Source organism: Telopea speciosissima, chromosome 2 (assembly GCF_018873765.1).
Source record: "Telopea speciosissima isolate NSW1024214 ecotype Mountain lineage chromosome 2, Tspe_v1, whole genome shotgun sequence".
NCBI classification, from domain to species: domain Eukaryota; kingdom Viridiplantae; phylum Streptophyta; class Magnoliopsida; order Proteales; family Proteaceae; genus Telopea; species Telopea speciosissima.
This window is the reverse complement of record NC_057917.1, coordinates 17,082,493-17,134,174: the sequence shown is the minus strand read 5'-3', so window position 1 is coordinate 17,134,174 and position 51,682 is coordinate 17,082,493. Positions and strand designations below refer to the sequence as shown.

At 39.5% G+C, this 51,682-nt stretch overlaps 3 protein-coding genes and 1 pseudogene across 3 annotated transcripts; 3 read left to right on the top strand and 1 right to left on the bottom strand.

The window, feature by feature from the left end:
• Window positions 1-25,601: 25,601 nt before the first annotated feature.
• On the top strand, window positions 25,602-29,164 carry LOC122650511. Its single transcript, XM_043843918.1, has 3 exons — window positions 25,602-26,125; window positions 27,394-28,405; window positions 28,643-29,164. Exons 1-3 carry the CDS (start codon window positions 25,602-25,604, stop codon window positions 29,162-29,164), a joined length of 2,058 nt encoding a protein of 685 aa, XP_043699853.1.
• Window positions 29,165-29,557: 393 nt separating this feature from the next.
• Window positions 29,558-30,142, top strand: LOC122650510 (uncharacterized mitochondrial protein AtMg00310-like). Its single transcript, XM_043843917.1, has 2 exons — window positions 29,558-29,921; window positions 30,069-30,142. Exons 1-2 carry the CDS (start codon window positions 29,558-29,560, stop codon window positions 30,140-30,142), a joined length of 438 nt encoding a protein of 145 aa, XP_043699852.1.
• Window positions 30,143-37,994: 7,852 nt separating this feature from the next.
• LOC122650509 lies at window positions 37,995-38,888 on the top strand (annotated as a pseudogene).
• Window positions 38,889-48,351: 9,463 nt separating this feature from the next.
• On the bottom strand, window positions 48,352-50,876 carry LOC122649844 (protein NRT1/ PTR FAMILY 8.1-like). Its single transcript, XM_043843093.1, has 4 exons — window positions 50,703-50,876; window positions 50,408-50,625; window positions 49,588-50,141; window positions 48,352-49,265 (listed from the first exon to the last, which is right to left on the bottom strand). Exons 1-4 carry the CDS (start codon window positions 50,806-50,808, stop codon window positions 48,434-48,436), a joined length of 1,710 nt encoding a protein of 569 aa, XP_043699028.1. The 5' UTR covers window positions 50,809-50,876; the 3' UTR covers window positions 48,352-48,433.
• Window positions 50,877-51,682: the final 806 nt, after the last annotated feature.

Below are 51,682 nucleotides of genomic sequence, written 5' to 3'. Positions count from 1 at the left end.
GAAGATCTGGGATGTGTGATGGGCCGGCGGTCGTTTTGTCTGCGCGGTCTTGAGTGTCGAATAAAATTGCTTTGGCTTTTTTCTTACCTTGAGCCCGGCTCCTGGGATTGCGGCCAGGATTAGTAGAAGATGATTCACTTTATTGATCAGAATTGTGGTCAGAACTGACGGGGGGAGTTTGTTCTTTAAGCTGTGACTTCTCGACCGCCTTTGTATTTTGCTGGACCGCTGTGGTGAGAGCTAAGACCTATCTTTGTAGGGTGTTGAACTGTGCCATGGTGACGACGCCTTCAGTGGACTATGGAACATATTGAGGTGAGTTGTGGGAGAGATTCAGATCCTTATTTGGGGACTGTTGTTCCTGGCTTCCGGTTCCACGGATCGTGTGCTGTAAAGCTCCTGGGTTTGGTGTACGTAGTAGAGGGGAAAGTTGGGTTTTGCTACGGACAGTGGTATGTTGTTCGTCGACTAGTGTCTTGCCTTTGGAGGTTGGAGGCTGTTTAGATGTTGAGTGGTGGGAAGCTCTGGAGTCTGCCTTCCTTGGTCTTCGTGGGTTTTTGAGATCGAGGATATATTCAACGAGTTCCCACAGATGGCGCCAATCTGTTGTAGATCTTTTTTTGTTATTTGCCTCTGATTGGGTTGAAAAGGATGATCTCTAGAGAAGATATCAAATGGTCGGATAGTCACGAGATTAACTGGTGATCGCTCGGGTGATGTCATTAGGAGTGAGGGGCGGACCATATTCAATGGGGTAGGTTTGAGTCATAAAGTCTCTTACCTGCTTCTGCCAGGTACTGTTCTTTATATAGTCCGGGTCGGTTCGTGCCTACGATCTGTTTTGGGTGGATTGTGAGCTGTAACAGACCGACGTTGTTGCTAAATCGGTCTTCTTTATCGTAGATATTATGAGGATGCATTCATGATAAGGGACCCACAGTACGTATGATGTCAGTGATATTTTGTAAATGGTATTGACACCTGTATGAGTAGATATTTATGTATATCACATACTTAATTGCATTTACATTCGTGTGGCTTTTGCCTTCTCTATTTTGACTATTAGTAACATGGCTATGTAGGATTCAGAAAGATGTTCATATAATGTAGAATCAAAAGTTCAATTCATTGTCAGTATAAGAAATTGGACTACCTTCTTCTGCTTTGGTTTTGGCAGGAAATTTAACAATGGGAGGAAGAGATGAACCCCCCATACAATCCCCTACGGTTTGGGACCTAAGAAATATCTTGGGTTTCCAACTGATTTTGGCATTTCTAAGACCGCATTGTTCAATGATATCTCTGCTACGATTGACAATGAGCTTGAAGGGTGAAAATCAAAGCTTCTATCTCACGTAGGTAATGAGGTATTACTCAAATCAGTGGTTTTTTCAATGTGTAATTATGCTTTTAATTATGCTTTTCAACTTGCCAGCGTTACATTATAAATGTTTTCGTACAATGACAACAAATTTCTTTTCGGGTGCTATTTCTGGTAAAGCCAAATTGCATTGAATTTCTTGGAAGCATTTGTGTATGTCAAAGGAAAAAGGAGCTTTAGGCTTTCGGGATCCCTCTCCACACAACAAAGTCTTACTCTCTAAGACTGCTTGGCAGCTTTGGAATGAGCTTGATTCAATGTTAGCTAAATTTCTTAAATAATTATATTATTCAAACTCTTCTTTTTATTGGCTGGCTGTGGACATCATCCTAATTGGGCGTGGAGGAGCATCATTGAAGGACAAAAGGTTTGAAATCTAGGCTGTGTTTGGTATGTATTCTCAAAATACATTATAGGCTGATTTCGTATTCTTAGACGATAAAAACAACTATTTTTATCATCTGAGAATGTGAAATCAACCTAGAATGCATACCAAACACAACCCTGGTCTTATCTGGCTGATTGGTCATGAGGATCAAATTGATATTTGGACAGCCAATTGGATTCCTACATTATCTAACTTCAGAATCCAAATCCCTCAGCCAGATGATATACCTTACAACTTTGTTTCTCAACTCATTGATCATGATCAAAGAACCTGACGCACTGATATATTACTTGATCTATTTCTTTCATCGGATGTTGAACAGATTCTCAAGATTAATATATCTTTATTTCTGCATGAGGATAGGCTTGAATGGGGTGGGGCAAAAATGAACTTTTTGTTAGTTATTTTTCAACGACGATGTGTGGGCTTGATTAATTATTGGATCAATCAGTGATGGGAATCAAAATACATGGGTGCGCTACTTATTTTATTGAGATGGATCGGATCGGCCCGATTCATTGTGGAAGTGGATTAGAGTTTGGGGAATATTATAAATACAACTGATGAGGGTCCTTGCAGTCATTATTCTCTTTTCTCTTTTCTCCACAAGAAAGAGAGCTCTGTGGGAATCTAGGAGACTGTAGAAGATCTCCATTGCGATTATCCAAGATTATTTGAGGATTCGCAATCATTCTTCATCGAATTATTATCATTCTTCGAGTTATTTTATTGTTCTTCATCGACATACGCTTATGCAAGGTACACATCTCCCTTATGTTTCTTTATTTGTCTCACTGTGTTCTAGTTATTCATACAGAGATCTTAGAATAGGGTTTTATCGAAACCCATGGAATTTCTAACACTTTTCCCTGTTAAGAGTTCATATCATTTACTTTCCAATCAGATTATTGCTAGGGAATAGTGTGAAGCGTCCTCTTCATCAAAGACTCCTTGGAGCCTTATTCCGGATAAGGTATGGAAGTTGGTTTGGTCTTGTAAGACATACCAAAGATACAACGTTTTCTTTGAAGGGCTTGTGCCTCAGGTTGGCTATAGCTAATGACCCATGTCAATGCAACCTCATTCAAGCCCAGATAGCGCAACAGCCATCTTGGGAGGTTCCTCCATCGGGTTATGTCATGATCAATTGTGATGCTAGCTTGGTGCCCAATACAAATAAGGGTGTGCTTTGTTTTATTTTTTGAAACCACCATGGCCTTCCTTTTATGTGCTCTATCTTCTCCATCAACATTTTTCTACCCCTATTATTGGTGAGGCCTTGGTGGTGCGTTTAATTTTGATGGAATCAATCTCAAAAGGCTACGAGCTAACTGAAGTCATTAACCATCTAATTGCAATGGCTCTAAGTCACCTCTGTTGATTAGATCAATCCTGAATGATATCTTGTACTTTGACCTTACTTTGAATAATGTATTTTTAAATTTATTCCAAGAGAGCTAAACAATATTGCTGACTCCCTGGTAAAGAGGACATTATCGATGAGGTATACGATAATTTGACCCATATCTGTGTTATTGGTGAAGCCTGATCTCAATCCAGAAAGTGTTGTGGTGATTCTTCGACTAGCCGTTTTGCCTTCGAAATGTGCCTATAGAGCTCGTTGAGTTCTTCAATTTGATATGTATTTCACCGTATGTTGGTTCAGGTTTGAACCTAGACCGGGTGGTTCTCTAGGGGTAGTTTTATACTTTCTAGGTTAGGGTTTTCCTATATATTGTTGTTATATCTTTGAGAGATGAGTGGGTGAGGGTTTGCAATTTCTTCACAGAAATAGTGAATTCGTTCTATCGCTCTGCCGTGGATGCAGCTATTAGGTACTTGATTGATATGTCAAAAGCTCTGAAGCTGATGGAACGCGTTAAATCAAGTCTTGTAACCTATCCTATACTAGGCTGGCCCAATCTAGCTCTTATACACTAGAGTGGGCCCCATTAGGTACATAACAGTAGCCTTCCTTCTTAGAGGTGAACCGCATAAATCTTGTCTTCTGTGTGTGTAATTTCTTTTTCTTTTGCATTTCTTTTGCAAAATCGCCATTCTGCTACGTTGATTTTCTAACAATCTAATCCATAGCTACAAAAAATGTGTAACTGTGCTATCATGTGCTCTTCACATTGATCTTTGATACAAATCTTTTCCATAAAACAAAATAAAAAAATAAAAAAAAATTGTCCAATATCTTATAATTTCTGGTGTTAGTGGAGTTAGAGGCCTTTGGACCCATAAACTCACATGCGTTTTTATCCATATGATCAGTCATGAGAGAGAGAGAGAGAGAGAGAGAGAGAGAGAGAGAGAGAGAGAGAGAGAGAGAGAGATGGATGTGAGGAACCGAGGTAGGGCTTGCTGGCCCTTTATTGGTGAGGTGGGGAATTCTTTTTTTCCTTTTTTGGTAGAGGTAATGAGATGGGGAATGGGACAAGGGGGAATTTGTATTTGTTCATATATGTATATATTATAGAGACATAAAGTGAACTTGTGTCTTCGACTTTACCAACCCTTTGTGTTGTATTGAGTTGTGTGTATCTATATATGCTGGTTTGTTCTTTTTTTGTTTTTTAAATTTTCCATTTAGTATTCTTCTGTCTCAGTGGCCATGCTGTGTAGTGTCTGGAGTTTGTCTTTCTCTTTGTGGGGAGAAAAAGAAAAGTGATACTTTGGTATATGAAATAAATAATCCTTTAATTAACTCCAACCCAACCAGCATGAAACACTTAATTTATAAGGTTATATCTGGTGGAAACTGGAAAAAGGGAGCAGACACATATTCTCCATATGGACCCCCTTCTGATCCTCTCAAACACCATCTTATTCACTCCCCCCTACTTTAAACATCTACCCCATTGAATACCTCCTCCTTTTTCTGTTTTTTTTCCTTTGAAACATAAAAGAAATAGATTAAGACACTGTGTTCCATGGCAGCTAGAAAAGAATGAACAAAGAAAAATATTGATATGTAACTTTCTTTACATTTGATTGCCAAGAAATTGTATAAATAATTGAAAGCAAAATACAGATTAAATGTATCTCATCATTACTACCTATCAAAGAATTTATATTTCCTAATAAGAAAAAAAGAAGAAGAAAAGTTGATGCAATGAGAGAGAGAGAGAGAGAGTGCTAGCATACAGTATACCGCTAGCATTTTCCACCGCTCGCATTTTCCATTGGGTTCACCCTAGCCCAGCCTGACCCTGATTGGGCAGTGCTAGGCAGGGGCCCTGATTGCCAAATATATATATATATATATATATATATATATATATATATTTATTTATTTATTTATACATCGTATTCAGCCCGAGGCATCAACCCAGGCTCAGCCCAGCCCTACCAGGGCCAGGAAAGGATTAAGCCCAAGCCTGCTTTGCGGGCTGAAAAACTTGGAAGATCATCCGCTTTCCCTTCCCACGATGCTTGGGCTACATGTGTGTGGTTTCAAAATTGCATACCAAGATAGTCAATCATAGCATGCGATGTATGGTCGATGGCCTTCCAACTAAGGATCAGCTTCAGAAGGGAAATGTTCAAATGACTGCCTATTGCTGTTTTTATTGGGTCAGAATTGAGAGCAGAGACCATTTATTTTTTGAGGTTGTCTTCACTTCTCAAATTAAGGGCGACATCCTTAAGCTCTGCTTTCCATCAATAAGTCCAAGTAATAGTTCTTTGCTTGATGCTTATTGGATGGTGAAGACTTTCAAAAGGGATGCTATTGGAGGGCATAGACAAGCTTGCTTTTTGTAGCACCATCTCTCATATTTGGATGGAGAGAAATTTCTGTATCTTTCGCAACAAACTATAACGCGTCCAACCATCATCAGGGCCATTCGTGCAGATGTAGAGGACCAGTTCAAGGTAGACCCCCCCTAAAGGACCTAGAAGTTCTACAAATCAATTCCTTGTCCAGAAGTGGGGAATCACCCCTGATTGGTCCGCCAGTTGAGTTCTTTGTAGTTGAGGCTTTGTGGCTTCTAAGTCCTTGCTTGCTCTTTTGGGGTTTATCCATATTTGCTGGTAGGGATGCCTTTTGTATAGTTTTTCTCATCCTTTACAATAAATTTGATTTACTGATAACAAAAAATAAATAAATAAATAAATAAACTAACTGTTCAAGCATGCATTTCAAGGCTAAGTTCAAGAACTTTTGATTGTTGAAAACTTTAGTTAATTTTATATTGCTTGATGAAGATTCTTGGTCAGACTATAAGTTTCTTTACTAAGCTTTACACCATGGTAAGCAAAAGAAGAAAAAAATAATTTATATGGAAAAAAGAAATCACACAAGGTCACAAAATTTTGACTGAAATTCTTCGCCATCAATCCACTTTATTTATGGAGGCTCTGTCTGGTTGCAAAGCAATAAAGGGAAGTGAAAGTGAATTAAAACTAAATTAAAAACTTTTGTAATAATTAACTATTGTGATTGTGTCATTAAATTCAAAATATTCAACATTTGGTTATTAAATATTACGATATTGTGCAATTAAATTTTTTGATTTAAGAAGAAAAATAAAAGTTTTATTTGAAAGTTTGATTACCACATTCATTAAGAATTTAAGATAGTACATAATTATGGTTACAAAAGTTTATTTATTTATTTGTTTTGTTCTTCTTTGAACTGATTCATTTGCCTTCTCAGGAATTTTTTTCCCAATAGACCACATCAAGCCTAAAGCTGCTTATATTGAAATGTAAAGTTTTCTAATCACAAACATATGAAAGGTGAGCCGCGTGATAAGAAAAATTCACCTTTTCCTATTTTCTTCATTGGAAAGCTTCATGGAGTTTCTAAATAAGCAAGCATAGCCATTGGGATTGATAGTCCTATCACATTACCTATATTTCTGGATCTTAAGATGTCAAATAATTTGTAATCTTATTTTTTGCTCTCTTAATACAACACATTTTTTTTTTGTGAGGCAAAAATCCTTTAATTTTATGTGTGCACTCAAAAAATATACGAGACAATGATACTCTTGAAAATGACATAATGGTAAGTCACTTTCAAATAAGGGATTTCCTTATTGACACCCCTCAAAGTATCAAATAATTTGTAACCTTATTATTTGCTCTAGTAATAGTGTCATTTCATATGCGTACTCGAAAAATATGCATAACAATGTCACCTTTTGATAATGATATAATAATAGGGAAAGAGAACGCCACTGGTTGCACAGCGCACGCCACCCTTGTGCCCTAATACAGAGGTGCGTGAAATTACCAAGAGTGCAACGGTCATTTCATACGCCTCTATGTCAAGGCGCAGGGACAGCATGTCTGGCGCTACTGGGTGGCGTTCTTTCTCCCATAATAATATGTCACTTTCAACTTAGTTGAAAACCCTTTTTTATTCCATCTTAGAAACCCATTCAGAATAAGGCAAGGGACAATTAAAATAAGTTATCAAGTTCTAAATATGTCTATAGAGATGTCATCCAAATACTTCCAATAATGATTTTTGTAAACTCTTTCCCTTGACTTAAAGGACATTGGAGAATAAAACAAGGGGTAACAAAAGAATATTACATGTTCTAAATACACCTATAGATATTCATTTAGATTTTCTCATTTTCAAATAACCAATTTAGGCCAACACTACTTGCTTCCATCCTTTGAACATAAACATAGCTGGATGAAGCTTTGTCCATGGAAACCAGATTATTTGTATGTGGTAAGGACTTATCAAAGATTCACAAGCAGGGGAAGGGAAGATCAAGGTTTGATGGGGTCCCATGGAGAGAGGTAGAAATGATGTTGTCACCATGATCATAGGATGACATACTTCTACTTCATTTACTTAATCTACTTTCAGGATATCCCATCATTAAATCATAGAAATAATCATATCATCTTAACTAATAATGCATCTAAATCTAGGATTCCAAAGCTTTACAAGCATAGTAATCAAGTTTTAAATGTAGTACACATAGAAGAGCAATACTTTACTAAATGCATGAGAAAGAGAGAGAGAGAGAGAAAGAATTCTCTCAATAATGTAGTATAATTACATGTCTTGTATTGAAGAATGAAAATTTGATAGAAAGAATATAGAAAGGATTTAAAAGAAAAGGAACAAGAAACCTCATGATTACAAAGGTAAATGGATGAAAAAGGCACCCTCTTTAGCATGTGATGTTTGTGCCTTTGTTTCTTGATGAATCTTCTTTTCCCAACAACTCCAATTAAGGACTTTCACCCTTCATCCATAACACTTAAGATTTTCACTTCCCCCTTCAAAAAAGATCTTATAGATTATATGATAGCTCACTGCCTCACTATTAAACAAACCCTTAAACCCTAATTTACTATTCATAATTTCATTCTTGGGCAAGCACCAAACCTTGTGCTCTATGAAAGGACAATTATAAGATTGCAAAATGGCAAATCTTTTCCTCAAGGAATCCCAAGAAGGAATATAGAGTTTGGCTTTGTTACCAGAGAAAGACAAAGTCCATAGAAACATACAAGTTGGGGGTAATCCCTAGACACACCTTCTTTGTGATTTTACAAATATTCCAATGAGATCTTTAGATACTTATAATAGTGTTAGGGGAGCAAATCATTCAAGGGCATGCCTTGGAATTAACAAAAAGGGGTCTTATAATATGAAGAGGTGGTAATGTTATTATAAATAAAGATTTAGATTAGATTTGCATGAAAATCATCACTAGATGGGGTTCACAGGTCTGGTGGGTTCTAGGAGTGGAGAAAAGCAGCAAAGAGTAATCTGCTTTTTCTACCTTACCTTTTCTTTTTTATTATGCTAAAGTGGCTAAGTCTAATGAGTTGTGCTTAAAAAAAAAGGGAAGTATGAAAAAAGGATAGTGTTCACACAGGAAAAAGATTGGGAAATCCATTTCTTTTATGAATTTGTTAGTTTTTAAACCAAAACCAACCCTATCGAATTTTGAACCTTAGGATGCCCAAAAAGAACTTTGATCAGTTGAACCTTAAGAGTTTGGACCATATATGGCTTTACCACTTTAAGCCTGCAAATTAATGCTTTCATGTCTCTTAACTTCACTCCGCAAGTGGTAAATATTTAAATTATGGGTAAGAGATCTTTACTTGGTTGCATGGTTCTTACACAAACATCTGGACCAATACATGAGCACGCTTGGGTATCTACCCAGGGGGCAGAGGCATCATCTCACGGTGTCCTGTAAGAGGGCGTAGAAAACACCACCAAGTAGAGATCTTTTTTCTCTTAAATTATTGTAAAACTTAATAGGGAAAATGTTTTTTTGGTCAAGAGTGTAGCTTACGCTAGTGCTCTCATGTGTCTATCTCTCTCCTCCCCTTCCTTCAAATGACTTTTATGCCCCCTGAAATGATTCCTTTTCTAGGACATTCGTTGGGTGTTTTCTACCGGTGTACGTAGTCTACATTCTTGGACAAGAAACACTCTCCCTAATAGATAATTAGAAGATGAGAGTAACATGAAGCTTCTTCAACAACTTGAATTCCTCTAAAAAGTCATTATGATCTTTTTCCATGCAGGTCTCTCTCTCTTCTCTAAGGAAACATGAAATAAATTAAAGGGAGAGGGTTCCCTGAACGGCAGCATCAATAGGAGCATGCACAAAAACATCAACAAGATAAGAAATTTCTGTCTTTCATGGAGGGTTGAGAGGTCATTTAGTGCCCCTCTGTATCTAGGCATAGGGGCCACGTTGCCTTTCAGGGGTTTCTTCCCTAAATTAAATGATCAACTTCTAGGTGGTTATTTCTCTCGTGTGGAAGGCTGATGTAGCCAATGTAACCATTGGATAGATAGTAAAATCATTCAATTGCATATATACCTGTCAAATTTTGTAGCCCATCTTAACTATATGACTTTCATTTAGTGAATTTTCTCCACTTACACAACACCATCAAATCCGCCGTTGGAAAGCTGATGAGACTATTTTTGGCATTAGAAAGTACTGGACCATATGATTTCACTATCCATTAAATCTAAAACCTAATTTGAATCATATTCTCTAAGATGTATTGAACCATTCCCTTAATAATATATTTGTTGATGTTTATTTTTGGTTGAATGCAGGCAAGTTGTCCTCAAGATTTAAGCAATAATCACATCGCCACATGGCATATATAAACACCCCAATTTGGTGTTCACCTAGAAAACCTACCCCATTAAGATAATTAAATTTTCTTTTAAGTGAACTCAATCATTATCCATTAACATGGAAAAGATAATTTGTCTGAGACACTAGTTTCCCTAGTCAAATCTCTCTCTTTTTTGTTTTTTGGTTTTTGGTAAACCTAGTCAAATCTCTTTCCCATGCAAGAAAGAAGAGGAATAGAAAATCTGCTCCTTCAGTCCTTCCCCTCCAGGAAAAAAAGTTCAGATTTTACTCACGGTAACTTTGTTGTACAATAGGGGTGGAGTAAGTTAAAAGCTATAACTCTCTCTCTCTCTCTCTCTCTCTCTCTCTCTCGCGGATCCAGCTCCTCTCCAGAGAGCTCAGTGCCTAGGAGTGTCCAGGGGGCATCTAAGGGTTGGGCTGTACCGCACACATCTCGATGCACGCCTAAAGATGTGTGCGACATAGTCCAACAGCTGGATGCCCCCCTGACGTGCTGGGTTCCCTGGAGAGGAGCTTAATCCCTCCCTCTCTCTCTCTCTCTCTCTTTCCACAGGGTACCCACCCCTACTAAGTGCCTAGTATGTCTCCTACCAATAGGGTTAAAAGACTTAAACCTAGGGATAAACTCGGCACAATCGTTGGAAATAATTATCCAAAACACACACACACACACATATATTTATATATATATATATATATATATATATATATATATATATATATATATATATATATATATATATATATATATATATATATATAACTAGGGAATAAGATACTTATTTGAATATATATGTAACTAGGATACTTCAGACCTATAAATTTAGGTAATGTTACTTACAAGATCATTGCTAAGATTGTTGCCAACAAGTTGAAAGGGTTTCTCTCCCAGTTTATTTCACATTATCAGGATGCGTTCGATCTGGTAGACAAATCTCTGATATTATTGTGATTGTTCAATAACTATTTCATTTTTTGAACCACAAGAGAGATAAAGAAGGTTTTGTTGACATTAAAATTGACATGTCAAAAACATATGATAGAATTGAATGGTCTTTTCTCACTTCAATTTTTAAGTTCTTTGGTTTTGGAGACCAATAGTGCCTTTTGATGTCTTCTCATATGACATCTCCTTCTACATTAAAATGGATGGCAGCCCCTTCAGTTTTTTTTAAGGGGACTTGGGGCATTAGACAAGGATGCCTGTTAAGCCCTGATTTGTTTATTTCTAGAATGGAGGTCCTTTCTAGACTGCTTTTGGCCTATCGCGATCTAAATTTATTTCATGGAATCAAGGTGGCTCGCTCTGCCCCTGAGATCTCTCATTTGGTCTTTGTGGCATCTATTTCAACAAAATTGTCCCTGTTTCTGAGAAAATTCGCCTCAATCAATTTTGGGTATCTCCGAAACGACTAAGGATGCTACCTATTAGCCTCTTGGAAATCTAACTTTCTATCTTATGTAGGTCGTCGTATTTTAATCCAATCCATTTTAGCTTCAATTCCCTCCTTTCTTATGAATTGCTTTTCTTTCCCTCTTAAAGTTTGCCGCAAAATTGGCTCTATTTGCCTAAACTTTTGGAATAGTGGTAATGTGAACAAAAGAAAAGCATCTCTTATAGCTTGAGGTACTCTTTGTCTCCCCATTTCCTGTGGGAGTCTGGGTTTCAGAAAGCTAGAACCCACAATGACGCCCTTCTTAAGTTGGAATGGAGACTTCTTTCTGATGATTCCTCCTTGTGGGCTAAAATTCTAAAGGTCCGCTATTATCCGAATACATCCTTGTGTGATCCTAAAACCTCTCATAAGAAAGGGTCTTGGACTTGGAACAACATTACCCATACTGTCCCTTCTTTGAAATCTTTTAGTCTGAGGAGAGTGGGCAATGGTCAGAGTACCCATTTTTGGACGGATCCTTGGATTCCTTCAATCGTTGGATTTTCTCCATACACTCTAATTCTTCCCCTTGTTGTTTTCCCAAAAAGGTTTGTTTATTTACTAATTCTCTTCAGTGGAATATTAACTTAATTAATGCCTCTGTTCCTAATTTTTAGCCTAATATTATTAATATTCCTCTTTTTTATTCTAATGATAGTTGGCGGTGTACATTGGCTAAAGATGACCGATTTAGTACTAAGCTTGCTGCTAAATTTTTGCTCTCTTATCTCCATACTCGTGATTACCTCTTACCTCTTAGTGGAAAGTTTTTTGGAAGGTTAATTTGCATCCTAAATTCAAAATTTTTTTGGGCGTGTATTACATGCAGGGCTTCCAGTTAAGGATACTGTTTCAAAATGGACTCAGATCGACCCCATGTGCTTTCTGTGACACTTGTACCGAAACCCATTGGCATACCTTCCTCTCTTGTGATTGGGTTAAACATACATAGGCAACTGGTCCTCTAGTTTGAGAACCGAGTTTCTTTCCCACCTCTCCTTGGAACATAACTCCACCCCCCACATTTCATTCCTTGATGTAATTAATCATCTTGAGGATGTTATCTTGGTCACTTATTTATTTGCTTTACCTATTTTGGACTTTCCTATTTTGATATGCGCAGGATCCAACTCCAGTGACCTAGGATCTTCTGGTTGGGCTTTCTGCATTTTGTTAGATGGCAAATTCGTTTTGATCGCTACAGGTTATATCACTCCATCACGACCTGGAATCCGAACTTTTTGGTATTGTAATAGGTCTTGCTAACATTGAGAAGATGGGATAGAAGGTGAAAGAAGTTTGCTGTCCCCTTAGCCATGGACTGATCTAAATTATTTTTTGGAGATTTTGGATCAATCCAAAGATGTTGCCTTTAGTTTCATTCAAAATGATTTTTTGTCTATCATCCTAAGGTTTTGGGCTCATAAAGCCTGCGTTTCAAAGTCTCATTTTGTCTATAAATTCCATGTAAATCTTTCTTCGGCTTATATATAGGATTTTAGTATGTTCCCAAAATACTCTCCTGATATCCTCTCGCCGTCTCACACCCATCAAGAAGCTTGCAGTGAATGGATTCTCACCATGGCTGAAGAAAAACTTTGTCCTAAAACTAATATGGTTTAATTTCGGGTCAGGACTTGGATGAACCCTGTACGTGGACTGGTCTGTCCAATGGGCTTGGGACCATTACTTACCTGAGAAGTAGAGGGCGTAACTCGGGCAGGCTTGGATTGGGAAATTGATTAATTTTGAATCCAAACTAGGCCCACCCAAGCCTAGCCAAGTTCTTTGTTTTTTTTTTTTTTTTGGGTAAGAAGCCTAGCCAAGTTCAAGAGAGAGAATTATGGACAAGTTTTGTATAGTAAATAATACAAATAAATTGAGATATAGGACTTATCTTTTAGACTCCATCAAATTGTTTGTAGTGACAATGAACGGTAGGAGAATCAATCACACAATTACAAACACTGTTTACTATAATCACAACAATTCCTCCAATTCGTCTCAGAGGGGGAGTGGACCCCACCTTGGGCAGTGTGTTCGGGCAGGGGATAGGATGATCATTTCCACCCCATATGTGAGGAATTGGAGGAATTGGAGAGGGCAGCGAATTGGAGGCCAGGGATAATGATTCGTTGAGGCTTGCCAACGATTACTCGCTTCAAGATCGTTGTAGCCCTCTATTGTGCAATTGCACTCATGTGATTCGATCTCCAAGATAAAACAACTGAAGTAGACCCTATCAATTGTTGTTGTACTCAATATTGAGCCATGTTGGGACTCTAAAAGAAGGCGGGTCTTGGTGCTACGGTAAGGTTGCTCCATTGTGACCAAGTGGTCACTAGTTCGAGTTTAGAAACAACTTCTTTGTGAAAACAAAGGTAAGGCTGCATACATTATAAACCAACCGCTTAGGTGAGCCGGTTGACCCAACTCCACCCAACATAACTTTCTTGATTACAACTCTTAGTTAACCCTCATAACTTTCAATATTATATATTAGAGGAACCGGTGAATTTTATGCCATTTTCTACCACATGACAACTACAAGATAGATAATACGTCTACTGCGCTGCCTAAAGCCCAGCCCACATATAAACATGCCAGCCAAAACTTATCTGGGCCCTGGCCCATCAAATAAATCCAGTAGTACTGGACTCTATTTATTATGGGAGAAAGAATGTCACCGTCGTCATGTCAAACACACCGCGGTTGCGCCTTGAATCAAGGGTGTGCGAAACAACCGCTGTGCCCCTGGTCATGTCTAGGGTTCTAGGAGGTGCAGCAGTCATTTCACATGCTCTTGTGTCAGGGTGCAGGAGCGGTGTGCGCTGCTTGACCGGGTGGCATTCTCCTTTCCATTTATTATTTAGAGTCCATGTAAAAATAGGTAGCATACATGGTTTCAAGAATTGGGAATTTGATCGGTGAATCGACCGGATTGGATCGTAATCAATCATATAAATGATCATGATCCGGCTGATCCGATCCACCCAATTCATGCTCAAAATCCCTAGAATCGCTGTATTTTTTGGATCTAAGGGCCTATTCCGTGAATTCTGTAGAGACTGATTTCATCCCATATTCTGATCCGGCACAGTGACCAATTAAGATCAGAACATGTACATGGGAAACAAAAAAAACAAAGATGTGCCCATTCATTTCCAAAATTAAAATTTGGCAAAAACGTGTACTAAAGAAGTGGAATTGGTGAATCCTCTTGCTTGCTTTTCCTAAGGGTTCCGTTTGGTTTGAAGGGAAATTAAAGGGAAAATAATCGCAGAGCCCTATCTAATCTGATGCACACCATGACTAATGAGGAGCTGCAAGCACCCATTAACAGAGTTCCTAAGATTGCCGTGAAAACATTATGACAAGTAGGAATGTAGGAAGAGGCACCAGGTGCACCATGGCAGGGATTGGTCTGTCTATTGCAAAATTAACAGCAATTTATATTGTAACTGCAACTCTAACACCGAATAATTAATAGTTCAGGGGAGATGTACTGGGCTAGTATTGTATAATTGGTTTACGAACATATTTGTTACATTCAGACAAAACAGAGCAGCAAACATAATTTCAACATTTAGACAAAACAGAGCAGTAATATATTTAGCCTTTTATTTCTCGTCGTTCCTTTGGTGAGTTCACCAAAAATACAAACGGTCTAGATAATCAAGAAGCAGATTCTAGCTTTTCTCGCTGTATTTCCCTCCAGGAAGACCAATTTGCCAATGTAATCAAGAGATGTGGTCTATTAGTTCAGTGGGTTAGAGCGTCATGGGGCCTATCAGTTCAGTGGGTTAGACTCTCGTGCTAAAAATGCGGAGGTTGCAATTTAACCCAAATATATTTTGGGTGTATGGTTTGGAAGAGAAGTAAAATTCAAAGTTTTTATTTTCAAATCTTTTCTCTAAGTATTAGTTCAGAGTTCTCATTTTCAAATCCCTATCTATGCAAACATAACAGGACTGTAACTACCCTCTTAAAACTACAGTTAAGTATACAGTCGGAAATAAATGTACGAGGGCTATTGAGTGAAATCCCATTCAAATTTAGTACTTTAATTAACTTTTTCTAAAAAGGGTTAAAACCTAAATGAATACAACCCATCTTCTCCAAAATCATTTATATCCCTCTCTCTCCCTCTCTTTTATTTCTTGTTGTTTTTGGTTTTAACCCATCTTTCTCAAAAATCATCTATATCGTCCTTCTCTCTTCTTCTACCAAAAAAAGTCTTTCTCTCTTATTTCCATTCTTCTCCCTTGCTCTCCCCCAATCTCTTGTTTTCTCATTTCCTCATTCCCTTTTCCCTCCGCACCGTGCTAAGGTCGGATTTGTCGAACTCTGCAACGGAGTTAGCGGAGCAACAAAACTCTGGGTTTGTCTCTCTCTACAATCTGGGGAAATTCAAGAAGCGCCATTAGAAAAAACAGTAAACGGAAGAAAAAAAAGAATAAAAATTAATTAACCTACAGTTTATTGGCGTGCTTAATATCAGCTTCAAGAACATTGAGAGAATCCTTGAAAGATTTTTGCATGGAATCAATCAATTAGAAATCATCAAACGATCCCTTTTTGCCCTGAAAAATTCCCGATTCCGGATTCTCTCTTCTCTTTACTCGGTTCTTCCTTTCTACTCTTTCTCCTGTTTTTTGAAAAAGGGGTTTCGCAATCGGGGTCAGGAAGGAGCATACGTAAGAAAATGGAGAGAGAAGCTGGCCCATTGCTGGCCACGTATGTCTACAAAGTGCTGGCCGTAGAGAGTGAAAATGGGGTTTCGCAATCGGGTGGGGAAGAAGCATAGGTATTTGGGTTTAGAAGAAGAAGACGATTGCTGTAGTGGCAATTTGGACCGCGGTGGCTGTAGGCTTTTCTTTAGTTGAAGATGAGTGGTTGCAGGCTTGTCTTCGGCGAGGATGAGGCTTCAATTTGAGCCAACAGGAACTCGATCCCGTCGGAAGTCATAGAAGCATAGGGCTGAGAGTTTGATGAAATAACAGAAATACCATTTTTAATGTCAATTTGCAAGATAGTTATGAGATTCTAATAAAAGAAAATGAAATGTCTAATTTGCCCCATTTGTTTGATCCATCAATGTCTCACTTCTTATTGTGTAGTAGTCTTTTCACCATTTTGTTATTTTTCCAAACTTAATCCATTCTTGATACATGAATAACAATCTTTTTGAGAAATATAATACAATCATTGAAATTGACATTAATTAAATTCTGTGGCCTATTAGCTCAGTTGTTTAGAGCGTCTTGCTAACACTGCAAAGTTCACAGGTTTGAGACCTACATGAACCATTAAAACATATAATTTTTCCAATTAATAAAATTAGATATTGGTTACATTCAATTTTTTTTCCTTCATAAAACACTTGTGAAATGGATTATATTAACAAATATAATGTTTACATTTTCATTGGTTTCCTCCCATTTGTCAATGTTGTCTTGCATAATCCTACATCCATATCTTTACATTATAAGTAAATGATAATATTAGGGGATATTTATAGGCAATCTCATATTAAATGAAATGAACAATGATCAATTTTACGAATGCTTGTTTTGTAAAGAAAATAAATCATTTTGATATGCACCTCAACCTCTAAAAAAAAAAAACCTCATTCTTTATAAATACATGTTTAACTAGAAGGAACTATTTGGCTCTTTCTTCTTTCCTTCTTTTAAGGGTTGAAATGCTGAATCTCTTCCATGATTTCAGAATCCGAACAAGGCAAGCCAATCCTAGAATTGTCTTCTTGAAATTAATTTGATTTTCTTAGTACCTTAATTTAATTTTTTTTGAAGGAAATGAGCATAATAGTTTGGGCTTTTCTCGCCAATTAATGCATGGGGTTTATAAAGTGAAGGATTAACTGAACTTGATAAAGTAATGCTTAAAACACTATAACGTTTGTCATGAGAACAACACAACGATATTGTTGAACAAAATGCATGCATCATGTATGAATAGAAAAAGTACTTCTCATAGAAGATGCATGCATGATCAATTTTTCTATATTTTCCACTCTGGTTACATTTGTTAATCCAACATTAATGTATACTTTTGGAAGTAATTACGAACGGCTAGTCTTACTTAGAGGTGTCAATTGGTTCGATTTTGGTTATTTGGTTCGATTTAAGAAACAAAATGTAGAAACCAAAATCGAATCAAACCAACAATAGGAACATATTTTCAAAATTAAAATCGAATCAAATTGTTTCGGTTTTCATTCCGTTATCCATTCAGTTTCTGAGTGGGTTTTAATTTGGTTTCATATTAGGTTTAGCCGTTTAGGTCCTATTTAAGTGTTTGGCTCAACTTTTTACATCTTCACCAATAGAAAAACTCTTATTTGTTAGAATCATAGTCCATCAAATTTTTTTTCAAATACTAAAAAGAAATATTTTCCCCTCTCAGACCCTGAAGTAGCGGGAGCCTCGTGCACTAGGTAGCTCTATTTTTTCCTTATTTGGTTTGAAACTAGGTAATTCGATTCGATATAATGGTTTTAGGCATGAAACCGAAACCGAACCAAATTGATAAACCAAAATCGAATCGATTTACTTCGATTCGGTTTTAAACGTACAGTTTTTCGTTTTCGATTCTAAATTGACATCCTCAGCCTTACTAACAGATGTTTTAGATGGTCATACAAATAACTAGGTGTGTCAGCATGCGGTTATGATCATACTGAATACAAAGTTGAGGAGAAGAAATGGTTGCCGACTTGTAGAAAAAACCAAGGATGGATCTTTGGTTGCATACATGGTTTCAATAATTGTGAATTGCATATAGGTGAATCGACCGATTTGGATAATAATCAATCATGATTGATCTTGATTCCGTCTGATCCGATCAACCAATTGCCGATTCCATGAAATCTGTAGAGACTGATTTCGTCCCCTATTCTATTATGACACAGTCTAGCTAAGAAGTGGAATTGGTGGATCCTCTTGCTTGCTTTTCCTAAGGGCGAGATCGAATTGGTGGACTCGAATTCTCCAATGGGGATCTCTATGGGCCACATTTCCCAATCAATACGTGGGGTACCCACTCAACAACATTGTGGATTTTCCATGTAATGTTGAAAAGAAAAGGAAATAAGATAGCATGCCAGAGGACCCGGTTCCTGTCAATCTGGGCAGTAGTACTGTATGTGCAACACCTGAGATGAGACAGTGGTTATTTATCATCTTACCCCTGTCCAAACGTTTTACCCGAGCAGAGGTAAGATAGTCAATGCACACCGCCTTACTCAGGTGCTGCACATGGATGCATGCTGCCCAGATTGACAGGATTTTTTCAAACGTGTCTAGAATAGAGTTGGCTGAGAAGGTTTGAAAATAAAAAATCGGCCTACAAGGTGGAGTTAACACCACATGCTTGCAAGACTGTGTCTACAATGGGGAGGTAACACCATTTCCTCAATTTGCCATGGTATTTGGGTATATCATATAAATCCAAAAGCGCCTTAATTGTTGAAACATTGGTGGAATCTTATCCTCTCAATTGCTTTAACATCGTCTGATTGGCCTGTAATTCAAATTGGGTGAATTAATTTGCTGCTAAATGATTAGAAACCGATCGGTCTCTCAAGCTAGTCAAACGGGAATAAGCCATGCCTCCTCTTTGGGACTTAGCAAGCGAGCGCAAGGCAGACCGAATGAATTTATTTCGGTCGATAAATTCGGAATGCCCACGTACGGCTCTGGCTTCCCAAGCTAATGTGAATGCAGCGGGTCAAATATGCACGTCTATAAGATATATAGATCGGTTTTTTCTGTTTATACTTGGATTAATAACCAGGATGGTGGTGATAGTACGTGAGTGAATGGTGATGTCGTTTAAATCGGTCTTAAGTTGGAATTGACAAAAGGTGATCAAACGAGTAGAGACAGTGGCACCGTATTACGATCAATAGACCAAACTTAAGACTACAAAAGCATATCCACAATCCTATTCGAATTTGTGTGGCCTCGTTCAAACGGGATTGTGAGGGACATTGTTTACACCCTATTTTTTACAAAATAATTGTTTAAGTTATATATGCCTTAAGACCGTGCATTGCACATTGCCATCAAAGAGGTTCCTTTTTTTAATGACAAAGTGGAAGGTGGTGCAAGAGATTGTGGGTAGTTACTTAACGACCTGAAGATATTCATGGGAGTGGCTGGAACTACCACAACCGTCAAGGGAACAATTATAAAAGAAGAGAGTACGAAAAAGAAAGGACACCCAGCCAAACAACACAACAGTCTACAACAGAGTTTTATCCTTTTATCTTTCAAGATGTAAATCTCTCATCTTGTCCTGTAACTTTCGCTGGAGTTACCACTGATATCTCATTGGCTCGTGTTTCAAGGGGCATTCATGTAGTTCTTGCTTGGAGAGTAACTCCAGCAATACGTCTTTTGGCTTGTGTTTCAGAAGATGTGTCCTATCAATCAAGTATTGTTTTTTGGCCCGTGTTTCAGAAGACAGTCATGATCATTAGAATCAAGTTGCAAGCTTCATCAGTTCATCGCTGGCAGAGTTGTGAAGCTTCATCAAATTCGTTTCTGGAAGATTACGCGATTTGGTCGTAGAGTAGTTGTAGTACGTGTAAATATCAAGTTGTAATTCTCATCAATATCGGATTTCACAAGTTATAATGACTCCAACGGATACAGACTGCAAGTAAGCAATTTGATCTTCAATCTTCTTTCTTTGTTTCTTTCATCATGATTTTTCTTTACCCAAAAGTCCTTAGAGTTACTCAAGCATTGGTAAGATCTCGCATTCGTCCTGGTTGGAAGTTAGAACAGACCGTTTCGTCCTGGCTAGAAGCTAGAACATGCTGTTTCGTCCTATTTGGAATTTAGAACATGCCGTTTCGTCCTAGCTAGAAGCTAGAACAGGCCCTTTCGTCCTAGTTGGAATTTAGAATAGGCCGTTTCGTCCTGGTTGGAAGTCAAGACATGCCATTTCCAGCCTCGTTTGAGTCTGCGTCAAAGGCTTTGTCACGCTCGTGCCACCTCCACCACGTGTGTTGTGCCATCCTGTGAAGGTGTTGAAAAAAGCCACCAATACCTCGTTCCCTCTGCACTACAATGGAGGCAGCAACGCAACACCATGCGATGGCTGAGTCATGGACTCTGCAACTGATGTAAAACTATGGGTTTGTCTCTCTACAATCTAGCTGTAATAAGAATGAAACTGGAGCAAAAAATGCAAATTTGAAGCACCCAGTGAAGCTTAAAGGCAGAAACTTCATATTAAACCATGAAGCACTATCTCAGTGTAGCAATAAATTCCAAGTACAAAGTCAAAGCAAATAAGGGGGAGGAGGTATGCTCTCATAGAAGAGAAGTTCAAGAAACGCCATTAGAAAAAGCAGTAAACGGAAGGGGTAAAAAAGAATAAAAGTTAATTAATGTTGCGTGTGGAAATCTCCGATGCTTGGTTCGCCCACGGATGAGCCTGCAAAGACCAAGTGATGAGCACAAGACAGTTGGTGTGGCTCCGGCCTAGGACTCTCCGATGCTAAAGTTAGATCACCAGTGCAACAGCGTAACTACGTAGTGAAAAGCAAGATGAGGAATGGTGCTCCATACCTGGGTATTTATAGAGTGAGGATGAGATGAGGCGGTTGGGAGAGTCCTAGTATGGTAGGAGTCCTTCTTAAGGTAAGAGTCCATGTAGAGTGTGATTCCGTGTTGCGCTGGGATTGTGGCTCGATCCTTATCCCGTGATTCTTGGGATGCGCTGACGTGGCCCGGAGATCCCCGGTGGGGCGCTATGGCAGCTTCAGTGGAGGAGGGCTCGGCCTCGGAGGTCGGCTTAGGAGGGCGGCATGGTAGGTCGGCCTTGGCCGTCACCTCGGCCTGGGAGGTCGGCCCGAGAGGTTGGTCTCGGTAGTAAGCTCGGCCAGGAGTCTATGGCTGACCTGTATGAGCTCGGCCTCAGCCACCGGCTAGTTTGTGCGAGTCTGGCTCTGTCAGGTGACTTATCGGAGATGGGGTCGGCCCGATTTTCTGCTCGGCCCAATTCGGTTCTCGGACTGAGGTCAGGTCAGCCATGTGGCAGCCTCTGATAGGTGGGGTGTTTTATGCCTCATCAATTAACCTACAATGTATTGGCGTGCTGAATATCAGTTTCAAGAACATTGAGAGAATCCTTGAAAGATTTTCGCATGGAATCCAGATACATCTCTTCCCTTTGAAACTTCGTAACAATGGGAATCAATCAATTAGAAATCATCAAATGATCCTTTTTCGCCTTGAAAAATTCTCAATTCCCGATTCTCTCTTTTCTTCACTCGATCTTCCTCAGTTCATCATTTCTACTCTTTCTACTGTTTTTGAAAAAGAGGTTTCGTAATCGGGGTCAAGGAAGGAGTATAGGTAAGAAAATGGAGAGAGAGACGCTGGCCGCCAATATCTGCAAAATGTAGGCCGCAGAGAGTGAAAATGGGGTTTCGAAATCGGGTCGGGGAAGAAGCGTAGGTATTTGGGTTAAGAAGAAGAAGATGATGATGACTGTAGTGGCGATTTGGACCGCAGTGACTGTAGGCTTGTCTTCGTCGAGGACGAGGCTTCAATTTGGGCCAATAGGAACTCGATCCCGTCGGAAGCGATAGAGGGGTAGGGCAGAGAGTTTGATGAAATGACAGAAATGTCATTTTTAATGTCAATTTAAAAGATAGGCATAAGATTATAATAAAAGAAAATGAAATGTCTAATTTGCCCCATTTGTTTGATCCTTCAATGTCTCACTGTTTATTGTGTATTAGTTTTTTTTTACCATTTTGTTATTTTTTCAAATGTAACCCATCCTTGTTACATGAATAACAACCTTTTTGAGAAATATAATACAATCATTAATTAAAGGGTAAAGGATAAATATCATCCCTTCCCTCTAAGTATCCATAATATCAAACATCTCCCTCAAGTTTTGAATAATGATAATGATCTCCCCTATTTTTTAAAGATTCTATCAACCGTACTCTAAGTGGCTAACGGTATTAAAATAGCAGCTCAAAAGATGATATTACCCTTTAATTGGAGTTAAAAAAGGCTTCTGGAGTGGGATCCACCCCTTCTTTATTCTTCTTCTCGCTCTCAACCGACCGAGACTCCCATGACCCATCCGTCACGATCACCACCCCTTTGCGAATCCCTCCCTCCACATTAGCCGCCCAGCCCTTTTCTCATCCTTTCTGTCGACTGAATTGGTACTCTCAATCTGGCCATTATTTTTACTTTAATTTTTAGGGCTGTATTGAGCCCTCAAGTATGAACACTCGATACCTAGTTGAAGACTGATCAAAATATTTTTATCTCATTGAAGAAGCTCCACAGACTACTGCTGGCGGTACCCTGTTTTGGGGTATTTTTTACAGAATTTCTTTTTGAAATTAATCAGAATCTGACCTTCAGATGTCCTTCTAGGTCTTTATTCCACCCCTTTGCAAGGTTCTTTAACTTTGATTTGGAGGTAATCTACCTCTCGGATTGGAAATAATTTTTAATCACCCAAAATTTGGATGCTTTAAATTTAGAGTTGAATATATTGGATTCTCATTAAATCAATGTCAGATTGTGGCAATTTCTTCCGCGATTGTTTTACTTTATATCGTCGGGCTTAGAGATCGATACAACATTGTCTACTTCAATTTCCCAGTAGTGACATCATTGCGAGAACCAAGAAGAAGAAGAAACCTGCATAATTGTGGATCCCAAGAATTAGTAACTAGCAAAAGAGAAGAAAAAACACAGAGGGGATTTTGTGGGAAGAAAAGGCAAAAGGGGTTTGGGGGTTGAAGAGGGTAAAATTGAAATAAAATTAAATTAAGGGTAATATGGGGTTTTAGAAAATTTGTAAATGCCAACGTCATCACTTAATGATGTTTTTTAAGGATAAGGGTAGGTTGATAGAATCTTTCAAAAATAGGGGAGGGCATTATTATTATTCAAAACTTGAGAGAGAGATTCGATATTATGGATACTTAGAGGGGAGGGGATGATATTTACCCTTAATTAAATTATGTGGCCTATTAGCTGATTAGAGCGTCTTACTAATAACGCAAAGGTAACAGGTTCGAGATCTGCATAGGCCATTGAAACATATAATTTTTCCAATTAATAAAATTAGATATTAGCTATATTCATTTTTTTTTTTCATAAAACACTTGTGAAATGGATCATATTGACAAATATAAAGTTTACCTTTTTATTGGTTTCCTCCCATGTCTCACTGTCGTCTTGCATAATCCTACATCAATAGACTTACATTATATGTAAATGATAATATTGGGGTATTTATAGGAAATATCATATTAATTAAAATGTACAAGAATAAATTTTAAGAATGCTTGTTTCATAAAAAAAATAAATCATTTTGATATGCACCTAAAACTCATTCTTCTTTACCAAAAAAAAAAACTCATTCTTTATATATACAAGTCTAACTAGGAGGAACTGTTTGGCTTTTTCTTTCTTCGTTTCTTTAAGGGCTGAAATGTTGAATCTCTTCCATGATTTCAGAATCCGAACAAGGCAAGCCGATCCTAGAATTGTCTTCTTGAAATTTGATTTCCTTAGTACCTTAAATTAATTTTTTGAAGGAAATGAGCATAATAGTTTGGGCTTTTCTCACCAACTCATGCATGCGGTTTATAAAGTGAAGGATTAACTGAACTCAATAAAGTATTGCTTAAAACACCATAACGATTGTCATGAGAACAACACAACGATATTGTTGAACAAAATGCATGCATCATGTATGGGTAGAAAAGTACTTCTCATAGAAGATGCGGTTACATTTGTTAATCCAACAGTAATGTATATTTTTAGAAGTAATTACAAACGGCTAGCCTTACTTAAGGGTGTTAATTGGTTCGATTTCGATTATTCGGTTCGATTTAAGAAACAAAGTATAAAAACTAAAATCGAACCGAACCAACAATAGGAATACAATTTCAAAATCAAAATCGAACCAAATCGTTTCGGTTTTTATTCTGTTTTCTATTCATTTTCTTAGTGGATTTTAATTTGGTTTCATATTAGGTTTAGCCGTTTAGGTCCTATTTAAGTGTTTGGCCCAACTCTTTATATCTTCACTAATAGAAACTCTTATTTGTTAGGATCATAGTTAACCAAACTTTTTTCAAACACTAAAACAGATCATCCACATTTGCCCCTCCCAAACCTTGCAGTTGCGGGAGCCTCGTGCACTAGATAGCTCTTTTTGTTTTTTTTCTTATTTGGTTTGAAACTAGGTAACTCGATTCGATATAATGGTTTTAGGCATGAAACCGAAACCGAACCAAATTGAGAAAGGTTTCCAACTTTTTAAACCAAAATCGAATCGATTTACTTTGATTCAGTTTTAACCGGATGGTTTTCGTTTTCGATTCCAATTTGACATCCTCAGCCTTACTAAGAAATGTTTTAGATGGTCATACAAATAACTAAATGTCCTTAATTCACATCTAAGGTGTGTCAGCTTGCAGTTATGATCATATTGAATACAAAGTTGAAGAGAAGAAATGGTTGCCAAGTTGCAGGAAAAACAAGGATGGATCTTCGGTAGCATACACGGTTTCAAGAATTGGGAATTTGATCAGTGAATCAACCGGGTTGGATCGTTATCAATCATGAATGATTCTGATTCCGGCTGATCCGATCCACCCAATTCATGCTAAAGATCCCTAGAATCCCTGTATTTTTGGATCTAAGGGCCTATTCCGTGAAATCTGTAAAGACTGATTTCAACCCTTATTCTGATCCGGCAGAGTCTAGTCAATTAAGATCAGAGCATGTATATGGGGAGAAAAAGATGTGCCCATTCATCACCAAAATTAAAATTTGGCAAAAACATGTACAATGAAGTGGAATTGGTGGATCCCCTTGCTTGCTTTTCCTAAGGGCTCCGTTTGGTTGCAAGGGACATTATAGGGAAAATAAGTGAAAATTTTCAGATCTAAAATTGTCAGTCTAAGCTAGAATTGTTGGTTGGTAGTATGAGCGAATTGTTGGTTGGTAATATGAGCTCCCTCTCTTATGTGGTCGGTCAATTAAGACTCGTATGGCTTCATTCTCTGCGAATGAGGCAGGTTTGATATAATACATTAATTAATATATTATATAATACATCAAAAGGTGGGCTGGGGCTTTTCGTTAAATTAGTTTTTTCTCCGTCGCCGTGCGTGGTTTTCTTCTCCGTCACCGTACGTGATCTCCTTTACCACTTGATCCTGTCACTCCGGTAGTTTCATTCTCTGTATTATGGAAGAGAATCCTGAACTATCGTCACCCCAGATCCCCCCTCATACAGCAAGCACCTCCCTCCAGGACGATGACGATGATGAAGATACCCTGGCCTTAGAGGAAGGGGTTGAGGATCGATTGGAGGACGCTGATAAAAATTGTCTGGTGGGCCAGATTGTCTTCTGTAAACCCTACAGACGCCAAGCTGTTTCGGAAGCGCTCGTTCATGCCTGGAATCCTCGATTTTCTGTTATTATCACTCCCATGCAGGAGAATCGCTATCGTTTTCAATTCCAGCATGAGCTTGATTTACTGAATGTTTTGGATGAGAGCCCTTGGGCGGTTGGGGGAAACTTATTACTGTTGGAACATTGGAATGCCAATCAAGAATGGGGATTCCATAGCACAGATTTCTGGGTGCAAATACATGACGTCCCATTGGAATTATTCAACTTAGAAGTGGGATCTCAGTTAGCAGCAAAGGTTGGACATCCCAAGCAAATAATTTTGGTTCAAGGTGTTCAGTTTGGGGCGAGAGTCATGTATATTAGGGCGCGGGTTCACATCAGTATCATCAAACCTCTGCGCTAGACTATCACAGTCAAGCGAAGATCAGGGAGTAAAACCACTGTTCTTCTTAAGTATGAAAGGCTGCCTAGTTTCTGTTATTATTGTGGTTTATTCGACCATGAAGTCAAGAGATGTGTGTCCCTCTTTGATGCTGAACACAAGCATGGTATTGAGCATGGCTGCAAAAAGGCCTCGACCTGCCCTTCCTTTCCCACTTTTTGATATGGCTCCTCCTCGAGGGCGACCACCCCGGATCCCAGACTTCTAGAAGGCATGCCATCGCAACTGATTAATCAGTCTCAGATTGTGTCCACCGCCGGTTCTATTTCTCCGGCTGCAAGCTCTTCCAACGGTGTTCTGAAGGAGAGTGTTATTATGGAAAGTTCAAAATTACCGGGGCTGTCTCATACCACTCTCCCTCCTTCCACTTCGGGATTGGTATGTCAATCACAAAATATCCCTCCATTACACCCCCAAAATCCGCAAGCTTTGAATCCCAACCATATTAGTCACCCACCCACCAATCTAAATCAAATCTTAGCTAGTAACCCTATTTTCAATCACCCTGACGTGGCATCCCTTCTTTCTAATTTAATTCCACACCTCTCCACTATATCCTTAAATCATCCCCCTATAACCGACCCACCATATCAGAATCCCACTATCCACTCCTCACCTACTCATGAACAAGTGTCTCCCCCATCCAACTTTCCTTTATTACCTCCACCACACCCGACCCAAGAGACCCACAACTCACCCATGGATATAGTTGAGACGCAGTTACATCAAGGAGAGTTTGCGATGGTCCATCATGATCCAGCTTGCGCCATTGATTCGGGTCATGATAAACAGAAGAGACCCAGATTGGAACGTCTAGAAGAGAGGCAAGACCCAGTCGAGACTACTCAAACTGAGACAAAAGCAGTGGAGCATTTTTTATACTTGGAACCCGTGGTAGCTGGGGAGGCTCAGCACCGCGGGAATCGATGAAAATCTTAAGCTGGAATTGTCGAGGATTGGGGAGGGCTGCGACAATTCGTTACCTAGTTCACCTCTCTCATGTAGAGAAGCCAGACATAATTTTTCTGATCGAAACTAAGGCTGGAAAGGATAATATTACTCGGCTGTGTAGGAAGATAGGCTTTCACTCTTGTTTCTCAGTGGATGCGAAGGGCGCCTCAGGTGGCTTGGCTCTCCTTTGGACTCATAATACTACTGTTGATGTTATTTTCTCAAACAGCCATGTAGTAGATTCTAAGGTTTATAATAAAGATGGTTCTTTCTTTTATATGACTTCAGTTTATGGTGCTTCTATTAAAAGTAAAAGGAAAGAAGTGTGGGAGCAATTAACCCAAATTGGAAGTGGCAGACACATGGAGTGGCTTTGCTATGGTGATTTTAACTCTTTTTTGGCCTGGCACGAGAAGGAGGGTGGTAACTGTACTGGACAAAGAGATATTGAGGGATTTAAGGATATGACCATAGCTTGTGCTTTGGAGGATATTGGCTCTCATGGTCCCTGTTTTACTTGGAGTAATAAGAGGAAGGGTGAGGCTAATATAAGAATCAGGTTGGATAGGGCTCTGGCGAATGATGCTTGGAGAACTTCGCACCCGGATGCAGCGGTTTTGGTTAAACCCACTCTGAACTCTGATCACGCTCCCCTCATAATTGATTCAGTAGGTGGTCGTTTCAAAGGGGAGCGTCTCTTCTGTTTTGAGTCAGCCTGGTTTCGCCACCCCGATTGTGAGAAGACAGCTAATACAGCCTGGACTACCCCTGTGCCTAGTAATCCCCTGCCTGCCTTATATCATAAAATGAGTGGTATTCAGCCGGTTTTCAAACGTTGGAACAAGGAGGTCTTTGGTCATATCCAAACAAAGATTAAGGACCTTCAATTGGCCCTAATCAAGCTCCAAGAGGGACCAATCGGTGATGATTACCATGCCCAGGAGGAGAATATCACTACCCTGCTTAATGAAGAATTGGAGAGAGAGGAGGAACTATGGCGCCAAAAGTCTCGCATTAGTTGGTTACAACAAGGTGACCGGAACACCAGATTTTTCCACATGTCCACCATCCAACATCGTAGCCACAATAGGATCTTGAAGCTCCAGGACAGTGAAGGTCGTTGGACTCATGATGAAAAGAGGATTTATGATCTAATGACTGAGTACTACCAGGACATCTTTACTTCTGAAGGGCTGGACTCTGCTGCTTTGAACCATGTTCTCTCTATCATGCAGCCTCAGGTAGGTGCAACCACGAATTCTTATTTGTGTGCCCCCCCCTCTTTAGATGAGACCAAGAAAGCACTTTTTGCAATGGCACCTTTAAAATCCCCTGGTCCGGATGGGCTTCCCCCGGCTTTTTTCCAAAAATACTGGGATTTTACTCACCCGGAGATTCACTCATTTGTTTGTAATTTTTTTAACACTGGTATGCTCCCACAAGAATGTAATGAGACCTTACTTTGTTTGGTTCCAAAGGTTTCTAACCCCTCAAGTGCAGATCAGTATAGACCTATCAGTCTGTGCCCTGTGGTTGTCAAGGTCATCACGAAGATTATGGCTTCTAGGTTGAAAGGTGTTCTGGATCAGATTGTGGCTCCGAACCAGTCTGCTTTTATCCCTAGCCGTTCTATCTCCGACAACATTCTTATGGCCCATGAGTTATTCAGCTACATTAATAAGAAGAAGAAGGGGAAGCAGAGGTTTTTGGCTCTGAAGCTGGATATGAAGAAAGCGTACGACCGTATAGAGTGGAATTTCCTGGAATCAGTCCTCTTGACGTTGGGGTTCAGCTCGCAATGGGTGAACATGGTCCTCTCTTGTCTCAAAACGGTTTCGTACAGCATTATCATTAATGGGGAGGTTAGGGGGAAGGTGATTCCCACCAGGGGTATTCGCCAAGGGGATCCTCTATCTCCAGCTCTTTTCATCCTGTGCTCGCAAGCTTTAAGTGCAGTAATAGCCCACTCTGAACAACAAGGTTTGGTTAGAGGGAATTAAGGTAAAAAATAGGACTGAGCCGATGACACACCTTCTCTTTGCGATGATGATCTGCATGCTTTTCGAAATGAAACTTGAAGAAGTGTGCAACCGAAGGATTGTGTGGATGTTTACTGCAGGGCAAGTGGTCAAGCTGTAAATCTCAAGAAGTCCTCAATTACCTTTAGCCCTAATGTAGCAATGCGCTTCCGAAGATGGTTCTCGCACATCCTGAAGGTCTCTTACTCAAAAGGCCCTTCTAGATACCTTGGTTTACCTACAGATTTTGGGGTTTCAAAAGCAGCTCTCTTCTAGGATCTAGCAGATAAGGTGGGGCATCGTTTCTCAGGGTGGAAGAACAGATTATTATCGCATGCAGGAAAGGAGATCATGCTTAAATCTGTGGCTCTGTCGATGGGGAACTATGCTAATTCCCATTTTAAACTTCCGGCTTCACATCACTCTCAGATTCGCAAGGAGGCCACTAGCTTCTTCTGGGGGGATGACACAGATAAAAGGAAGATCCGTTGGATTGCTTGGCGCAGATTATGTAGATCTAAAGATCTTGGTGGCTTGGGTTTTAGAGACCCAGAGCTTCAAAATAAAGCTCTTCTTTCTAAGATGGCTTGGAGATTGTGGAAGGAGCCTGACTCAATGTGGGGCAGGTTTATGAAAGCAATTTACTTCCCCAATGGGGATTTCCTTTCTGCTAGATTGGGAGCTCAACCATCTTGGCCTTGGAGAAGTCTTTTGGAGGGGCGTAAGGTTTTGAAAGATGGTTTGCTGTGGAAAATAGGGGGAGGGATGAATATTAAAATTTGGGAGGATAATTGGGTACCTTCACTACCTAATTTTCGGTTACAATACCCCCCTATGGAGCCAGACCCCCTAGCATGGTTTGGGAGCTTATTAATCATTCCTGCAGGAAATGGAAGGAGGATGTCCTTTCCAAATACTTCCACCCTAGTGATAGTGAAGCTATTCGAAGAATTCACTTGAGTCTTTTTCCTAGAAGTGATTGTTTGATTTGGGGGGCAGCAAAAGGAGGCTTTTTCTCAGTCAAAAGTGTTTACCATCTTCTCTCCAACCAAAGAATGGAAAGCGAGTCTTCTAAGGCCTCCTCAGCGAATTTACATTCTTGGGACTTGGTGCCGAGATCAGTGTGGAGGTTAATCTGGGCGAGTAATACCCTCCCTAAAATAAAGGCCTTTCTTTGGAGAGCTTGCGCTGGTGGTTTGGCTTCGGCTACTGCTCTACACCAACGTCAGGTTCCAGTTGATACTTGTTGTCGTAGATGTGGTTCCCATGAGGAGTCTGTTGATCACATCCTCCTCAAGTGTACGTTTGCGAGAGCTGTTTGGTTCGGTTGTAACCTTCACCCCCTCTTGCCTCGTGGTGACAACTTTCATCCTTATCAATTCCTCCAGGCGTGGATCTCCCTTGCAGACCTGGGCAAGTCTACTTTTAAGGAGGTAACAGCTCTTTGCTGCTTCGTGCTTTGGTATCTTTGGACCTCGAGGAATGATCTGCTTTTTGGTGGTAAGGTTTGGACTGGTGAAGAGGTCATCCAAGCTGCTAAGAGGGCGTGTGATGAATTTTTGAAGGCCACCAGTATAGCCCATCCCTCTCAAGCCCCTTCTCGAGTTCCTGGGCAGGTTTCTTGGCTTCCCCCTCTCCCTGGTTCCTTCAAACTCAATTGTGATGCTTCGTTGGATCCAGGGACCAAGCGTAGTGGTGTTGGCTTTGTCATCTGAGACCATGTTAGTAGATGCTGCATTGCTGTCTCAAATCCCACTCCCTTCAATGAAATTCTGGTTGGTGAGGCGATGGCGATTAGAGAAGGGCTTTTGGAAGCCATCTCGGAAGGAACTCTCTCCATCACCGTGGAAAGTGATAATCTGGGCATTATTTCTTCACTTTTGAATCCTTCGAAGATCCCGGATTTTATTGTTTTGCCTATTGTGGAGGACATTAGACATATCTCCACCTACTTTGATGATTGTAACTTTGCTTATATTCCAAGGGCTGCTAACTCCCTAGCAGACTGCCTTGCCAGGAGGGCTCTATCCGTTGCGGGAAGGATGGTTTAGCCCAACTCCGATCGCTTGTTTTCTGAAGCTGTGACTTTGGACTCAAGGAGTGTTTCCCGTTCTTTGCAATAAATCTATCTTTTACCAAAAAAAAAAAAAGATAGATTGCTCTATCTATTAGGGGTGTAAGTTTGGCCCTGTTGGGCTGAGCCTGCCCTAAGCCTGAACAGGGTCTGGGCTGGATTTTTCAACCCTGAGGACGGGTTAGGGTGGAAATTTTCAGGCCCTGGGTCAAGGTCGGGCTGGGCTAGGGTTGAGGCCTCAGGCTAAGCCCAACCCGGCCCGACCCTGTATTTGGTTTTGCTTTACAACCTATTGTATACATTTTGCAGTTTTTTTTAGTATCTAGTTATCTATTGGTTTATCAGAAAAAAAAAAAAAAAAAAGACTAATTTATCTATTGAACGAAAATATTTACAATTTAAGTTTGGCCTAAGTTTTTTAACCTAAAGAAAAGTCTAATAGTCAATTAAGTATGAAACAAACCAATACCCAATCACTTGTGTCTCATTTTTTAATGCATAAGACGATGTAAATGGCAAAAAACCAGGGCAAGTTAGGGCCAACCCAGCCCAGCCTATTCCAGTTAGGGTCGATCAGAGCCGGGTTGGTCTGTGCTGAGCCCGGCAGGGTTGGACCTAGGTTGAGATATCTCAGCCCACCTAAGGCTAGGTTGGGCTTGGGTTGAGCTAAGAGGACTCAGTGTTGGGCTAGGGTTTTAAAAAACCTGGCCCAATCCGACCCTATTTCACCCTTACTGTCTATCATCTTGATGGACCATTACTTCTTTTAGAAGCTCTGCAAGGTTTGGGAAATAATCCTCTCTCTCTCTCTCTCTCTCTCTCTCTCTCTCTCTCTCTCTCTCTCTCTCTCTCTCTCTCTCTCTCTCTCTCTCTCTCGCTAAGGGTGTCAATTTGGGACCAGAACTGGAAACCGTCCCAGAACCGTCTCGCTAAAATCCGGTACCGGACCGTCCCATTAATAGACAGAATGCTATTGGGATCTGATTTTGGTACCGAATAATAAATGGGACAGGACGGTTCTGGAATGGGATTCCCAATGGTACCAGTACCGAAATACCGGTTAGGTACCGAAACTATTAGTACCCTTTTAAAAGGTATATTTCATGTTATTGTATGGAAGGTATATGGCAGTAGTTTGATGTATCTTAGTGTATTTTCTCTTATGGAGATTTTAGCCAATGGACCTTTAGTTCCATATCTCTAAACTTGTTTTGTGATGGCACTAAAACCATACATGAGCTTGTTTATTTCGTCCTCATTAATTCTTAGACGTCATTTTGAGAAATTTACATGTGATCTTAGGGAGTTTGAAAAAGTAAAATCAAGAAATTCATCTTGGGTTCGTACTCTAAGTTGCTTTCTAATAATGGAACAATCTCGGAACCATTAAAGTTATTCTCCCTTTTTTACTGGGCCTAGAACCGTTTAGGAACTGATACCGTCCCGTCCCGTTAATAATCGGGACTGGGATTTAGGTTTGGTCCCGTTTACTAAATGGGACGGTACTGGGATTGACACCTTTGGTACCGGTACTGGTGTGGATCCATCCCAAATACCAGGAACCATCCCAATTGACACCCTTGACTCTCTCTTTATGTCGGAGAAAAAGTTCTTAGACGAACAAAGCATTGCCATACTCATTTTGTGAGGGAAATAGAGATGAAACATTCCCTGATTTTCAGGGAATCTTACTTTATTTTTCTTACATTTTACTAATTAAAATTTATTAAAAAAACACATGACTCAGTTTGACTCGCCCAAGTCACCAGGTTTTTTGGAGAACGAATCGAGTAAAAAAACCTAGTTTGCCAACTATGGTATGAACCCCATATTTTGATTAAACGATTTATTGGATACTCAGTAAAATTCAATCAAAATTTACCAGAAGAGTTAAACAAGACGAACTCGAAATCTTTCAATCTCTCAGTTCATGATTTAAAAAATCCAATTATTATTATAGGACAATAAGTAGTATGATTTATCAATAGTAAGAAGAAAGGATTTAGATCCTCTGTGGACTGGAGTTGGTGGCCATCGTGTTGCGCTCTTTTTACAAGCCGCCACATGCATTTCATGCCGATCCAATGGTTGGTAGTTGGTGGCTTGGCATTTTGCATTTTTGAATTTTAAACGGTAATTTTTAATTTTGAAATATCATCATCTACCAATCATTGGATTGGCATGAAATCCATGTGGCGGCCTGTGAGGTGAGCACAACATGATGACCACTCAACTCCAAGCCGCAGAGGATCCAAATCCAAAAAGAAAGGGGTAAAAATCAGTTTGATAAAAGGAGTTGGATCCTCTGCGATCTGGTGTTGTGCAGTCATCATGTTGCGCACAATTCCCAAGTCACCTCCTCAGTACAGATGCCCATCCAATGGTTGAGCATCGAGCTCCTCAAAAATGCCGCTCAAAATTTGAAGGAGTTTGATGCCTAACTATTGAATGAGAATCTATGCTAAGGTGGCAATGTGGGAATTGCATGCAACACCATGGCCGCACAACCACAAGCCTTAGAGGAGCCTATCCTTGATAAAAACCCGTCTCCAACAATGAGAGGGGTTTCTTTCACTGGGGTATTGCGTCATACAATGGAATAAAGAATGAAATCCTTAATGTCAACACTCACAGTATTGTCATCAGGGTTGGACGGAGGGTGGTAGTACATATATCCTCGCTGTATGAGGGTAGTGAGAATGGAAGCAAGCTGCGATCCTCACCCCTGTGTCTAGCATCTCCACATACTTCCCCATGAGTCTAGATCCTCTCCAGTGTCATTGAAGAGGATTCCTCTCCAATAACGCTCTCCTAAGACCACGTTTCATAGCCATTCACGGATACTTAACTCTGATTCCTCATTATTTTTTTCTATTTCTCTTTTCCTCTCTCCCTCTTTTTGAGGAATCCATAAAACGTGATTGAAGAGGAAATAGGTAATTAAATCCAGAATCTAATATCAAATCTCTGTCTCTCTCTCTCTCTCCCTCTCTCCTTATCCAAAACAATCCTGCAACTCACATTGGTTCTGATGAACACTACCGATTGAGTATTGATCACCTGATATGGCATTGACACTGATCGGTTGTATCTAGGGGTGCAAGTTTGGCCCTGACGGCCCAAACCCACCCTGAGCCCAAACAGGGCTGGGTTGAGATACCTTGACCTTGAGGGCGGGTCAGGGTCAGGAATTTCTAGCCCTGAGTCAGGGTCGGGCCAGGTCAGGGTTGAGGCCTCGTGCCGAGCCCGGCCTGGCCCAACCCAACCCTGTCCTCTATTTTTTGTTTTTGTACTTGTTCTTTCTTCTTCTTCCCAGCCTAGCAAGCCCATGCATCTTCCTTTCCCAGCCTAACCAGTCCATTCATCTCCCTTTCCCAGCTTGGTTAGCCACTTAGCCCATACATCGACCTTTTCCAGCTTGGCCTGCCCATGCATCTCCATTCCTCCCCATGGCTAGGGCCAATCAGGGTCATCTCGGTCCGACCCTGAGGGCGGGTCAGGTTTCTGGCCCTAAGTCAGGGCCGGGTCGGGTTTGGGCCCAACTAAAGGGACTCAGGGTTGGCTGGAGTTTTAAAAGGTCCGACCCAACCCGACCCTGTTGCAGCCCTAGTTGTATTAGATAAGTTTACCCCTTGATTTTCTTTTTAAAAAATTAGGTTTTTTACTACTATACCCTTTGTTTGTACCATTTCACCAATACAGTATCGACACAATATCAAGATCATAGTTTGAAGAATCAATATCGGATCGGTCGATTCGCATTAGTATCGGTTGAGACCAATACCGATTCTTGCTGATCCAAACTCGGTGGACCAATACAAACAAGGGTAAAATTTAAAATTAAATTAAAAGATCTGATTTTTTTGAAGGAAACAGGGGTGAACCTGACCGATCTGGATCGGTAGAGACCGTTATCGATCACTAGAACCCATGGTTTTACTGCATGGTATTGGATCAGGTATCAATCACTTGCAAAATCAATATGATACCGCTACGATAACAACAAGGTCAGCCGTATTTGACAAAATTACCCCTGATCTCCTTTTAAAAAAAGATATTTGATTGTTTTACCCCTTGTCCGTAAGGTATCGCCGATACAATATTGGCACAATATCAAGATCGGCAACAACCAAAACTGTTACATATTGCCCCGATACAAGTGATATGATACTGATACCTCACGATGCGATAATACCTCAGCCCATGAATCGAGTTGCAGGATTGTTTTGCATAAGGTATGAGAGAGAGAGAGAGAGAGATATTTGAGATATTTGAGATTAGATTCTAAAATTAATTACTTATTTCTTTTTCAATCACGTTTTATGGATTCCTTTTATGGATTCCTATAAAAAAGGAAGAGGAAAAGAAAATTAGAAACTAAGAAAAAAAATGAGAAAAACGGAGTTAAATCAGCGTGCATATATATGAAACGGGGCCTTAGAAGAGCGTTATTGGAGAGAAATCCTTTTCAATGACATTCCTCTCCAATAACGCTGGAGAGGATCCGGACTCACTTCCCCATCTTTGCTCTCTTTCTCTGCTGCTGACTCTATCTTCCGCATTTCTGTTGCTAATTTCTGCTGTTCTTCTGAAAAGGCAACAAAACTGTAATGATTGAAGAATGGAAGAAAATATGAAATTAAGGAAGAGAAGAAAGAAAAGAGAAACAAATTAATTAGAAAGGAATACGATCTGCTAGAACTTAGAACGTATCCCATGTATCATAGCCCATTATCTCAGAAGCAATGCTTGCTTTCTTGCTTGGGGAAAAGTTGGCAACACTTTATTTATTTATAGGCTGCCTTCTCGGACCTGGCTGTTCTCCAGCCGTGGCGGGAGCGGAAGATCTAGCCCAGCAAAAACAAAGGAGGGGGTGGGGGGTGGGGGTTGGTCATTTCAGAGTTGAATTGTGCCTTCTCAGCCCTTCTTCTCTTGAGGTATGATTTGAAGTATGATCAGTTCTACGTAGCCCCTGTCCTTTTCCTCATGTTGTAAAATATATATTGATGTACTATATATATATTATAAACTTTAAATACCAGTCACATTATGTTATATAATATGTTATATATGAAGATAATAAGTGATAATATATTTTAGGGAAGCAGTTTTCTGTACGAGAGTGTGGCCTACGCCAGCACTAAGGGTGTCAAAATGAAACCGAAACCATTTACCAAATTCGAACCGAATGTTTAAACCAGAACCAGTAGACCATTTAAATAATGGTCTAGTTATAGTTTCAGAAATGCCACCGTTTAGGTAAATGGTTCTGTCCGATTTTAACCGATTAATCCAACGGTTTCAAACCGTTTAATCAAATTACAATCGATTATAACCGTTTAAATCAAACATCAAAAGATTCAAAACCTAGCAATAGCAACTACTAAGTACTAACCACTAAGTCACTAACTCACTAAGTCACGTTTCTTCAATAAATGATTTCTTTTTTTCAAAAAAAAAAAATTAATAATTTCATAATTAATAACTAATTACTAATAACTATTTGGGGAAAGGTTTCATACATGGTCGTGTAAACCGTGTATGTGAGAGGGTGGGAGTTTCAAGGCATTAATTAATGGGTGGGGATTTATGACTTTTCCAACTCTTTGTGAGAGACCCTCTCACATACACGGTTTACACAGCCGTTTATGAAAACTTTTCCCTAACTATTTAGTATTAGTAAATAGAAGGTAAACCATTTTCTACCCAAAAAAAGAAAAAGAAAAAATGGGTAACCAGTGACTGAAGGTACAACATTTTCATGGGATCCATCGACCATTGAAGTTATTTACTAATTAAAAGAGATGCACTACAAGCTACAACCCATTTTTTTATTAAAAAATGCAGGAGGTCTGGTTGGAAAACTATTAAACTATTTAGTAAATCAGGGATGTTATTCATAATCGGCTAACTCAAATCGTGTAAAACCATGTAGAACCATTTAACCGAAAATCGTGTAAAACTATGTATAACCATTTAACCGAAACCATTTAAAAATTGTATAACCGAAACCGTTTACTAAACGGTTACGGTTTTAGATATGCAACCATTTAGTTAAACGGTTTGGTTACAGTTTCTACCCTCAAGCAGTCGAAACCAAACCAAACCAAACCGTTTAACACCCTTGGCCAACACTCCCATGTGTCTATCTCTCTCCTCCTTAAAACAAGGGGGCAGAGGTGTCTTTTCACATGGGAAGGAGAGGGATAGACTCATGGGAGTGCTGGTGTACGCCACACTCCCGAACAGAGATTTTTTTCTCTTTATGTTATTATAGTATTGTTTATGTAAAAATGATAATTTTCCACCAGACCCAACCCAATTAATCCAGTCCATGCATCTCTCCGTGATCAAGGTTAATGGTCCAACCCTGAGGGTGGATCAAGGTTGGATTTTCCAGGCCTCGAGTCAGGGTTTGGCCAGGCATGGACCCAACTAAGTAGACTAAGGATTGGGCTGGGATTTTAAAAAACCCGGTCCAACCAGACCCTATTGCAGCCCTATTTTAAACCATTTACGAATTCTTTACCAACGACTGCCAGTGTTCAGCTTTCTCTTCCTCCGTTAGTTGCCGGGAAATCAAAATGTAGAAGCTGAGACTGGAAAAAAAATGTAATTCAACGAAACCCCTTTCCGCCTCTTGGCCTTGTGTCCAAAACCATTCTCAGCGAAACAGGTATTGAATCTCCTCAAAGCGGACAAGGACATTGTCTTTGATTTGGTGTCTCGAAACCCAACCCTGGTTACTCCCACACATCCCGAGTCTTCCATTACATCACCTGACGGATCGTCGCTCAGGTGACTCGGGCTCATATGAGCTCAGCAATGCGAGTGCTACGAAGATATTGCCTTATCAGTGATCAAGGTTTACTCAGAGGATTCCATGCCGGATAAAGCGTTGGAAGTCTTCACGCAGATGGACGAGATCTTTGGGTGCCAACCGGGTATTTGATCTTACAATTCCCTTCTCATTGCTTTCGTTAGGTCGAATCAGTGGGACCATGCTTAGTCATTCCTTCGGTATTTCGAAACAGTTGGGATTAAAACAGTTTGCAGACCTACAATGTCTTCGTCAATATTTTCTGCAAAAGAAATCGGTTTGACAAGGCCAGGGGCTTGTTGGATTGGATGCGGACCCGGGCTTCAAACCTCACCTTGTTAGTTACGGTACGGTAATAAATGGTCTTACGAAGAGTGGGAATTTAGAAGACGCATTGGAACTGTTCGAAGAAATGTTTGACAGGGGTGTTTCCCTTGATGTGATCTTTCATAATATTATAATCGATGTGTTCTTCGAGAGAGGAATTTTGTGAAGGCCATGGAGATTTGGGAGAAGTTGTTAAGAGGATCTCCTGCTTCCTAGTATTGTCACTTGCAATATAATGCTTAGTGGTTTGTGTGAGTGTGGAAAATTTGATGAGAGTTTAAAGATATGGCGACACATGACTGTGAATGGGTGTCGCCCTGATTCCTTTTACATACAACACTCTCATACGTAGTCTTTGTAGAGTAGAAAGGTTTGGTGAGGTCTTTACTCTTGTGAAAGAAATGCTGGCAAAAGGTTGGGAGCCGGATATGGTCACATATAGCTCTTTGATGGACGGTCTATGTCGTGACAAGAAGACCAAATAGGCCCTTGAATTGTGGGGTGATGTGCTTGATAATGGCATCAAGTCTGATGTAATTATGCACAATATTCTGATTCATGGGGTTTGCTCTGTGGGTAATTTAGAAGAAGCTCTGCAGGTCCAGTCAGAAATGAAACCAAGAAACTGCAGCGCATATCTTGTGCCTACAATACAATCATGGATTGGCTGTACAAGGCTGTAGACTCAAAAAAGCATTTGAGATTTGCGATCAAATTTTAGAAGATGGGGATGCAGCCAGATATCATCTCTTATAATATATCTTTCAATGGCCTTTGTTATTGTAATAGGATCAGTAATGCTTTGAAGTTGTTGGATGATTCTTTGGCTCAGGGAGGGATGAGGGCGGTAGACCAGGATAGGTTTCAGATGAGCGAACCCTTTCACGTAACCATTGATCGACCTGAAATTTCAGACGAGAGATCTTCAGTCCCAATCCTATAAGAAGCATCCAACAACAGATCCCAAAACACAGGTATTAAAATGATATCTCTTGCTGCAATGGATTCTGGCGGTAAGAGAATGATCCAGATCTGATTGTGGATTAAATCCTTAATGTAGAAGATGATTCAGGAGGGAGGTTCCTGCTGCTTAGGTCACATATGAATGAGCTTCCTTCGCCCCAAATCTCAGCCTCAATGGACTGCTCTCATTAGAAAGTTTAATCAAATCTCTTACGGTCCAATTGGTTTGATAGTAACAGGACAGAGGTAAGAAACAGAGTACAGTAAAGAAGAGAAGAGGAAGAATAGGGGAGGAAGAAGATTAGAAGAAATAGAGAAAGGATGGAGGAGACCACACCTGAAACGAGAGAAGAATTCAGAGGAGAGGGGAGAGACCTGTGCACGCAACTCTTGGCAGCAACATGGTAAGAACTTTAACTTTAACTTTTCATTCCAAATCTGTTTCACCACGAATACATGCGAGTATATAAAGAAAATAAAGTCTCCTAATTGGAGTCTAAAACTGAAAACAAGCTTAAATGCAACTAAAACTCTATCCCCTACTTTCTATTAGCAAATCTAACAAGATAAAGACAAAAAACAAAATAAATTACATAAATATTCTAATTATCCTACGCCTAACTGCATCACTTTCTGTTCATGAAACTGTGAAATGCCTTGTTGAAAACTGATTACTTTTAATGCTTCCTTTATTCTTTTCAATGTAAAGAAGGAATCTATTCTTTTTTTTACAGCATCAGATGTGGTAACGTGGTTCTTGGTAAATAGATATTGCCAAGATCAAATCACGAAGATGCAAAAGTGAAATAGCTTGATGTATCAAACCCAAGGAGTGAGTATTTACTTGGGTTTATTTTGTCATGCTATATTATCCATGGTAGTTTTATTGCCAAAAATTCTGCTAGAAATAACTAATATAGATGAATGGAAGGACTTGCTGATGTATCTTGCTTTTCTTGATCGTTCAGTACATTTTTACCTATTAAAAAAAGTGTTCTTTAATCTACCTCAAGTTATATTCCTCCTTTTCTACTAATTTTCTTTTTGGGCTTTTTTTGGGGGGTACGTGGGGGTGGATTTGTTTGTGGTTTGTTCTGGTTGTCAATCCTTGAGCTCCGATTTGGGCTCTAATGCTCTATGCTGATTGCTGATTTTTTGGCATAACTCGTCGACAAATTTGTAGTGATTCTTCTCTGGTTTATGTTTTCTGTTAATTGTATCTCTGTTTCAACAGGAAAAATATTTCCTGAAGAATCACCCCTTAGTTGTAGAACTTATTTTGTACGACTTTTCCATTTGTGTCTTTTTTTCTTTTGTAATATAGACATGGCGAGGGGGGATATTTAAGCATGGTTAATTGAGGAGGCATATTTAAGCATGGTTAATTGAGGGAAGAGAATCCAATCGTATGATGGGAGGTGTCCTATACTGGTTCCTCTGTTTTTGTGTGGAAAACGTCCAAAAGATTTAATTGGACCAATTTTCTATGGTGAATTTTTATGATAATTTCTATTGTTTTTAGATCTATACTATTTTCTTTTGCTTTTAAGATTAATCCTGTAAAATATCTTCCACTGAACAGCCCGAGTATGTTCCTGTCTATGACATTACAAGAAGACCAAAGAGGCCCTTGGATTGTGGGGTTAAGTGCTTGATAAGGGCATCAAGCCTGATTTAATAATGCACAATATTATAATCCATGGGCTTTGCTCTGTGGGTAAATTAGAAAAAGCTCTGCAGGTCCAGTCAGAAATGAAACAAAGAAACTGTATCGCAAATCGTGTGACCTACAATACAGTCATGGATGGGGTTTACAAGGCTGGATACTCTAAAAGAGCGTCAGAGATTTGGGATCAAAATTTAGAAGATCAGATGCAGCCAGATGTCATCTCTTATGATATATCTTTCAATGGCGTTATAATATATCTTTCCATGGTCTTTCTTCTTGTAATATGATCGTTAATGCTATGAAGTTGTTGGATGATGCTTTGGCTTAGGGAGAGATGAAGGCAGTAGACCAGGATAGGTTTCAGATGAGCGAACTCTTTCACGTAACCATTGATAGACTTGAAACTTCATGCGAGAGATCTTCTCTCCCAATCCTCTAAGAAGCATCCAACAACAGATCCCAAAACTCAGCTAATAAAATAATATCTCTTGCTGCAATGGAGTCTGCCGGTAAGAGAATGGTCCTGATCTGATTGTGGATTAAATCCTCTTGTAGAAGATGATTCAGGAGGAGGGTTATTGCGGCTTAGGTCACATATGGAAGGGCTTCCTTTGCCCCAAATCTCAGCCTCAATGGATTACTTGTTAGAGAATTTAATCAAATCTCTTACAGTCCAATTGGTTCGACAGTAACAGGGCAGGGGTAAGAAACAGCGTACAGTAAGGAAGAGAAGAGGAAGAATAGGGGAGGAAGAAGATTAGAAGAAATAGAGAAAGGATGGAGGAGTGGAGGAGAGCACACCTGAAACAAGAGAAGAATTCAGAGAGGGGAGAGACCTGTGCAAACAGCTCTTGGCAGCAACACGGTAAAAACTTTAACTTTTCCTTCCAAATCTGTTTCAGGGTGGGTACATGCAAGTATATAAAGAAAATAGAGTCTCCTAATTGGAGTCTAAACTGAAACAAAGTTTGATTGCAACTAAAACTCTGTCTCATACTTGCTATTAACGAATCTAACAAGATAAAGACAAAAAACAAAACAAATTACATAAAATTCTAATTATCCTACGCCTAACTGCATCACTTTCTGTTTGTGAAACTGTGAAATGCCTTGTTCATAAATGATTACTTTCAAGGTTTCCTTTCTTCCATTCAATGTAAAGGAGGAATCTATTCTTTTTACAGCATCAGATGTGGTAACATGGTTCTTGGTAAATAGATATTGCCAAGATCAAATCATGAAGATGCAAAAGTGAAATAGCTTGATGTATCAAACCCAAGGAGTGAGTATTTACTTGGGTTTATTTTCTCATGCTATATTATCCATAGTTGTTTTATTGTCAAAAAGTTCTGGGAGAAACAACTATTATACATGAATGGAAAGACTTGCTGATTTAACTTGCTTTTCTTGATCATTCAGTACATTTTTACCTATTAAAAAAGTGTTCCTTAATTTACCTCAAGTTATATTCCTCCTTTTCTTTTGGGGGGTTTTTTTTTTTTGGGGGGGGGGGGGGGGGGAGGGTGGATTTGTTTGTGGTTTGTTCTGGTTGTCGATCCCTTGACCTCCGATTTGGGCTCTAATGCTCTATGCTGATTGCCGATTTTTTGGCATAACTTGTCAACAAATTTGTATAGTGATTCTTCTCTGGTTTATTTTTTTATGTTAAGTGTATCAGTCTGTTTCAACAGGAAACAGATGTCCTGAAGAATCACCTATTACTTGTAGAACTTTTTGTATGTCTTTTCCATTTTGTATTTCCTGGTTTTTTTTTTTTTTTTTTTTTTTTGTTTTAAAGGTAGACATGACAAGGAGGGCATATTTAAGCATGGCTAATTGAGGGAAGAGAATCCAATCGAATGATGGGGGGTGTCCTATACTGATTCCTTTTTTTTTGTGTGTGGAAAACATCCAAAAACTTTAATTGGAAGTTCTCCAATTTTTTATGGTGAATTCTATGATAATTTGTATTGTTTTTAGATCTATACTATTTCCTTTTTCTTGAAAGATTAATCCTGTAAAATATCCTCCACTGAAACTGGCAGCACGTGTTCTTTGCAGGTGATCAGTTTTTGTCAATGATTAGGTTCTCTAGGCGACTCTGGAGAGAATGTTCTCCTCTAATATGCGTGCACAAATCCTGCTTCGACTGTTGAAAGGAGGGGGGGGGGTGTTGTAGTTGATGGTTAAAGTTGGTCAAATTTTGAAATTGTTATCGGTTGTTTACAGGTATATGGATCTTGTTCCTATCTTAAACACTCCCAAAAGATGTCTTTTTTAGTTCCATACCATTATTAGTTTGGTTCTATATTTTTCGCTTTGCTTTTGTGGCTGTAGACTTCTGATATAGTTATGGCCTAAATTTCTAATAGCCTGACAACTGTTACTATACCCACTGTACACCTGGAGATTCCAGTGAGTCGTAGTGCCTGTGCTGCTGTGTGGGTCTAGTGTTCCGCAGTCATGTTTCATTTTTGTGGAATGCAGATTTTTTCGAATTGTTTGGCTCCTCGCCAGCTATGTCATAAGCAATGGGCTCCTCTGTTGTCAATCCAGGATGTCTTCTTAAGGTTACCTGCCTGGGAATTCCAGTTGAAAGGTAGGAAGCTGTGCTCTTTGTTACTGCTTGGTATATATATATATTTTTTTGTTTCTTTTGTGGTTTTTACAGGTTCGGAGAAATTGGCGAATATTTGATGATAAGAGAAGGTCGTCACAAGGGATTTGTTGGGTGATTTCATATATCATATCATCTTATTGGCAAAGATTTGGAAGGTATTTCAATATGTTCCAGTTTTGGCAAGTTGCAGAGGAACTGTTATCAATTATTTTTGGTTAATTTTATGTTTGTTTTGTATTATGGTGTACAGCCTTTGCGGCTTCTTTCTTTGGGTATCAATACTCCTTCAGCTTCTTTGGACCGATGAGGAGGATAAGATTTGGGCATTGCTTCAAGGTGCTGGAGAAGGCATGTTTGTATTATGAGTTTTAGATTTGTTTTTGAGAAGTTTGGTGTGGTGATTGTAGCTTCTCAGTTCAGCTGAAAAACAAGGAGGAAGGAATTGGTTGCCTATAGAATATTGTAGTCAATCTCACAACACTGATTTCCTCTATGCCTCCTATTGAGCTAGCTTGCTTTCTGCAACTCAAATACGTTTTACTATTTTCTCTTGCTTTCCGGCCTCCGTGAGCTTTAGCACTGAGAAGAAAGTAAAAAGATTTTGGGTCCAACTTCATAAGATTTTTCTACCAGGACTGTGTGCGAGAGAGAAACCATTCTTTCTACGGTAGTGTGGATTGATAATATCACAATACGGAAAATTGCTTCGATCTACTTGATACGAGGAGTGTCAAAACCTAGCCTGAACCAGTAAAACCAATCGAGAAAGCCAAATCTAGTTGAACCGATCTTTACAAGACTGGTTTTGGATTGGGGAATGATGAGAGTGGCTGAAAACCAGATTGCACTAAACCAATTTGATATCTAGACCAAAAACTGAAGCCAAATGAAACCGATAAAAAATATTGAATATGAGGTTATGAATAGTGAAATTGATTTGTAATAATGCTTCCATTGATCTCATTGTTCATTATACAAAATTAGTTGGGCAGTTAAATGAATGATAATTTGATACTTGAGTTTATTTTGTGATTTCAATATTAGTTACCTTCTCATTCATTAGTTATCTATTTTTTTTTGTAAGAATATTTATCCAATTGATTTCAATAGTATCCCCCCCTAAGGGTCAAAGTTTGGCCCTGTCGGCCTGAAATCGCCCTGAGCCCAAATAGGGCCTGGGCTCATATACCTAGACCTAAGGGTGGGTTAGGGCTAGAAATTTTTGGCCCTAGGTTAGGGTTTTGTTAGGCCAGGGTTGAGGCCTTTGGTTGAGCCTAGCTCAGCTTAGCCCAGCCCAGCCCAACCCAGTCCGACCCTGTTTTCAGTTATACTATAGGGAGAATGTTCTCTGTGCCGCAGCGCAGCCTGCGCCCAGGCACATGGGCAGCCTATGCAGGGGCAAGGTGGGTGGTCATTGCGCCCACCCCCATGTGCCTGAGCGCAGGCTGCACTGCAGCATAGAGAACAACGCCCCTATACTATAATATATATATTGATATACTATATCTATCATAAACTTTAAATGTCACACATATTTTGTTATATAATGTATATTATATATGAAGATAATAACTGATGATATATTTTATTCTAAAAGAAAAAAACTGATAATATATTTTATTATAGTATTATTTTATGTAAAATTGATAGTTTTCTCCCTGATCCAACCCAATTCAGTCCAATCCATGTATCTCTCCCTCCCCTCACTCTATGATAAGGGTTAGCCCGACCCGATCCTGAAGGCACGTCAGGATTGGATTTTTAAGGCCCTAACTCAGGGTCGGGCCGAGCCTAGACCCTGCTACGGGGACTCAGGGTTGGGCTGGGGTTTTAAAAAGCCGGCCCTACGCGACCCTGTTACAGCCCTAATATTCCCCTTACAATGATAAGATTTCAATAGTAACTCACTTCCCCTTGCAATTTATTCCTCTTTGTTCGGACTACAACATGAACACATCAAATCATTTGCCTATTCCTGGTTGTTTACTTATTTAACTTAGGGATGGAAGATGATTTCAAGTATTTTTATTGAATCTTTCCTCTTCCAATTCCGGCATTTCGTATCAATCTCTCCCCACCCAATGAACTCTCCGCTGCATTTCCCTCTATGGTGGCCTCCCTCCCGCTGCAACCCTCACTCCATCGTTGTCCTCCTTCTCCGTTGCAATTCCCCCGCCATTGGCGACCTCCCTCCCCATTGCAACTCCACCCCCCACCAGCAACCTCTTCGCTGCAACTCCCCCTTCCATGGCAACCTCTCTCCCTCTACCACTCCCCCTCTACCTGGCTACAACTTTCCCTCTATTGGTGGCCTTTCACCTGCTGCAACTCCTCCCTCTATTGGCGACCTCCAATCCATGATTTTAGTCCATGAGTCGAATGGTAGAAATCTCAGTTTGAGGTATAGTTTTTGTTGACGTTTACCGAAGCTTTGATCGGTAACATAGTCTATATAGAGATTCAATGTGGGCCGACGGCATTTGAACGAAAATACGAAGAAAGCTGAAATGGACAACCAATTTGGTACTTATTTTTTATGGAGAAGAGATGAGATGAGGCTGGGCTTTTATTATTTGGTCATACATTCAGACTCCAGTTATGTAATTCTTTTTGGGCAAGAGATCATTGCCTAGTCGCGTGGCCCCTACACAAGAGCAGGGGCCAGCTAGAGCGCATATGGGCATCAACATCAATGAGATTTTTTATTTCACAATGACGGGGCAATAATTTGCACACTCCTATGTCTGAGAGTAGAGGCCACACAACTAGGCAAAGTTCTTTTCCCCATTCTTGTTTTAAAAAAAAAAAATTATTTAGGATAATACATCAAATTCAAATTCAAATTTGAATTGTAGCAACGGTAAAGCTGGTTGACCTGATCCAAGCTTCTCCAACAACCGTAACCTCTTGTATTATTCTCTTCCTATTATCTCTCTTGTATAGAGTTATTAGAGTAGTTTGGATAAACACAAACTCTAACCTTCTTTTGATTTTCAAAATTTCAAATGTAAAGATGTAAAGACTCACATACTATATAAAAGAGATCACTCGTGAACTTCAAAGCACGGTGAACAACTTATCCCAATATCTTCTGATCTCTATCTTAACCTCTTTAGGTTCTTATCGTTACAAAAACCATGTAGATCAAAGTTATTCCCCCTCGGTAATATTGTATTTTCTTATTTTGACGTATTATTATAGAGGAAGTTTTTCTCTACGAGAAGGGTTCAACCACCATCCTAGGATCCTAAAACATTCACAACTATTTACGAATGATCAAACATACCCTCACTCTTGCGTGGTACCATCTCTTTCCCATTGAAAGTCATGGTCAAAGGATTCCCCTTCACGATTTTAGGTTCTATTATTATTATTATTATTATTATCATCATCACCACGAAGGTTTGTTATTTTTCCAAATACTACAAGACATGTATTCTGTCGTGTGAACAGATAATGTATTCTGTTCGACAGGACAGTTGTATCTTTTGTTAAGAAATGTAGAGAGAGAGAGAGGTGTCTAATTAATGCTCACAAATGGGCAATTAGAGCAAGAATAGACAAACTCTGTTATTTTCCAAATTAATCATCTGGTCATATATATATATATATATATATATTGATCTTCTACGATCTTTGAGCAGGGACTACTGCTAGTATATATGTAAGTTCTGATCTCTGAATGCCAGGATCGACACTTGCAAATTTCTAGAACCCGTAACTGATAATTTGACTTATCTAGGTGTCATGAAATAGTTATCGGCAAGAGATTGCTATCTGGTCGTTGTGATTGTTACTGGGTAGTTGTGATTGTTATGAAAATCTCTATTTTTCCTAATCTTATCCTGGGTTTTCTCGCCATAACCACTTCTACAAAACACTGGCTTATAATCAAATCTCCACTTCTTCTTTCTTCTTGCAAATCAAAGTCTTCTTGGATTACTTCCTAAGAAGATTTGACAAAAAGAAAAGATGGATTGGAAGAAAGTAGCCTCCTCTGCAACTCTCTTCATCTCTCTGCTTATGATATTAGCAACTATTAATCAAGGTGCAGACAATAATATACCTGATCTTAGCGCCTGCGTCAATAGGTGCATGCCCAGTTGCAAGCCAGTTTGTGTAAAACAGTGCCACGGAACAAGTATCTGCACTGAGCGTTGCTTGCCTAATTGCAAGCTAGCGTGTGAGGAGGCCTGTAAAGAAGCTCGTGGCTGAAGCAGACCAGACATCCTTCTTCTTGATGGATGCAGAAGATGAAGTAGCTAGAAGCACCACCTTCAACTTCGCCCATTTCTTTGAAGATTATATGTATATTGGTTTTTCTGTGTTTTTATTTTATTTTATACAATTGATCAATTGACCATCTTTTTTGTTCAAATTTGTTAATTTTGGTCTATTTTTTAGATCACTTGTTGGGAGTAAAACTTATCCTTAATAACTAGCCATTAAGTAGAAGGTGTCCAAGTCCTTGTAACCCTCCACATCAAGTTATTCACATCCGATGTGGGATTATTGCTTTTGTGCGAAACCCTGACATGTCTTGCTTCATATAGAAATTGATATGTATTTTTTCCTTTCGAGATTTGTGTTGTGTGATTGATCCTTGGCCAGACTTACAATCTAAACAAATCTACATAAACGGGAATGAGAGAGAGAGAGAGAGAGACTATGACTGAATGAAAACAAGGATTATTTTTCAAATAGAAACATATCTACAACTCCACTAGTACCTACTATCTATCTTAATTCATATGATAGATGGGTTGATGCACAAATTATCAAGACACAGAGTCGGCTACCTTCTTGTAGGTGTACCATTTAGAGATCCAGAGATAGAGCAGAAAGTTAATGATGCTGAGTCCAGCCAAAAGCCAGTAGAAGTAGTCTAGGTGACCCCTGTTGAGGTTATCTGGTATCCAACCAAGTCTACCATGGCTAGTGGTTAGATTTGTAATGATGGTTACAAGCAGAGTGCTTAGGTAGCTTCCCACAGCCATTGTTGTGAGTGAGAGAGCAGCACACAGACTCCTCATTGCATCTGGTGCCTGATCATAGTAGAACTCCAACTGCCCAATGAAGGTGAAAACCTCTGCACATCCAATGAGGAAGTATTGTGGAATCTGCCAGAAGATGGACATTGGCAGGATCTCAAGGTCATAGTAGTTATATTTCTTCACCATATTCAGCCTTGCAACCTCTGCAATGCCTGCAGACAACATTGCAAAAATGGAGATGACAAGACCAATTCCCATCCTCTGCAATTGTGTGAATCCATTTTTGTGTCCAGTATACTTTCTTGCGAATGGTACAATAAAGCGGTCATAGACTGGAGCCCAGAAGATGACACTGATTGTGTCGAAGATGGAAAGCGATGCTGAAGGGATCTTGAAATTGGGACCGATGTGGGGATCCATGGTGTTTCCTTGTAAAACAAACATGGTGCTCATCTGGCCATAGACAGTTGAAAAGATAATGCCACAAGCCCATATTGGGAGTAGTCTTATTATTGACTTGAGCTCCTCCACTTGGGTGACTGTGCAGAGTCTCCATGGGTTTACCGAGCCTTTGATGCTGTCACCTTGATTCTCCACAGCAGACTTGTCAAAGAAACTAATTGAAGAGAACTAAGATTAGATATAGAAGGAGAAGAAGATATTATCTACCACTACATCGATGAACTATTCAGATGCTCTGCTTGGTAATATAAACAGCAGCTACAATCAAGGGTGGAAAAACCAATTTGGATTTGAAAGAAAAACTTGAATTAGTCTATCCATGAAATTTTATATGGAGTGTAAAACAAAACAGGCAAAGAGAGAAACACAAACAGAGACATAGAGAGGGTGTGTAAGTTTACCAAGGGTTTTGCTGAGGATTAAACATGACATGGAACTTAGAGAGCTTTCAAAACTTCAATTTTCAATGAACTTACCTCATTGCTTTTGTATGATCAAGTTTGCGGCTTCCTTGGATAGCTGATTCCTGGTCTGCAGTCTCAAAAAGAAGAGACTCATCCGAAGGAACTTTTACATTGATTTTCCTGAAGGATGCAACTATGACTTGGAAAATTCTTGTGAAAGGGCTGCCTCCAGGCCTCTGATGGCGGTACAAACGGGTACCTGTGAAGAAACTAAAAACTGCAATAGCCATGGCAGCAGCTGGGACTCCAAAACCCCAACCCCAGCCGACATTCATTTGAATATAAACCAGCACTGAGGAAGCAATAAGAGCACCAATATTGATTGAAAAGTAAAAGTAATTGAAGAAGGAGCTCTTCTTTTTCTTCTCATCCTCATCAGTTTCATCAAATTGATCTGCTCCAAAGGAGGAAACACATGGTTTAATTCCACCAGTCCCAAGAGCAATGAGGTAAATTGATAGAAAGAAGATCCCAAATTGAGCCTGTGTAGGGTGGCAAACACCATCATTGTTGCAGGATGGCTTTAGCCCAGGTACAGATGCAGACAATGTTAACAGTAACATCCCCTACAACCAAGTGATATCATATCAATGTTTTCAGTTAGTGATGATGATCAATGAGTATGGAAAAGGGGGGATTGGAAGAGTCTCCAAAATCAATTTCACTAGTGGGTTGCTTGGCTCTCATGAAACAATCAAGGAGAAATAATTCAGCCCTCAAAGGTTTGATGAAGTAACCAAGTCTGCTGGTAAGAGTAGGCCTTTTATCATGTTCAAGTTGAATTCCTTAGTATCCAAACCACATGAAAGGTTTCTGTTTGAATCATTCTTACCAAGAAGTACAGGATAGAGAAACTGGCAATTGTCCAATATCTTCCCAGGTAGGCATCGGCTATAAAGGCTCCAAGCAAAGGAGTAAAATAGCATGTTCCAGACCAATTCGTCATGTTATTTGATGCAGTGACATTTCCTTGACTGAGACGCGTCTTAAGATAGTTCACCAGATTAGTACTCATGCCATAGTATGCTAATCTTTCACAGGATTCATTTCCTGTGAGAGCAGAATCAAGTGTTAAGGAACCCAGGGTAATCAGGATACCATAACGGTGCGTGGACAGAGAACCATACCGAGAATGAAGTAACAAGCCTTCCATCTTCCAGTTTCCTTCTTAATGGCTGGATTTTTATGTATGTCTGTTGTTCCATCTCCTGTATAGATATCATCTACTGCCATTGATTTGGTCTCTCAAGCTGATGTATCAGGTGCCCTGTTTTGCTACTTATCTACAAACTTCCATGAAGCCAATGATCAGTTGAATGACATATGAAGCAGAAATAATGAGAGAGAAAATGCCAATCCTACAGAAACTCGTTTAGTGTCAAGGGTTAATGGTTAGAATGTCATTTAGAAATTAACCGACGATATTGATTTCATTCAACTACATTAAAACAAACATGGCCAGCCACAGAACAAGAAAAGTGAAACATCAATGGCAAAGGACAAGCAAGAGAGGAAAATTACTAGTTGAAAATTAGCTCTCATTAATATCATATTACAATCCAGTGTTTTGTTCTAATCAAACATTGGGCTTCTTGAGAAGCTGACAACCCAAACTACTGTTCCTAGAAGAAGATAAGAGGGTTTTAACTTTGAAGAATCATCATATTACCACAGACAACAAGAGAACATATCCAAAAAACCAGCACTACAGAAATGATAATAGTTTTATTCCAGAAAGTCCAGGACCTGATTTTACAAAAATCCAATACCAATGAAGAAAATTGAGAAATCCTCCCTTTCTTCTCCCCCCCCCCCCCTCCCTCCAAAAAAAACACCATTTTCTGCACCAAAAGTACTAAAAATAAGTCAGTCTACTTGTACTTTGCTTTTAATAATAAAGGTCTTCAAAGAGAGAAAAAGAAGATCAAGTGATGAAAGTCACAGAGGGGGTTGATTCTTTTTTCTTCCACTTCTTGATTTATTGTTTTTAATCCAATAGATGATGAAAATCAGAGCCTTCTTCTAATAAACAGAGTCGACTTCAGACCCAAATTATATAAACAAGTAAAGTAAAGATTAACAAGAAACAATATCCATAAAGCACGCT

Coding starts and splice junctions, on each gene's coding strand:
- LOC122650511 (XM_043843918.1), top strand. CDS start 25,602: ATGGAAGAGAATCCTGAACTATCGTCACCCCAGATCCCCCCTCATACA. Junction 26,126..27,393: donor CAGTTTGGGGCGAGAGTCAT/GTATATTAGGGC, acceptor TTTCTCAAACAG/CCATGTAGTAGATTCTAAGG. Junction 28,406..28,642: donor TCTCTATCATGCAGCCTCAG/GTAGGTGCAACC, acceptor TTGGTTCCAAAG/GTTTCTAACCCCTCAAGTGC.
- LOC122650510 (XM_043843917.1), top strand. CDS start 29,558: ATGGGGAACTATGCTAATTCCCATTTTAAACTTCCGGCTTCACATCAC. Junction 29,922..30,068: donor GCGTAAGGTTTTGAAAGATG/GTTTGCTGTGGA, acceptor TCATTCCTGCAG/GAAATGGAAGGAGGATGTCC.
- LOC122649844 (XM_043843093.1), bottom strand. CDS start 50,808: ATGGCAGTAGATGATATCTATACAGGAGATGGAACAACAGACATACAT. Junction 50,626..50,702: donor GGCTTGTTACTTCATTCTCG/GTATGGTTCTCT, acceptor CTGCTCTCACAG/GAAATGAATCCTGTGAAAGA. Junction 49,266..49,587: donor GATCATACAAAAGCAATGAG/GTAAGTTCATTG, acceptor CTCTTCAATTAG/TTTCTTTGACAAGTCTGCTG.